At 41.2% G+C, this 72089-nt stretch overlaps 4 protein-coding genes across 4 annotated transcripts; 1 reads left to right on the forward strand and 3 right to left on the reverse strand.

The window, feature by feature from the left end:
* Positions 1–13440: 13440 nt before the first annotated feature.
* Positions 13441–14809, reverse strand: CH25H (cholesterol 25-hydroxylase). The gene has a single exon (XM_066554939.1). The coding sequence runs from the start codon at positions 14807–14809 to the stop codon at positions 13985–13987; it is 825 nt and encodes a 274-aa protein (XP_066411036.1). The 3' UTR covers positions 13441–13984.
* A 5837-nt stretch (positions 14810–20646) lies between these two features.
* On the reverse strand, positions 20647–32459 carry LIPA (lipase A, lysosomal acid type). The gene is made up of 9 exons (XM_066554577.1): positions 32216–32459; positions 30683–30803; positions 27499–27697; positions 27096–27205; positions 26336–26472; positions 24759–24905; positions 24377–24448; positions 23273–23344; positions 20647–22506 (listed from the first exon to the last, which is right to left on the reverse strand). Exons 1-9 carry the CDS (start codon positions 32318–32320, stop codon positions 22267–22269), a joined length of 1203 nt encoding a protein of 400 aa, XP_066410674.1. The 5' UTR covers positions 32321–32459; the 3' UTR covers positions 20647–22266.
* Positions 32460–36078: 3619 nt separating this feature from the next.
* On the forward strand, positions 36079–40447 carry LOC136559309 (interferon-induced protein with tetratricopeptide repeats 5-like). Its single transcript, XM_066554444.1, has 2 exons — positions 36079–36250; positions 38416–40447. The coding sequence occupies exons 1-2, from the start codon at positions 36246–36248 to the stop codon at positions 39842–39844; spliced, it is 1434 nt and encodes a 477-aa protein (XP_066410541.1). The 5' UTR covers positions 36079–36245; the 3' UTR covers positions 39845–40447.
* A 5648-nt stretch (positions 40448–46095) lies between these two features.
* Positions 46096–55439, reverse strand: SLC16A12 (solute carrier family 16 member 12). The gene is made up of 6 exons (XM_066554900.1): positions 55330–55439; positions 53563–53666; positions 52165–52308; positions 49129–49720; positions 47797–48056; positions 46096–46694 (listed from the first exon to the last, which is right to left on the reverse strand). The coding sequence occupies exons 1-6, from the start codon at positions 55437–55439 to the stop codon at positions 46432–46434; spliced, it is 1473 nt and encodes a 490-aa protein (XP_066410997.1). The 3' UTR covers positions 46096–46431.
* Between the last annotated feature and the right edge of the window lie 16650 nt (positions 55440–72089).

The following is a 72089-nucleotide window of genomic DNA, read 5'->3' on the forward strand; positions in this document are numbered from 1 at the left end:
CACACCCAACAGCTCTGCTATTCCAGCCTCTTCTCCTCTGCACTGTGCTCTGTTCTAGTCCCTTCAGCTCCACATTCCCCATGGCTCAATTGGTTTCCCAGCCAAAAAAGACAACCAGGAATTTGTCTCTTTCCTCTTTAAGAAAAACAGTAATATCTAAAGCTACTCAATCTGCCTTCACAGAAGCTTGCTTTTCTTTTTTCCCCCCCTTTCTTTTATTTTTGGGTGAGGGTATTTTTGTTTGCAAAGAAAATAAAGGACAACGATGCCAGAACACAGCGTCTTCCTTCAGTCTCACATTCACAACACCTCTTAAACTTGCAGAGCACCATTAGGAATCTCAGCTCTGTTTCTGTGACTGTGCTTTTTGCAGACAGCAGTGTCCCAGACTGCTGAACTCTGCAGGACTTTAAAGTCCTTTGAAATACAGGCCACCCATTCCCAACAGGCTGAAGCCCTACATCTCTTCAGTGGAGCCCTGCCCAGCATGTTACTGAGGGATTCTTTGCTCAGTCTCATTCTTGTTTGTGGGATACACAATTAGGGATTACACTGGCCTTCAGCTAAGAACAGAGTCCAACAAAAGAGCTTTGTAGACCAAATTCATACAAGCTTTAGTGACCTCTTCAGTAAAGAACTAATAATTAGCCCAGTTCTGAATTACACGTGATATTTTCTATAGGATGTAGCACCTATGGTTATGACTCCTGTCAAGCTAGAAGACATGTAATCAGGAGAGGATTTAAGCCATTTAAGCAAGCAGGAATTAACTTGCTTTGTATGTGGCAAAATAATTCTGGGGTATGAAATAACCCACAGCAATTAGGGTGAAAAAACCACAGAATGGCTGTAAAATAAACACCCAGGGATGACTCAGCTGCAAGCTGCAGAAGTAGCAGCTGCTTTTAGGATCTGGGATACACTGTTTTGCTCACACTGCTAGAAAACAGTAGTTGCATTTACAGGCTTTTCTTCCAGATAATCCACAAAGCCAAAATGTGTCTCAAGTAGAATGAGTTCGCAGTAGCAGAAATGTCTTTATTGTCAGCATCTGCTTAATGTAAAGTCAGTGCTGAGACATTGCACAGCACCTTCAAAGTCCACTGCATTCTTCATTCCCTCCTGACATCACATCATCCACTCAAATAAATTAAAAGATTAAAATATCCAATAAACCATAACAGACACTGTCAGTGGGGCAGCTAGGAAGAGCTTACAAGGCTTAGATGAAGTATACGTAATAATATTCAAAAATAGATGTTTTGTGCACATTCCAAGTGGTTATACAGTACTAAAAGGTAAGTCAGAGTAAAGAAATGTAAAGAAAGAAAGGAAGACACTTTTTTTTTAGTTGAAATACAAGAACATATCCTCCAGAGATGATGTCATGCATTAAATGATCACATAGAAGCTAGGCGATTTTCTTCAGAATAAAACTAAATTTTTGTTGAAAAGATGCATATCTGGATCTAAAAACTACTACTAACTACCTATTTATATTTATAACTAATACTACTAAAAACTATTTGGATACATTTATAACTAGTACTAAAATCTATTACTCCTGCTGGAGTGAAAGACCAAATTTTTAAAGTAACAATTACATATGATTTGTTTCCATTGATTTTGTTTTCAAATTAAACTTAGAATTTTGAATTAATATAAGAATTTAAAATAGAAGAAATAGATTATGTAACACTGGTTCTTAGAAAATGGAAATTAAAATATCCAGCTTGGCTTGATTCCATGACTGTTTTTCCAAGCAAGGCCACTGCTGTCGCAGAAAGCTCTGACTTCAGTGTTATGCTGCATGCAGCTGTTTCTAGCCAGCTCTGCACATCTGGGCACCTTCCCCACCTGGTCCCTGCGGGAGGGGAGCCAAGGTCTGTCCCTGTGGAGGCAGCTGGGGACACCAGGGCATTGTGCTGGGGACACCAGGGCATTGCGCCAGGCACAGCCCCTGCCCGCTCCGCAGCTCGAGTACCAGGAGCACAGGCCAAGGGGAGAGCAAGAGAGTGAGGGCAGTGAGAGTCTGTGGGACTCATCACTGGGAGCAATCACGGCAAGGAAAACTGCACAGGATGGAATAAGATTAAAAGTATAGAGGTGGGGAAAAAGAAAAATGAAAACGAAACCCAAAAAGACATTTTAGCAAGTGCTCTTGAAACAAAGTGCCAGAGCTTTGCATCCCAATGAAATCACAATAAGTCTCTGTTTTCACTTTCTGTTTTCACTTCAGAACAAGCTTTAGATAAATGTAATTTAATCTAAATTCTTGTATTGGACAAGCGTAGTTCACCTAATTCCTTGTGGATTATTTGCATGTCACTAAGCTGATACATCCCAGTAGTGAGCAGTTTTAATTGCTTGGTCCTCAGCTCACCTGACCAGGAAAGGAGCAAGGAGACTGGTTCTCTGTTTCTGCAACCATTAGAGAAAGAGGTCACAGTGGGTGCTAGGCACACTTTGTGATAAATCTGCAGCTTTGATGTCTAGTCAGAAAGAAGGTCCATCAGGTGAAACACTTGGGAGTTCCTTTCCTCTCAATCTTTTGTCTGAACCACTTAGTATACATAAGTCATGCATTCTTCATGACAATTCTGGACCATCACATCACTAGCATTGCTCAACCCTTTTCAAAGCTGAATCCTTTCTTTTCCTCCTTGGCTAACTTGCATCCTATAAAGTCAAACAGATGAAGGCAATACCAGTTGAACATATTCTGCACAGATCTATGGCTAAGATTAAGCATCTGTGTTGCTCCTTGCTTCCTGGGGAACCAGTAATTAACATTTTCAATCAAATGAAGTCTAGCCACCTAGAAGGCACAGTAAAGTTTGGAACTGGTTACAGTTGTGCCTATCTCCAAGAACATATTTCAATTATCCTTATTTCCAGAAAAAAAAAAGTTCCAAAATGTCATATCCAAAAAATTTTAAAAGTATAAATTCATGAGTGAGTGTTACAACCCATCAAAATTTTTTAAAAAGTATAAATCATGAGTGAGCCTTTTTTGTAATAAAAGACTGGGAGTGGCTAACAATATGATTCACAAAACCATGAGAGATTGGCAGACATGGTCTTTTTTCCTCGGTGTGTGATTAGAAGAGTTGTGAACTAGCATCACTTCTGACTCCTCTCAATTTTCATTTCCTCAAAAGGAGTCCTGACAGTAAAGCTGACCAAGAACCAGAAAGCTTTTGGAGGTAAAAACTTAGCATTGCAGAGTGGCATGGCATGAGGGAAAAAAGAAGGCTGGGGAGGAAAAACATCCAAGAGAAAGGGAACTATAACTACACAAACATCAACAGAAAGCAGTTCTCAGTATTCAACAGAAAGCAGTTCTTGCTGCAAAGGCAGAGATGGTTAACCTCAGTAAATTTCTGCAGTATTTATTTCCACAGATTTTGCTCTACTACCTTTTTAGTGCTGCTTGAGGTCTAACCCAGGATTTCATGTGAACGGGAAACTCCCCCTTTACCACAAGAAAAATTCTGCTCCCTCTGTTCTTAAAGATTGTTATTCCCCTTTTGCATTACAAAGTTGAGAAAACCCCAGAAATCATTTCAGATCCTTCCAATTCTGAGTAAGCTTTTTTTCCCCCCACCCTTCCAGATTCAGTTGTTAATTTTGGCTCATGGGAAGCACTGCTGAAGTGTTCATCAGCACTTCCTTTTTCTTAAAATGGAGGTTTAAACTTCATCTTGACATGCTGCAAGCCAAAACCAAGCTTCTACCTGGAGGAAAGGATTAGGGCCCACTCAAAATGAGGGGGGAAAAACCCAAAATTTTCTGCTCCAGATGCAAAACCACTTATATCAGCCAGGATGACATGAGTCAGATCAATGCAATACCTGCAGGCAGCACGGAATGCTTTCAGAGTATTGCTCAAAGTCAGTGCAGCTTGCTTCAGCCAATCTCCAAAAGAGATTTCTGGAATCAGTAACACAATGCTTTAGCCAGCTGTCATTTGGTCAAGATGATACCAAAATGCTAAAGAGAAACTATATTTATTAAAAAAAAAAAAAAAGAAGAAGAAACAAAAACAGATGGAGTTTTCGTTTCCAGATATGCTACAGAATTTGTTCCCCCTCTGAGAAAGTACAAAGAGATGGAGAAGCAGGAGAAGGGGGAAGGGAGTATGGAGAAAGCACTGGAACCACCCTGTGCAAAGAGGCTTTCTGCAGGTGGGATGCAGAACTGAGAGTGCTGAGCTGGATGAGGTGTTGAGGGCTGGTAATTTTCAAAGACAAATAAAAGTAATTTGCAATTTCTATGGAAATTCTTCACATTGATTTCATATCCAGTTAATGTGGAGTACCTTCCTTCTTGCAAAAGATTACCTAATTAGGTAATTAATGTCTCTACTCCCAAAATTTATATTGGCTTACATTATAATCATGCAATTGTGTGTCTTAAACCCATCTAAACCAGTAAAATTAAAAATATTTTATTGTGCTAGGAGAAAGATATAAAATAATGATATCAGAAACAGCTTTTTGGTAAGACATCATTAAAAACACAAAGTTACACATCTATACAATTAAATCACATGATTTCTGTGCCTTCACTTCAAATTGCTGACATTCTGTGGAAAAGCTTCATTGTCTACCATTGCCAGTAATAAAGTAATGTGGGGTCTGAAGCCAGCCACCTCCTAGGATTCCTCCCATGCTTCCCACCACTGAGTTTTCCCTGTGATCAGTCTGCCACCACTGCCTCTCCTCAGCACTGACCATGAGCTGCTCTCTCTTTTCACAAGCAGGAGTCACAGCCCTGGAGTTCACCTTCCTGTGAAGAAGGGTGACACTGATGAGCTCATCATGAGGTCTCTTCTGCAGAACTGCTCACTGGGGTCATGAGGTGGCTCTTGATTTTCTCACTATTTTCAGTGAAAAATAAGGGTCATGGTTCAAATCAAAGGAACTGCTTGTGAGCTGTAATCCTTGTTTCCTGTGCATTATTGACTTCGTGAGTTAAACACCACAACCACAAAAACCACAGAACCTCTGCCAGGTCCTCCTTGATGCAGCAGTATCTCCAGCTGCCTCCAGGCTTACTCTACTGTCCCACAAAATCCTCATTCCTTTCCCATGTCCCCAGAGCTCACCCCACACACAGACCCCCCAGAACATCTCTTGTGTCTTGCTTGGCCTCAGGCTGAAGAGCAGGCAGTGCAGGCTGCAGGGCTGGCACACTGCTGGCACACTGACTGAGCCCTAAATGGGTGGTTAAAATGGTGCAAATACCTCTTGCCTATGCCCAGCTACTGATTTCCACAAAACCTGAGAGCACTTAATATCTTGGGACCTCTCCTGCTCTGTCCAATTGTGCTGAGTTGTGTAACAAGCACACAAATTACTGCAAGACTCTGACATAAGCTGCAGTTGCATAACTTGTTTCCTTCTGAAACTGAGTGGAAAAGGACACTATCACTACCACACAAGTTCCAGCTGTCTTGTTCTCTGGCAAGGAGAGACTCTTGACCTGGGGGAGAACCCTAAGGTTTCTCCTGAGAGTGAGCATGCATGCCCATGTCTCCCCATCACTGCTCCCTCGTGGTCCTTTCTGCAGATGTTTGTCTCTAGCCACCAGCCGTGACTCTGGTTTGATGTCATCTCCAGCTTTCTTCCACCACATCACACCACACTTTTTTGCCACAGCTTTAATATAGATGTAAATACCAAAAGAAAAAAACAAAGGGGAATTCATATGTATATATAAAAATAATATTTATATGTATATGTTTGCATAGATAAATAAAATGGAGATATATATGCACTATCATGAGCTGGACAATCAGCAAACAGAAGTGCCACACATCCATTTCTAATAATCCTGGAAATCCCACTCAAGGAGAATGAAAATGCAGTTGTACCCTGAGTGCCACTGTCAAAGGTAGTTGGACAGACACCAGCTACCTTTGTGTGACTTGAGTCCAAACTTGAATCCTGCTGGTTTTCTTATGCCTCTGCCTGGAATTTTTGCCTTAAAAGACAGAAGTACCTTAAGCACACAGCTGTAACAGCATAATTACCAGAAATCTCTTACAACAGTGGATTTCATGTACATTGCAAGAAGCAAAACAAACTTCTAAATCCAACTCCTTGCCACAGCCAGTTAGAAGCTTAGTAGGTGCTAGAGCCACATTACATAATCAAGATTTGTAATAACAGCACTAAGAAATAAAAAAAATATTAAAAGCCCCATTGTTTTGTCTAAGTATTAGTGCTTTGTAGATAACAGACACACATCAGCTTTTCAGGTATCTGAAAGGACCAGTTACTGCCAAGTCAAACTTAAATGTCTGTAATGAGAAAGTTTTGATTAAATTCCTTTAACAAAGAAGTAAGCACAGTTTCCACAAAATACACATGGTAGATTTCTTCAGTCTTGGTTTAGAACTTGGTTTAGAACTCTAGCTACCTGGACTAAGTAACTTCTGAATGCAGAAGGCCCACACTATGAGTTGTGCCTCTTGAGAGAGTTTTTTTTTTCCTCTATTTATATGGCTCCTGGCACCTAGATTTTTGTCAGGGTTTCAAAATAATATTATAAATAAATAAAAGTAATTGAATTAGCACTAACTGCAAATTAGGATCTCTCAGGATGGCTAACTTCTAGAAACAGGACTGATGCTAGTACAGAAGCACTAATTTCTCCCACTACCCTATGATTAAGAGGTCTAAAAGAGAAGCAGTGAAGCAGTAAGCTGAAGTTCAATAGACAAAGGAAATAAAACAGAGAATCAGCTTGTTGTGCTGCTATGGCTGAGTGCATGTGCCTTTCCACATTTTACATGCTCTGCTCTTTTGTTATCTGTCCATAGCTTTCAGAGTTTAACAGTGCTCTTCTACAAGCTGTGCCAAGTGCAGAGGGAAATGAAATTCCTTCTGAAAAAATTTTCAATTACTCAAGATACAAATCTGAGTCACAAAAAGAGGGAGGGGAAAAAAAAAAGAAAACCATACAGCATATTGGCTAAACTATGCAATTAATCTCCAGAAAGAAAAGGATGCAGAGCAGCAGGCATAGAGCCCAGGTTTAACAGGGTGGGAAGGGGGGTTAGTTAGGAGCACATCAGGATTTGCAAGAAAGTAAATAAAATAGTAACCTCTCAGTCATGGTACTTCCAAAAGAGTGCTGCTACATAGACTTGTTACCCACCAGCCAGTTGCAAGGTCCAAGGTAGTGATTTTGCTTCAGCTTGCTGGTCTAAGAAAGAGGCCTGCCACATGATATGGAGATGTCATGATCTGGAAAAGCAATTTTCCACAGGTGAGTCACAAGAAACACCAGCCAAGCTGAATCAATGACAAGCCATGGCTATGGGAACAGAGAAAGGACACTGGAAACAATCATACCCACAGAACATAATCTTTGCTTTCCTCACCACAGTGGTACCAAAGCCAATGAACCATTATTGACTTCCCTGGGGCTCCAAGTTTGGGTTATGCCTGATCACACCAGAATTGTTGCTGCCAAGAGAACTTGGCACCCTCAAAGGCTCCATCCTGCAGCTCTAGGCCAGCATGGCCCTGCTGCCCCAGCCCTCCCAGCCCCTCCAGAGCCCCCTCCCCTCCCCTGTGTCTGCCTGCTTTCCTCACCAAAGAACGGGGCCCTCCATCACACCCAGCCACCAGACCATGGCAGGGTTGGAGCTTCCCCACCACCACAGCCCAGCATAGCTCAGGTCAATTCAGTGAGCACAGGGAGCCAAACAAAGACCTCCCTGGACTACACAACAGAAAAAATCTTCTCTCCCATGAGCTGAGCTGGGCTCAAATAGGTTCTACAGGTGAGGAGTAACAGAGACTCTCCCACCCCAGGGGGAAAGACTTTGAGAGTGAACACCTGAAATGCAAGCCAGACTACCTGGAGCTGAATGGAAGAGGAAAAGGGTCAGACCAAGAGCCTGGCCTCTCAGACACAGCTTTGGGGACAGGTTGGGAGGGATAAGCCTGCATTTGCAGCAGGACTCGTGTATGCGATGTATTACGGATTCTCAAGGGACGCAGGCAACTGGGAGTGATGACCTGACTGCCCAAGGGATAAAACATGGCAAACCTGGCAAAGCAGCTGGCAGGACTCAGCCAGTTTCCTTAGAGGATAAAGGGAGGTTGGCAGCACTGCTCAGGAGAAGTATTTTGGTGTTACCAGGAAGGGCAAACACCTGTGGAGATTGCTAGGATGAAAGCAGAGGGGAAGGCAGCTGGTGGGCATTTGCTTTTTCTGTGAGCTCAACTGAGAAGGACACTTCTGCTCTTACAGGTTTTGTAATTTGCAACTGTCAGGGGAGCTGCTTGTGCAGTTTTAAATCATTCCATTTCCCAAGTTCTTTTTTCTTGAGAGCTTGACAAATTCCACTGTCTCAGCTATTTAGACTAGTTCTGGAAGTTTTGTAAATAAATCCCTTAAAGTAACTGTGAAATTACCCATGTGTGTTGTTTGTTAGAGGTGTAATTTTTCACAGCTGCTGTGAATGGCTGAAAAAGTGTGTAAACAGACACCAACAAAATTTTGAGCTTTTTCCTATTCTTTTGATAAAGAGGGTGCATCTTGCTCACCTTAAAAACAGGTTTTTCTGTAGATTTTGGACTACTTAATCCCCTGAATTGTTTGCTGCATAGATCTGAGAGCAAATAAAAATATGTGCCATCTAAATTCTCCCTGGAAGTACAGGTAGCCCATCCTTTCCCATCCCATTGAATCACATATCTGCAGTATTGAAGTCTCTCTCAATAGACTGATACCGTGTTTCTCCCTGCCTGGCCTACTAGCCATCCCCTTTGGACTGTTGGCTTTTTTATTTTCCACAAGTAAAACCTGCTATCTCAAATCTGAGCATGGAAGAGGCACTCCAGTCCATGTGCCTGTAGATCTTTTTAACTTAGTCTTACGTTTGGTGACACAAAAATATATTTGCATTTATGCTGACCAACGGTGGAGCTCCTTCTTGCAGGTCACTATGTTTTGCTGCTGTGGGAATTTCCAGAAAGAAAGAGATAACAATAAGGAAAGGCTGTGTGTGGATGTGGAGTCTGAACCATTCCACAGTGAGAACCTGAGGGCTGAAACCATCTGTGCTCTGGTGGGAAGGATATATCAGTGCAACACTCCATCCATACCTGACAGCACCGCACGCTGCACCAAGGGACAGAAATAGAAGCACTTTCCCAGCCTCCTTTCTCTTCTTCCTCTGTGCACACCTATGGCCTCGATCACAGCAACCATTCCAGACTGGGAGACAAGGTGATTAGTAGGCCTTTAAAACCTTGTCTTTGAGAAGAAAACAGTTTGAAAAGAATTATTAAAAACTCAGCATAGTTTCCCACAGCTGAAGGGCCCTCTGCATTGGTTCTGTTCCCTTTAAAGCCTGGAATGCTTATGCTGGTTAGTTTAGGGAGAGAGTATGGGACTTTTTTCAGTAAACAACTTCAAATTTCCCGAAATTGGAAACACATTTAAGTTTTGGAAAACAATTGTTTGGCAGTTGCTTTTACAAGAAAGCCATGCTGCAAACACAGCTCTAGACTGCTGCAAAGACCTTTCAGGTTGGATTGCACTGAGCAATGCAGGACCAGCATCAATATTTGAGCATGCAAATCCAGGGCTTTGACGTGGTTTACGTGTAAACGTGATGCTTGGTTCACACTCCAGTCAGTTTCTCTCCCCCAAGGAAATCTGTGAATAATTCTAGTGAGGTTTTGTACTTTCAGAGAGTCCAAGACAGATGATTTTTTCAGATACAGATCCATTACTAGTTCAAAAAGGGTTGCACAGATTTGGGCAGGTAAGAGAGAAAGCTTAATATTTGTGCATGGAAGCAAGTGTAAGTGAAACTGAAGGGACTGTTGAGGCCACTGAGGTAAAGCCACATCAGAGTTATTAATTCCTTCTAATGATATTGAGAGGCAACAGATGACAATTAAGTTTTCTGTCATCACAATTTGCTTCAAAATTAATTTAGAGATAGCATTACCCAAAGAGATGCTAGTTTTTCATTTAATCCAGATAAGACACTAGATCAACCAAGTCACTAAATCCATTATTGATACAGATTATTTTTCATAATAATAAATCACAAAAAACATAAGAAATCATAGTTATAGACCAGAGCTGTGTAGGTTTTCCCCTGTGAAGTGCTTGCACTTGATCCACATGAGGGAGGAGGAAGCCTTTTCCAGCCTTTTCCAGCACTGAATACTGACTCAGCAGGGCTCTGGGCATCATATGCTCACTCCAGAGCACCTGAGGAGCCCACTTTACAGCAGCACTGAAAACACATTTAAGTTTGGAAACACATTTGTACCACCAGGTACAAACTTGTCCCTTTGCAGTGTCATACTTTTATCTCAAAATTGCCAAACTGGCAATTGTCTGTCTTTGAAAGATTCAATCTAAATTTCAAGAGAAGAATAGGACTAAATTGCCAGTGAGAATTTGGGAACTCCTGCAATTCACAAGAACAGACAAAGAGTTCAATATTTAATGTGTGCCTAAGAATTAAGATAGAGAAATACATAAAGTCTTCTTTCTTTAAGCTTTATTAAATTTTGAAGATATAAAGTGGACAATAGCAGCCCCAAAAACATTAATTAAATAGCTTCAAAGGTCTCTGCAAATGACCACAGTTCAGCTTTCAGCAGATTGGATAGGAATTCTGTGTGGAACACCACGTCACATTATAAAGAGGAAGGAAGCTAGGAGAATTATGGAACAGAAGAGAGAAAGTTGGGTTTGGTTTTCTTACATAAACCCTTACGAGTGTAAGGGTTACCCTTCCTTTTGTCTGGTAAAGATTTGTGGTAAAGACCATGGGGAAATGCAAATATAGGAAGTAGCATTGTAAAATCCTGTTTTCAAATCTCACCACTATCAATACACAGAATTTACTGTTCTCTCACGCTCAGTGGCACAGTATATGCTGAGCTTTCAATGAAAACAGGAAAAAAACCAACCCTTATTTGCTTTATCTCCAGTATGTGTTTTCAGTGAATTGCAAAGACCTGAAGTTATGTGTTTGTTTGGGTCTCCTGCTCATGAATTTTTCTCACATGCACAACTAAACTTAGACTAAAGTAAACTGCTACAGAAAGCACTTCCAAGTACACACAACATGCAAATGGATTTAATCCCTCAGAGTTTTGAACCTAATTTACCTTCAAAAGCATTGCAGACATAAGGAACATGTATGCTAGGATTATGCCATGAGGATGAAATACAGAAATTTCTAGTATGGGATTCAAAAAAGCCATTCCAGGCATGTATTAGTCAAATACTCATTTAACAACTTTTTTTTATTATGGAGTGTTCCAAGTTCTTGCAATAATGATCCTTTAAACTGAGGTTCCAGGTCTGATTGGCTATAGATTAGGTACTGATATAACCTGGGGCAAATTCCATAGTTGAGGAAATATGTTCTTGGTGTGTGTCTGAAGTGATGCAAATGTTGAGGATGTAAGGAATAGGCAAGATCACTATGCAGCACATTGCCTCCTTCCTTTGCCAGTTTGATCATCCTCAGTAGCTGTCAGGCTACCCTGTCAGTGCCAAATCAGACAATCATCTCACTTGACTTAACAGCAAGCACAGTTTTGCCTGCAGCCGACTTGAATTCTCTAGTTCTAGTATTATATAAAGTACTACATCAATTCTTAAGCTTCATATGAAAAGCAGAATAATCCCCTTGAGTTTAGCTACAGCCTTTCTTGTGGGTTTTGCTCACAGGATTCCTACAGCAACATGAGCAAGTACCAGTTAGCCTTACCCTTGCTTACTCAGAGAGCCAATAGTACATGACTGTTATAGTGTACAGTTACAAAATACAGTGTAAGGAATAACTCATTGAAAACACAGATTACCCTTGCCAGATGCTCAGAATTTGCCAAGCTGAATTAAGTGGGATTTCTAGAACAGAAAGGATAACTCTGGGACATCTCAAAATGGCTAAACAGCTCAAAGAAATCAGAAAATGGTTTTTTTTCCTCCTGCATTCAGCAGAAAAGAAAGAATAATTCCCCCTCTTTCTAGAACACACAAAAATACCTATGATTACAAGCATCAGAGATACTGGGGATTCTTCCTCACAGCTCAGTAGATGAATGACAAATTCCAGTACTATTTTATGCCTCAACTTTGCTCTCAGTATGCATCATGCTCTGAACAAGGAAGAGAAGGGTTGCTCCTCTGTGATATCCAGAGAGCAGAGACAGCATTTGAATACTAAGATTGCAGCATTTCATATTGTTTATGAAGAGGTTTATGAACATTATTTCCTGTTATCAAAAAGACCCAGTGTCTCAAAGTGCTGCTCCCTTATAAATTCACATTGCTGGAAATACTAAGGGTTCTCTTTTCTACTGGACAAACAGCCTCTGTAAGGTCACACAACCCTCTAGACATAACATAAGGACAAAGACATTTTTGGATGATGATGATGTTTAAGTGTTCTTTCCACACTTTCTACATTATTTGTGCTTTCTCTGTTTCCATCATCATCCTGGAAAGTTTATTAGTAATACAGGATAGGATGATAACAAGCTTTAAAATGTTTTGTAGGAGACATTAGACACCCGTGTGGATCTCTGCTGAATGGGACATCAAAGACTTGCTTATCTCTTCGTGCCTAATTTTTTCAGTGTTACTTCTGTGAGATACATTTTGATCTTGTGTATGTAAATGTTCAAGCAATGCATACCCATTTTGTTCTGTCTTAGGATCCTGAAAGGTCTGTTTCTATTCCCCTGAAATCTGCTTGAAAGAACTATCTACTTTGTAGAAACCCTGTTTATATTCCTTGACAGGATTTTGCATGCAAGTAACAATTGATACGATTCTGAAGGACCAATGCTCCCATTTAAAGAGCTGCTTAGTAAAAATTATTCAAGCATCACAGAAACATAATAATAACATTTCACTGACTTTTTAAACTGCATTCTTTAATATTATGTTTCTACAAAATTGAAAAATATTTTAAAATAACATACGACTCTGGAGTAAAAGTAAACTACTCACTTTTGAAATAATATTACAAAACTCTGCAACTCTGAAATTAAAATGGATGTCAGTCTCTTTTCCCATTTAAGAAGGGAAAAACAAGAGGAAATGGCCTCAAGTTATAGCAGGGCAGGTTTAGATTGGATATTAAGAAAAAGTTCTTCACTGGGGGTTGTCAAGCACAGGATAAGGCTGCCCATGGAAGTGGCTGACTCACCATCCCAGGAGGTATTTAAAAGATGTGTAAATGTGGCACTCAGGGACAGGGTTTAGTGGTGGACTTGGCAGTGTTAGGGTAATGGTTGGACTCTATCTTAGAGGCCTTTTCCAACCTAAACAATTCTATGATTTTATAATTCAAACAAATGACACCTATGCAAAAGGAACCATACCTGTTCCTAATATGGACAGAGGAATTAATAAAATGAAACATAACATGACTTTAAAAGAATGAGCATATTTATTCTCTATTAGAAAGAGACAGTACATCAAGGTAAAAAATATAAATATCAAAATCATTTAACAGTTAGCCAACCACCCTGACTTGGCAGCAATATTTTGCAAAATCATTGCATAACAATTTTTTCTGGCAGATTAAACTCCACAAAATCCATGATGTGTACTTTTTCTGTTTACATCATAAATCATCCTACAACAGTAAGATAATGTTCTGGTGTATATATAAAACATGATACATGCTTTATGAAAGCTGAAAAGAAGGAAAGGAGAAAGAATGTCTCTTAATGCTTCCCTTAAACCTTAGACTCAAATTTAAGCAACAGATAGTCACTTTTCCATTTGCAGTCATTTAACACAGGCAGTTCCAAGTACATACACAAATACACAAATATATTAAAAGGATTTGTTATAAATAGCTATTGCTTTTGTAGGCAGCTTCAAATATACAATCTTCTGTATCTCTTTAAAAAAATAATGTCCCATTTTAGTCTATTAAAAATAAGAGTTCATCCACAGGTAAATATTCTTAATTAGAATGTGACTCCGTGAATGTCCCAAAGAGTTTGTCCCAGTGTGTGAAGTAAGGAGCATAGTTTGATCTGAATTTCAGATGGTGGAGATCATGATGTGGTGCTCCTCCATACAATCCAAAAGGCACAAGTCGGTGAGTTGACCATGGGAGGTCATATCCAGAATGGTCCTCCACTGACAAACCAATGTTTACAAGGAAGAAAATCATTTCTGTCAAAGGATGGCATCCCAGGAGCAGTGGGTTTATAGCAGCAAAAAATCCCAGTGACAGCAACTCCCACACGCTGGAATACTGAGTAGTAAGTGCAAACGTCGACACGTGCTTGTGATGCACCTTGTGGAAGGTCTTGTAGAGCCAAGGCACCCTGTGATGAAGCAAATGCCACAGGAAGTACTCGAAATCAAACAGCAGCAGACAAACTGCTACTTGCAGCAGGACTTCAGGCAGCTCTGGAGCTACCACTGGTAGATCCATGGGTCTCCAGTACCAGTGCAGAAATGTCACCGGGAAGATCAAAACAACATGGTGATACACACTTTGAATAATGCAAGGCACCATCATTCCAAGACTTGGATAGGTCTGTGGCTGGATTTTGTATTTTCTCAAGTCTGGCAGTCTAATGCTTAAAAAGTCCAGTGCAACATATGGAAGACAGAAAGCCATGTATGCTGTAAAAGAAAACAGCACTGGAAAAAATGGTGACTTGATCAACGGCTCCTTTGCGGTGACGAAGTCCCAGAGAGGCTGCAGGCACAACCTGTCCTGCTGCCCCTCCATCGGAGAGCTGAGCAGCACTCGGTGTGGCAGGCTGCAGTTCATGCTGCTTGCAGGCTGAGGCAGCTGGAAATCCTGCAGGCTTTTATGCAGCCTGCTCCAGCAGACTCCACCCCCAGACATTCTTACATAGGAATGAGAGTCGTTAAAGGGGAAGCTCTTTTTCCTGTCGTACAGAATGCAATATAATGCATTACAATCTCAGAATAGAATTAGCTGGCCAAGGTTATCTGTAGAGCTCTACCAGAGACCTGCACAGTAGAAAAACAAGCAGAAGTGCAGAACTCTAATGCTGGAATTCAGAGAAAGAGTTGGAGCATCTTCTATTCCACTTACTGCAGACACTTCAAAAGTTGCTGTTTCTTATTAATTTTGAATCATGCCATCCTTTTTTATCCTTTTGTCTTTATAGACAAGGCAATAAAAATTACCACTGATTTATTTATTTTATGTGCCTGCTACTTAAACTCCAGGTCTGACCTGTGGATATCTGGTGGGTAACAGTTGTGTGCAAACACACATTTCCTTAATGATCCCTTGGTTATAAAATAGCCTTAGTTAAAACCTTAAGGAGACCTAGAATACACTTCTAGTCTGGATGTGGTGGCTGTGTCCTATCTCCATCTAACTTGACATTTGAAGTCATGTTCTCCTTTACATACCTGTATCCACTTGACATGGAAAAATTCACCTGACATGACTAGATGCAAAATTGAGCCAAACACTTTTGAAGAACACGAGGTCCCCCGGTGCAGAGAAGAATACAGGGTAAAATCTCATTATGCTTCCTCACAGATGCTTAGCTACAGTATTATCACATTATTAGAATATTCACTCCATATCTCAGCAGCTCTATTAGCAAGTTGATATGAAAATCCCCCTTTACCCATATATCAAACTAATATATGCACTTAAAAGATCCACCATTAGTCCTATGTCCTTTAAAGGATCTTCCTCTGACCACAGCCAAGCACACCACAGGCAGAAGCCAGCAGGCTTGACTCCAACATTACTAATTAGCTAAAAGCTTTTAGAGGTCAATGATGGAAGTTTTGATTTAACCACTAAGACATTACTTCTTTTGTGCTTTTAGAAAAAGAAAAACAAAGCTTTGAACATTTAGGGAAACAAAGCTTGCCCTAAGCTTCCTATGAACTCACCTCTTTTGTCAGTAAAGCATTTATTCTAATATTGGAAATGAGGTCAACTTCCTGGATGACTTTATTAGCTTGTTCAGATGATTTTATTTCTTTGCCAATCAGAAAATAAATCTGATGGGGCAAATGTGAGACTGCATTTCCTTGCTTCTGAATAATTAAGAACAATTCATTAGCAGTGACCTTTTCTGAATATGCATGAATTTGTAACATTTAAGTTTGCTTTCTGTTTCAACTGTTTTCTTTTCAATAGATTCTGTTCCCTCCTTAGGCTTCAAGAATTTCACTTAAGCAGTAACATAATCTGTGCTATTATTATCAGTAGGTCCTTTTTGGAGACAGGCTTCTACCTGTTCCATATATATTTTGGAATTCAGATTCCTTGCTGTTATGAGACTGTTTTGTTGAATTAATTTATTTAAACCATTAACTGTTGTGAATTGAAACCTGGTGCAAGACACTAATCTAACAGGTGAAGATCTATATCCAAGAGCTTTGTTTTAATCTTCTGACTGCATTTTATCCTAACCTCTATTTCACAATAAGGCATTTATAACACCAGCTGGGTCCAAGAATATTATTGTGATTTCTGTTGATTTATACAGTCACAATCAGAAATTAAGTCTCCCAGATGGGATAAGTGATCCTCTCTATTATTAGAATTATGCAGGGAATCAATCTATTTTATAATGTGTTCCAAATCTCATATTCTAAATTTTATAGTATTCCAAATCTCACTAAAGGGAGATTGACATAAATTGCTCAACTGCCTTAAAGACACTCCTCTGACTAATCCCTACAGATACGTGAGGTCTCAATAAGTTTTAGAGCCATTACTGCCCACAAGCTATATTTTAAAGAATAGGCATTCTGCCTGCAGATTAGGTCATAGAAAAATATTCATAAATCCCTCCAGGAAAAATAACGGCATTCTGCAGCGCTATTTCTGGGATATCCCGCAGCACAAAGCCCGCGCAAGGCGCAGGCGAGCGGCGCTTACCTGGGAGGCTGGCGCCGCCCCGAGCCCGGCGCCGCGGGCAGGGCTCCGCCGCGGCCCCGCTCCCGCCCGAGCCCCGAGGGACAACCGGCCCTCCCACCTCCGAGAGGACAGAGCCTCGCCCTCCAGAACCCGAGCCCGAGCCGTCTGCCTTAGCCACCAAACGGCATTTATCATGGATCTCCGCTCCGCCGACTTCAGTTTCCTTGTCAGCGCAAGGTATGACACCAAAAAAAAAGACAAAGTACACACTGACCCCTTCTGCACCTTACTCAGGGACACAACCCCAGCTATCTTCGCTTACAATGCTGCCAAAATTTCCCATGCGTCGCAAGAATCTCTCAAAAACTCACTCCCGCTACAGAGTTTAGGTTGAAGGGCACATAGTTTGGAATGAGGCCCCACAAAGGGTCTTAAATAGATTCCACATGAGCACAAGATGCAAGCACCTACCCAGGCTGCACTGTTAGGTACGAGCTATAACGCAAACAGCGCACTACTACAGTGGGTAGCAGCAAAATGAGGGAAAGTTAGCGGGAGAGAAAACTAGAATCAACATCCTGAAACTAATCAGCATTAGAGGGAAAGATTCCTTTTTCCATCCTTCTCCCCCTCTGTATGTCAGTGTTATTGTTGTACCAGAGATAAGGCAACATCCCAGAACACGCGGAGCCCTCTACCGGGAAAAGCGTGCTGGGGAGGAGGGCTGGAGCCTCGCTCAGAGCCAGCACCAGGGAAGCAGCGCAGGCACCAGGAGCAGCGGCAGTGCCTGCCCTCGTTTCCAAGGAAGCTGTTACCGTGCTGGCTTCCTGCACAACGCGCTGCTCACGCTCGGACTCACCTGCCCGCAGAGCTGGTGCGGGGCGGTCCCGCCCGCAGCCCCGCCCGGTGCCGCCCGCAGCCCCGCCCGGTTCCGCCCGGTGCCGCCGAGCAGCCGCGGTGTCCCCGCGCGGTGTCCCCGCGAGCGAGCGGCAGCGCCGCCCCGCGCCCATCCGCGGCTGGAGGATAACGGCGCCGGGAAACGCTCCTCAAAGCCCCAGGGACAACCAACTACGCACTGCTTTGCAGCTGCACGGAAAGTTGGTAGGCACGGGTCTGTCACAGCCTTTATAGGTGTAACGGGTTTGGAGGGAAGGAGGGCGCTTGGACTCCATCTTAGAGGTGTTTTCCAACCCTAAATGATCCTATAAATCTAACCTACAGCCCCCTTCTGTTTAGTTAATCTGCATATTGAAATGCAGGATCTGGAGAAAAATAAGCGAGATAAAACTCTCCTCCTCACTTCCCTGGTAAGCAGCTTGTACCCTGAGCCCACAGGGATGCTGAGAATTTCAGGATGAAGAACACACATTCCTCTTCAGTTTTGTTTAAAAACTTTAGCCTAAACACAAAATACTTTTCATAACAGAACCAACACATTTTCTTCATCGAATTTTTAATCTCCACCTCCCCAACCAAGCTTCACTGAAAACCCCTCCAGCCAGTATCAGGCATAATCAAAGGTCACTTAAATTAGTTTCCAACAATGGCTGATAATAGAAAACTGCCCATGAAGTAAATTGCTAATTCTCAAGCTTTACCTTAACAGGATCAGTTTTCAAAATAATAACCATCAGGAAAATATCCTAAAATCCTGTAATTTAGAATTCATAACTCAGGAATGAAAAATTGATTTGTATTCTCAGCAGTTTACAGACATAATTTCCAGAAGAGTTGGAACGCAATGCAGACACTTCCACTCAGAAAATAAGAATTAGGCAACCTGTTACAGGTGTGGCTAGTGTCCATCCAACCTTCATGGTTTTTTATTTCATTGATGATTTCAATTATTTTGGTCATATCAAGTTTTATGAAAATAGGCTGACAGGAAGAAAGGCAAGCTCCTGATGGGCAGTGCTGCAGCATGAGTTTGTATTTTGAAACACAATACAGGGAGAAGACATTATAAATGCTTTCATTGCAAGAAAATCTTCCACCAGGAGCCATTTTATTAGATATCCAAAAACCTATCCAGCCATCAAGGTTTCTCTCTCACATCTTACAGAGTAAAGCCATTTGTAACTTTCAATGATATAAAGGCACTTCTGTTTCATTGGGAGGGGTTCTGTTTGTTTTGAGAGGCTTTGGGGATTTTGTTTGTTTGTTTGTTGGTATGGCACATTGACTATAAATAATTTCTAGAAAAATTTGTTCCCAAGTTGACAAAACTGTTTTTCTTGCAGGGCCCAAGTAGAGTAGGAGGTCTGTTTCCCCACCTCTTCCTATGCTGAGGCACTTCTATACTGCTTGAGTTGATGTATAAACTTTTATCAGTGCTATCACTAGCCATGGAATCACTAGCCATTGTAAAAATGCTCTGTGTGGACCTAGTGCATCATTCAGTACACTTCACTAACAAACACACACTCCATCCTCAGGCCTTCTGATGAAATGAACACTGTAAATGTACTTGCAGATGAGATGACTGCAACAAAATCCTTGTGAAGCTCCAAGCACAACGTGAGAACAAATCCTCATCTTTCAGTCTGTGTTATCCCTGATATGCCTGATTGTTGTACATCTCTCAGTCAGAGCCCTGGACCATGCATTCTCTTCAGCTGCACACAGGTCTGAGCCTGAGATCCATCAGCTGAACAGGGACTACTTTCTTCTGCCTTTCTAGCAGTCACTAAATGCTGAGACCAAGCCAGCAGAAAGTGTCCCATGCCCTCTGTTAAGCCAGTTAAGTGCACTTTTATACTGTCCAAAGCTGGTGTTCAGCCAACTTTCAACAACACATACATACATACCTATAACAGAGAGGTCCATAGAGCAGGCACTCAGTATTTAAGATCTGCTTAGAAAAATGTACTATTCATCACTGAACTCTTAATTCCTCACAGGTGATTCTAAATAGAACAAGCTTCTCACTCTCTCCTCTATGTTCAGGGTATCTTATTTTGCACAATTCTTCCCAATGACACCTCTCCAACTTTCTGTCACACAGGGCCTGCAACTTTAGTGAGTCACGGAGAACTAAAGCAGCTCACAATTTCCATAACTATCCTCACTCCAGTGAAGCAGAGAAGCTCCATAATGGCTTTTGTGTAAAGCTTCCAGTATTCTGGCTTTATTTCCAGGCACACAGGGTGTTCATCAGCTGACAAAGGCGGCCACACATAGGATTTAATACACTCTACTGTCTTGACTGCACAACTACAGTATCCAGAATGTACAGGAAGGTATAGCCTGAGCACATTTATTATTGAAGTTGACAAAGGTCAAAAGCTGGTTCATGTGTACTGTGGCAAAGATTAGCTCCCTGCCTTACTATGTGATTAAATGCCATTTATGAGATTACCAGACAGTCTGTTAAGCAATCCAATTACCCAAGGTTTAAGAATATGATACAAGAAGCTTTCCACCACGTCAGTGGTTTAAAAGAAGCTTCACCTGAAGGCTTAGAAATGACTCTGTCTTGTGAGTAATTATTTACAATTATTACCTTACTTAAAAGTCTCAGAGAAGTCCACCTAAATAAGAATGGCCTTTTAAGCTTGGAAAAAGCTTCTTTCAGGGAAAAAGTAAAATAGAAGCTTAGCTATTTTACTTTTTCTACTGTACTCTTTTTTTCTGTACTTGTTCTATGGATTAATAGTTGTGAAAAATAGACTTGGCTTTCTGAATTCTGTCCCAAAGATTCCCATGCATTCATGGAACAGGAAGTGAAACGCCACACCACTCCAAACTCCAAGCAGGTCTCATGTTTATTGAAAGAGCTCAGACTTAATACACATGATGCACATGGTTCATGCCATACCACATACCCTCACAACTGTTAAATTAGCCACCCTGGATTCCAACAGAAGCTTCCCTTCAGCACAGCAAAGTAAAGCATATCTGGCTGTGCTTTACAAAAGACCAAAGTCTCATGAACCAATGAACCACTTCGTCCCTAAACAACACCTGAGAATTCCCTGAGTCTGAATTAGGAATAAAAAAAAATACCCAAAGAAACAAGTCCTAATTTACAACCTGTGTCTGTTTCTGAATTTTTTATTTTTTTTTTTACAAAATAAGTTTGCCTCGATTTAAAATGCATTATTTCCTATGACATGTAGAAAGCCTCTTTATCCTGTTGGGATTACTGAAGAAATCTGAATTGAATCCAACTATGGCACAGAAATTATCATCTGGACTGAGGCAACTGACTCTGGAGATTGTTCATTTGGCACAGAACTTTGATCTATCTCAGAGAAATCAAAGTCCTCTGCACAGTCAATGGAAAAGAGCTCCAAAATCAGCCCCCTGAGGCAGATGTGAATCCTCTTCCCCCATTAAATGGGTCTTAGCCCCAGTTTGAAGTAGACAAATCAAGCTGCTGTAATACTGTCAGGCTTCTCCAGGCTGTTATTTAGTTGCTGAACACAATGGTGGGGAGCACCCTCTAAGTGGTTAAGAAGTAAACAGATCTTCAATGCAGCAGATGATTAAGGGGAAAAGTCCACAGAAATTAAATCACTCAAACTGTAGAATTAATGCTTTGGCTCTTCTCTCACCAGCAGTAGACTGGGGGAGCTTGTTTTCTAGTTAGTGTCAGTGCAAAACACAAGCATGTTACATCATTCTCCTTGAAAGCCACAACCTATTGACAAAGTTAACTGAAAGTGGTTTTGTTTGAACATTACTCTTGTTCCAGGAATCTGCCAGGGCAAATTGCGACCTCTATCCACAGCTGGTATGTGAAACACTGAAGGCTTCAGGGATACCATCAAAGCAAGAATCAAAGCAATGAATCAGTCCCAAAATTGGAGATTTTAACTGACAGTGGTTTCTCTGGCTTCACTGCAGTTCTTCTGGGCAATATTGAAAAGGGAAGTAATCTGATTTTATGTGATTGGCTAAAATAATACCACAGCAAAAAAGTTACTAAGTGCTTTGTAAAGTGCCAGCACCAAATAGGTCACTGCAGTACAAGAAGTACTTCTCAAAGGTACTTAGAAATGGCCACATACTGAGAAATGGCTGTGTTTTATGCACAGTGAAACACTTGTTCAAAGTGTCAAGCACCTGAGGTGCTGAATGGACTAACTTGTCTAATTTGTCTTTCAGACATTTATGTGCATGTGACATACTCTTTTTGTGCTAGGTCCTACTGCTGTGTTTTGAGTACTATGCCACTGTGTGCAAAATAAGCAAAATACTGTGAAGAGAGAGAAATAATACTGAGAAAAAACAACCAAATATTAATCCAATTTAGTAGTCATTGCTGGCATTTTAAAAATGCATCATCCTAAGTAATGTAGCATTATTGCCAGAAAAGTGTAGTTTCCAAAAACTGACAAATTCCTGGTGAACCAATACCCATGTCAGTCTAGAGATAACTTCCTAATCATGTTAATAATTTCATTATACATGCGGTAAGGTGCATCAAGGCCCCAGATGAAATCCAAATGTTCCCACTCTGGAATGTTTTTGTGGTAAACCAAATTGGAGATCTGAGTGAGCAGCATAGCAACATCCTTTGGGTCTGCCAGCCAGTCCTGTCCACCAGTCCACACTGCAGTTGGTACAGTCATCTCTTTTATTTTGTAGAAAGGGGGAGTAGACTGAGGAGAGGGAAAGTGAAAACAAAGCATTAGAAAAAAAAAATCTTCAGTATGATCCTACACTGCCAGTGTAACATACTAGCAACTGCAAGAATGTGTCAGATACTCATTTTCTCTCTTGGACAGCTAGAGATGGAGTCCTGGCTCAACCAAAAATGTAACTGCAAGAGTCCTGCAATATTATAGCATGTGCAGCAGTAAAGATGTGTTTTGAGGAATTTACAAAGACAACAGGGTAGCAAGACCTCAGAGAATGTGAAAATGCATCCCATTCAAGGTATTTCAACTCTAATCTAAGGCCAGAAGTGACTGCTACTCTGAAAGTATAATACTGCAGTATTTTGCAGTCACTAAGAGATAAGGGGCAAAATATTTTTGGCACTGTACACAGCAATTTAAAAACAAAAATGAGTGGAAACTAAACAGACTAAAGATAAACAATACACATGAACTGACAGCCTGTGCCTTATGATGAGAAGTGCAGGGGGATCTCATGATCTAGACTGGCAGGAGTTCCCCTCAAGGAAGTGTGTGCCACCACAGCTTCGTATCCATATGTGAATCCCACACTGACTTAGGACTACCTCTGAGCTCTACAGTCCCAGCTGGCTTCTGTTTTTGTTCTTTTGGAGAAAGCAGATCTCCAGTCTTGTTATTGGAAAACACCAACAGCTCTTTAGCATGCAGCATAAATACAGCACCCAGAGAAGTGCCCAAGGACTATTTTCTGTGACACTCTAGATTTATAGATGTAAAAGATGTCTACCTGGTTATAGTGAGCCATGTTTGCAGCTTTGCTTCCCCAGTCATAAGCTTTGAGTTCCCCAGTCCTCACAGCCTAGAAACAAAAAAATACACATACAAAGAACTGCAACACTGCTATCAGAAGAGCTAAAAAGTGTAGTCATCTGGAGAACAGGCAACCTACACAAGAAACAGTGGAATGCCAAATATTAACAAGGACAAGTGTCACTGCTTTGCTCAGTGTCACAGGAATGGAAAACATTAACATTCAATACCATTAGACTTTGTCTCTTAAAATTTCACACTCTCTCATAGCAATGGTAGAAAAAGATTAAGGAAAACAGCCTAATGTATCCAAAGCCAGGATACGGCAGCCCCATGTTTTCTTCTGAAACATTTACCTTGATATCTAAATGTGTATGAATAAAGCAGGGAGCTTTCTTAGCAAGCCTAATCTGCATAATTTACCATCTACTATTTTTTTTTCAGAAACAGAAGTTTATATAACAGGGATCTGGAAAAAAAAATCTTCACACATTTCTTTCTGAGCCAACCCTTGAACAGCTGTGTACAGTAGAACACATTGCCTATGATGAGGTGACCAAATCCAGCTACAAGAGCTCAAGTAGCACTGACCACTGATTCCATGGGAAATGTCTCACTTGTCAGTCTGCTGACCAAGCTTCAGGCACAACAGCATCACAGGCATGAAACTGTGCATTGAGACAAACATCAAAATATACTAACAAATATAAAATGAAGCTAAACAGAATAGAACAGAAAACCTGCTGCTACAACCTGTAACCAAAACAGTGTTTGTTAAAAGGGAAACAAATACTCTTTACAGCACTCCTCTGAGGTAAGTTATTCTGCAGTACTTTTTGTTGGTTGAGGTACTTCCAGTTACAATATTTTCAAAGAAACAGGGAAGAGGGGTGAACCACCATAAATCCTTATCATGAAAGCAGCTGCAGTATACAGCTGCCATTCTAACTTTTGGCAGTTCCAAATTTCACTTGGGCGAGGCTGCACATATATTTTGGCATTTTATTTCACAAATATCAGACACATCAATATTCTACAAACAAACCAGAGTCATGGGCACTTTAGTTTCTGGAAAGCCTACCTGGCTCCAGTGGATCATGTTTTGTACAGATGTTCCTGCAGGGCAGTGTGTTGAATACACATCCACTCGGCTCTGCAACAAGATCATTAACATGGTTTACTCATCCTCACAGGGCATCAGTTCTACCCATTGTTGCTTCCTGAACAACTAACAAACTATTCCATTCCACTTAAAATGTTATAAACAAAAGTTAACTGGAGCCATACATACAGATGAGGTAAGAAGTTAAAACATTTGAGGGATTAATTGCATTGAACAACAGAACTCTCAAGCTGAATTTTAAACCTAATAATGGTATCCCTAAAACATTTTTATACATTCAGTCAATACTGTATTAGCGTTCATAATAATTTAGCTATTAAAGAAAGTCACTAGAACACACCATATTCAAGTTTCTTTCATTAAAACCACATAGAAGAAAGAATAGGTTGCCACAAAGGTCATCGAGTATTCTGTGGGTGCAAACATGGGTAGCAAGCCACTTCAGCAAGAAATTCTGAGGGAGGAATTGTTTCTTTCCAAACATGTCCTACAAAAAAACAAACATATAAGACAAACATGTAATTGCACAGAATGACCTATTTTCAGTTTTTATACTACAGCACTCTTGAGGTAATTATTTACATTTCCACTGATGACAGGTGTTTCACATGAAAATCAATGATCTCCTTATCAGCGTTGTCATGGTTAGTGCTTCTGCTACAAATAGTGCAGTACATTAACCCCACCAAGAGTATATGGGAACTGGGAAAATCTTGCAAGAATTTCAAACCTAACCTTAAATTCAAATAAATTTTAAATTCAACAATTTACAGTTATATTGTACAGCCTTTTGTCATCAGATTGTTTAAGGCTAAAGTATGTTAAGCTCTGCCTGCTAATTTTAAATGGCTTTGTACTTGCAACTTCCTCTCTTCAAACCATGAGAGAAAAACAAGCTACATGAGATGTGGTGACCTCTTCCTCTTGATGGGTATTTTTAAATTGTTCAAGGATTTTAAAATGTCCCACTGCAAGCTTCCTTAAAAGTGACACAGTTCTTTAAAGATATGACTGACCCACGAGTTTATCACTGTCAGGTTCTCCCTGCACTCCAGTTTTTTGCAAGTCACCGTGAGAATCAAGTTCCTCAGCACAACATTGAACATCTGCACAAGGGACTGATCAGCTGCTAGTCTCATTAGACAAAGTCCATTATGCAAGGAACAGGAGATCACAATGATTAGTGTTGCTTTTATGTTAACTGCCTTTAGAGCAAGGAACTAGTACTACAGACAGACTTTAAATCAGTACAGGCTGGATCAGAAGGGGGGTTATGTCACAGAACAAACAGCCCTGTGTGGGAATCTCCATGGGTGGTGGAAAGAAAAGTGATGGTTAAAAATGACACACAGCAGGGTGTTCACAGTGTCTGACTTCAGGCACTTATTGCAGCCTGCCTCATTCTCCTTGATGTTAATGGGGAAGAGGTAAACTCCTCCAGAGGATGATTCACAGCATCTAAATAAAGCTGTTGCTCTTAATCACTCTCTGAAGGATCCTCTTCCAATACTAAATGGTTGATTGTGAAAGAAATCTGTTAAAGTTCATGGACAATTCATGACCTGTATTCTGTATAAAGATATTATACAACTCTTCTAAAACATAGTGACTAGTTAATCATATGATTTTCCTAGCTTAAATTCTAAAAACATGTAAATGGAAAAACAATTTTGTTCCACCTATTAAGCTGTAATTGTAAAATACTACTTTAAACTGATGCAAATTGTCTCACTAGACAGTAATAAAGCTACAGAAGACACTGCTGACTTCAATAGCATCATTATGGTAAAATTGACCCAGAATCCTTATCATATGTTACTCTCTAATCCACAGCTATTAACATTCTTTCCTATGCTATTTTCAGATAGAAAGGGGCATACCTCATTTGGCTTGAAACATTTATACTCAAATACAAACCTTGAGCAGCACATCAGGAAACAATCCAAATTTTACCAGAGGGCTAGTGGCAAACTTGACAGTAGCTACTGGTGCCAAGGCAAAGAACATTTTGATTTTCTTAGCCAGCTGTGGCAAAGTTGAAAAAGCAACAAAAGCTGTAATAACATAAGGAACAATTAACAAATCTCAGTGACACGAGTTAGATAAGAATTTTACCTGGTAGAAATTCTACAAAAATCTATGTGAAAGTGTGCAAAAGTATTTTTAGATTAATAGTTTAACTATATTGCACTACCTAGGATTAGGTTAAATAATGTAAATTAAACTAGTTACTACAAAGCCTAAATTAAATGCAGTAATTCAGAAGACTTGCTTTCTTCCAGAAAGCAATTTAATGCTTACTAACCCTTCTTCTACAAGAAGGTCTAAAGCACATGAGCCAGGCCTTACATGCAGCAAAATATTCTGGAAATGGGAATCTTTATTCTCTGCGTCTGATGAGTCTAATTTTATTACATATAATTCATTGATTTTTTTTTAATAGAAGCTGTACTGCCACCTACCTATGACTTCAATTTATCAGTCTAACAGCTTTCCACTTTTAAATAAACACTGAAAGATCATGTCTTTTCATTTTTATGCTAATATTCCAAAAAGCCACTAAAAACCAAAAGCAGTAGTTTTCAAGTGTCCTGGTTTTTAATCACTAAAACACATATGTGGAACTTGATACCATTTCAAACACAATATATTCTAATAAATGCATCTCTCCACATACCCATTGTGGTGCCCTGTGAATGGCCAATGTAAAATACTTGTTCCTGGCCAGTTTTCTTCAAAATAAAGTCCACTGAGGCTGGAATGTCGTATTTAGCCATTTCATCAAAGCTACAAAGCAAAGACAGAAAGTCAGTTGAAGAAATCAGTGATGAACAGCCGCACAGAGCTTTTCTGCACAGACCCATTGTGTGGACATAAAGAAAAGCTTCTTTTGGATGAAACAGAACTCTGATGATCAAGTTTTCAGTTTTCTACTGACCACCTAGGAGTTTCAGCACACCAAACTGATCTCAAAACTCCCCTTTACTGCCCCTCATCTGGTTGTATGTGTGACACCACATGTAACCAGAAAAAAATATCCTGCCAGTTCACAATGTGACTGGATAGCAACACAAGGATACCTGAAAACCCAGAATTCTTCCTGCTTCACTGTGAAGTGTGTGTGCTTCCTGGACCAGGTGTTCCCTCTGCTGTTTCCCAGCCACACATCATAGCCAGCATCTGCCAGCATAAAGCCAAGGCTGTTGTAATCCAAGTTTGTGATCCAGTTGCTGGCATCTGCAAGCAAACCATGCTGCAGAAACACAGCAGGCCTTGGACCTGAAAAAGAAAGTGGTTTTGATAGACTCCTGTTCATTAGGCATTGCATACGCAAGAATAATTCAAGTGAGCTGTTGAAAGTCTGTTTAAGGTTTGCACTTGAGTATTTTATCTACTTGACTTAATCTATAAGAACAGCAATTTGTATAATGGTCAGAGTGCCATGAAATCACATGCTTTTTCACCAAAAGCTACTTTTTATCATTAAGAGTTTTAAACTAGCAACTTCTTAGTTTCATAACTTGAAGTTCAAAACAGAAAGTGTGCAATAAATAAACATGAGAAAAGCAGGAGTTACAAGAAAAATATAGGTAGCCCTTACAACTGTTTCAAGCTCACAGACTCAGAAAGTGGCCCAAACACAGTAGCAGTTTTAATACTTATAAACTTTTCTCTGCCCCCACACATGGGGAAGGCATTCCCATGTATTTGTTACTGAGGTCTTTGTTTTCCAGTGCCAAACCACTGTGCTGAGCTGTGGAAATCTCTGCAGCTGGTGCTGATATTATCTCTGTGCAACACCCTTCCATCACCAAAACTCTGGCAGAACCTGAAGAGCAGTTCAATAGCCAACAAAGGAATCTGTGTTTCAGAGGACTTTCTCCCCTAATTTAACTAGTTATAAGAACCACAGTTAAGACCCAGGCAGAATTTAAGAAGACTCTCTTGACTTCCCCATCCTGAAAAGGGAAATGGCACCTCTATGTGGAATACAGATTTAAAAATTGAAAGTTCCTGCTTCTACACAGAGAAAATCAATTACCATCTAATCCCTTAGGAGAAAAAAGGCCTTCAAAAAATACAAAGACCTGTCTCTGGTTCTCACAGTAGCAGAGGTGTTTTGGCTTTTACTTCTGCTCTGAAAACTGAAAACAGGTAACATGACAACCAGCTCGATGCCAGAGATTACTCAGGAGTTTACCTCCTCCAGTGACACATCACTCTGCCATGTTACAGACTTACACAGTACTTCCTCCATTGATAATTTTAGACTTGGATCTTTCAGCAGAAACAGATAAATCATAACTCCCAGTCACCTATATTGTCTATCACAGGTCATGTCCATAAATGTTTGCTGCAAGTTTCATATTCCAAATTAACAATGCTCCCCTTTTCTGGAAATCTTTATACTTGTGGCAAGGAACTTTTGAGTGCCTGCTTTTCCCACTTTGTTAAAAAGCCCACATGGCATACTGTCCAGGCAAGCAGAACAAGTGCCCAGCAGTGCCCAACTGGCACTGGGGACAGTACAGTTCTGCACAACTGTTTACTCTGCTGCACTAACCCTTCATTGTCTTATAAACTGGACTGTCAAGCCTCACACTGAATTTGTTTTCAGTAATGTTCCACTTTCCATTGACACCTTCTTCCCTTTTTCTAAACTCAGATCAACCAACTTGTGAATTTTTGAAGAACAGGCTCTCCTCAAGCTGCTATTGCTTGTTTCATAACATTGGAAGGGGAAAACTGTTTAACTGCCTTAATGCTTTAATTCTGCTCTCATTAACCTCCAGTATCTGCCAGTTCCTTTTTTCACTTTACCAAGCAGTCACCAGATCTCCACATGACCTGCACAATCATATGACAAACTGACTTGGATAATAATAATGATTTTCTATCACCTATGATCCTAAAAACCCCAGAGGGGAAATAAAAAGGGGAGTCCTTAAACTACGGTCTCTGCATACAACATTTTGTCCTCTTCATTACAGACCCAACAAGCTGAAGACAGATTTACTTCCACACCCTTCTTACCCATGTTATGCAGTTGTTTTAGGGTTTTTCACAAGTAAAACAAAAAATCCTTGATGTTTTGCTTTTAGGTTCTCTGTACATTTCCTTTCTTTTTTCCCTGAAGAATGGTGGGCTTTGTTCCAAAACATCATGTGATACATAATTCCAAGGAATTCTATTCACATTTTGCAGGTATTGCAAAAGAAAAATACGGCATATATATGCTTAGTCAGCAGTAACACATCATTGGTATCTTCCTGAGGAAAGATACCAAGTCTATAAAAACTTAAGATCAACATGAACTTTGAAATCTTCATTCTCCCAGAAGCTCACACTTCCACAAATGTGGTCAGTAATCCTTGTTTTCTTAAATTAAAGCACTCTGCAAAACATGAACTTGGGGTCGAGGGCGTGGCAAGGGGTATGTGGAGAATTCCAGAAGTCAGGAAACTTCTGTTTACTTATGTCATCAATGAAGGATTCAACAAAATCAGCAGGTACAAAGGCAGCCTTTTTCCTGTGGGCATCTCTGAAATTAAATACAAAGACACCTGCCAGTTTTGACAGGGCTCGTCCATGCACTGATCTTTACACATTCCTTGTGAAAGACAACAGACAGTGCAAACATCCTAACTCCTACACAACCAACAGATAAGCTCAGGAAGGCTGTTGCTTGGCCTTTGACAGGGGAGAGGGTTTTTCCACAGGTCTCGTTCACACCCAAGGCTATAGGACAATCATAAATTTCTTTTGGGAGCTTCATGTTTTTACCTGTAATCCTGGGATTTTTTCAGTCTGAAGTATTCTGAGGCAATCCTTAGAACATGTAACTTCTATGCAAATGGGCTGCTGTTTTATGAATGGCTGTAGAAGCTTTTCTAAGGCATAGTGGCAAGACTGATAACAAATTCAGCCACTGCACAGACATTGTTAATTCTATACAGAGTGCATGAGGATAGCAAGTCAAAAGGTATGGGTCTCTCTTCTTCACATCTGTCTCATTTTTAAAGCATTCTATCACTCAATCCTCACCAAAGCCTTTGCCCATATTGCTTCCTTGTAATTTTGAGCTTACACTACCACTATTCTCTCTATCCCCCACCTCCTCAGCTGTGCAACCCCTGCATCTCCTCCATGGTCTTAAACCATAGTAGTCCTTAATCTTCTTCTGGATTGTTACAGGAACAAAAGTTTTATAATGCAAAGACAGCGTTTTCATTTTTTCTTTTTCCAAACAGACATAAATCTTACCTTTGCTTCCTTCATGGCCTTTTCTTCCATAAGGTATTCTGTTAATGGAAAGAATATATCCATCTTCTGTTGTCACTTCATATTCCTCACTAGGGTATCCTCTGAAGGTAATAATTTCACTCTGAGGAGAGAAAAGAAACCCTCTTGGAACCAGACTGCCAGGCTCCTCAGTCCACTAACAAATGCAAAGTACCCTGGGTCTCTTCTGAAGACTGGAATGTGTAATTAAAGGGTCTGGTAGTAATATGCCATCTGCCTATCAGGCAGATTTTCTTAAGAAGACATCCCAGAACAGACTCAGGAACTAGCCAGACTGAATCCTAGGAAACTGTAAGGATTCCCTAGACTGTCCCAGCCACATGGTGCTTACAGTGAGAAACAAGATGTAGTCTTGAAAAGGAGATTATGGTAACAGGGCAGAACACCAAGAGCCAGATTTGTCAGACAAAAATTGAAACTGTCTGCTCTCAAGAAAACAAGTAACATACAAGTGAAGACAGAAGAGAGTCACTGGCACCACTGCAGTATACAGGAGAGAAGGATGTGTCATTTCTTACTTTCTCCTCAAAATTTATGCCCAGTGCAGAGTTTTTAAGTGAGTTTGGTGTCAAAGAAAACAGGAAAATAATAATAAAAATCCTCACACCTGTTAAATGCTTTGGTTTCATTATTAGGTTTAATTTCTCATCGTTTATGTCTTGGGCTTTATGTTATTTTGTTTTGATGCAGCTCCACTAGGGCAATGAACTTGATGTCATTGGTTTTATGACACCAACCATGCCTTGAGAAAATCTAAGAAATGCAAGACATGATCCGAGTTCTTCTCTAAGACTGTTGGGCAAGGAAGAGAAGAAGAACTTAATTAAGCATGCTATTTCTTTTAAATATGTCTTTAATTATTCACAGTGACGTTAACATTCCAAAGTGATTTTAAGGCGGTTATTCCAATGCTATTAGTCTTAAGACTAAATTATTATCTTCAGACCTTTAAACTGTATATACATGATCCAAGCACTTCTTTTCTTATACACCTTAAGCATTTCTATCTTGAAGCATCTTCTCCCACATGTGAAAAATTGGCACAGTTTAGACAGGGCAGAGGAAAGAGAAACGAATATCGGCTACCAACTGGAAATATTTAAGGAGTTAGCTACTGCAGCAGAAGGAAAACAAAGTTAAGAGAGTAAATCCCAAATGGGGAGAAAAGCAGTCGTGGGTAAGAACCCAGGCGCATGGTGCTGGGAACTTCACCGCGCTCCACGAACATCGGCTTTTACAGCGGTTCCGAAAGACAGTCGCAAAGACGCGAAAAAATGTGAGAGAAAGAACAAATATAGGGAACAGCGGGCCAAGAGGACCGGGAAGGAGGAGCAGAGAAAGAGGACGTGTAACCCTTGTGTGTGAGCGGCTGCAGCAGCGGGCTGGCCGCTGGCAGGTGGCTGAAGCCGCCGGGGCTCTCCCCGCGCTGCCCAGCCCGCCCAGCCCCGCCGCAGACAGGGCTGGGGCACTCCTGGCCGCGGCCGCGCCACTCACGATGTTCATGTTCGTTTCGGGGTCCACATTCCTCCTCCCTGCGGCGAACGCGCCCGAGCCGCCGATGCTCTGCAGCAGGAAAGCAGCGAGCAGCAGGCCCCGCATCCTCGTCCTACGAGAAAGAGCCGGGACACGGCGGCCGAGCAGAACGCGGCGCTACAGCGGCTGCGAGCGGGCCCGGGCGAGGCTTTTGTGCCACCCCTCGGTGACAGGGGCGGGAGCAGCAGCGCGGCCGGGCAGGGCCGGGCCGGGCCGGGCGTGCCCCGCGGGTCGCAGCGCGGAGGGAGCGGCGGGGGCGGCGCTGCCGGGCCGGGCCGGGCTCAGCCCACACGGCGCGGCCCTATCGGCGGTGCCGCCGCGGCGCGGCCTTGGCCGCCCGGCCCGGCGTGATTCAGCGTTTCCGCAGCAGTGCTGTGTGAATCCTCCCGGCCCCCGGGCTCCATTTCCAGAAGCCGTGCAGCCTCCAGAACGGCGCCCGTTAATTTGCTTCTCTGCCCGCTTCGTCTTCTGCATTTGCTCCGCCTTCGGAGCCCGTACGATGCTGCCCTGCCAGGGTCCGCATTATGCTCCGCAGCGGGCTCCGTGCACAGAGCGGCAGCGGCAGCAGCGAGGAGGGCGGCGGGGCCGCCCTGCCAGGGTCTGCGTTGTGCTCCGTGCACAGAGCGGCAGCAGCGAGGAGGTGCCAGGGTCTGCGTTGTGCTCCGTGCACAGAGCGGCAGCAGCGAGGAGGTGCCAGGGTCTGCGTTGTGCTCCGTGCACAGAGCCGCAGCAGTGAGGAGGGCGGCAGGGCCGCCCGGCGCTCCCCGTGCCGGAGCAGCATCCCCGGCGTGCCCCCGGGGCAGGGCACCTGCGCCTCGGCACCGCCCGTGCTTCCAGGGGCCCGACAGCAGCCGCTGCTGCTCCTGCACACACACATCACCATCCGTCATCTTCGAGCATTGTCTAAACATATCCAGCCTTATACAAATGGGCTTCCATGCGTGCAGGGTTACCATCACGGCTTCCTGCAAACCTGTGTCATGTTCATGCTCTGCGGCGTGATTGGCAGGCACTGCATTGCACCGCTGTAATTTCCCGGAGAAGCGTGTCTGTGGTCAGGGGATGTGTGACCGGGCTTGCGAAAACTTGGACCAAATTCAATCCTTTAAAATAAATATTCTGTTACTCTGCCCATTACTGTGGAGTAATATCCATAGAATAACACATAAAGCTGATACTAAATATGTAGTGATACAGCAAGAGGGTGTCCAGAACAGAAACGCTTCTGTTTATTTAGAAAGCACTAAGATTTTAATTGAAAAATCATAGAAGTTTTCATAGCATCCCCGTGTTTTGATATGCAGATGTCACTAGATACAGAGATACTATATGATCCTTTGCATTTCTGGCTGTCATTTCTTAAAACTGTTTGATTTTAAAGAACTTGGGTGGGAGAATTATTGCTCAGTGATTCACTTGAGTTTTTTGTCGAATTAATTAAAGGTTACTCTTCCCTGCTAAGGGAAAACCCAAATTATAAAATGCCACAATTGCTGCTGTCAAACATAGTAATTATATGCTAACCTAGACTAAATGGGAACCAGTATAAAATAGGGTATGTTAAGGGACCCTGTAATTAACTAGTATACTATGGTATAGTTAATTTACATTATTGTAAAAAAGGAAAACTACATTTCAGGCAATTGTTTGGCTGACCTGATGCTTCCAGGGGGACTTCTTTGTCAGCATGTATCCATTTCAGCTCCAAGGAAACATCCAGATTTGAATATTCTCTCATAAAATGTGTAGATATGTTTGAAGACATTTCTTATTCTTCTGGATGTACAGATCACTCCAGTAACCAAAGACTTTTTATTAAATACAAACGCATTTGTTGTTCCCAGCCCATTTCCAGTAATGTTTTTCAAGAAGCTTCTGCATTTGCTGCAATGCAGTGCAGCTCTTCCTGAGAGCAGTCAGCCCAGCTACAGCTTGCTCTGAAGTGAAAGCAGCAGAGCTGTAGAAAGATTTCTAAATTTTCCTGTGCAGTGCCCAGCAAGTTACAGAGATGGCTGCAGAAAGGCTTTGCATAACTGTTCTCTTACTTACTCTGATTTAAGCGCTTTGCTGCATGTACTTTATTTAATAGGCATTTGTGTCAAACCATAGCATATAGATGCAAATAAATTAGTAAAAAATTAAGGAAACTAGGGCAAACTTCTGCATTGCAGAAGGAATATGCCTGTATTTTCCCACATGTACCAAGCCATGCACCAAGGAAAATAGATGCCTGGGACAGAAGCAGAGACAAGAAACCCAAACTTATAGCATAGTAAATCATTAGTCTCCACATTTGGTTTTGGCATTGCAATAACCTTTCAAACACTTTTTTGCCCTGTAACTACCTACAACCTTTATTTTCCATAAAATACATGGATTTGTGTAGATACCCTTTTTCTTTCTCAATCCACTGCATCTTTTCATCACCTATCAAATATCTGGTTACTAGAATCTTGAATGCTACTCAGAGCATTCAAGACCAAATAAATGGAAGGCACAACAGCAGTGGGCAGCACTCCTTTAGGAGCTGCACTAACCTTTATCTTGAGCTCTGAAGCATCATCTCCAACAGCCCCTCCACAGACACACACAAACACACAAGCACACAAACAGACACTTAAGACAAAAGGCGGGGGTGGGGGGATGTTTTTGTGTTACACAGGCTCTCCAAATTTTTGTAGAAACCAGAAGTTCTAATATGTAAGACTGGTTTGTTGGGTTTTTTAAAGGAGGGAAAGAGTGGAAGGGGGAAAGGAGAGAAAAGAAGGGAAGAAGAGAATTAGGGAAAATAACAGTTATCAGGTACTAACATCTCTGCCGCCATGCTGAGGGTTGTGGTTTCTTCTTCCTCTCACCAGATCTAGTTTGAGTAATTTTTATAAATTGTGTAACACAATTTTAGACCTTTCTTTTTCTTCCCTAGTCTGCAGCTTCAGGTTACATCTGAATTTACTCTATATAGTGCCATTTATTTATGTTATGACCTATTTCTTGGTTCTCTTTGTTACTCCCGAAGTCAAGTTACAGAGCCGGGTCTGCATTTTTAATTTTTTTAAACTAAGCATCAATGAGTTGTTTGTTCATAGATCCTCCAGACCCCAGGCCATTCCCATCTCTGTTGCCAGGTGTGTAGCCTGTAGCAGGCATTGCTCTTGCCAGCATCAGGCTGTAAGCTGTGCAATGGCTTTGCATGGCCTGGGGAGCAAGGCTTGCCAGGTCTTCTCAGTCTGACCTTGTCCTGACCTGTCTTCAGCTTTGTTTTGCTTGGCACACCTGTGACAGCAGTTTCTCAAACTGACTGCCTCTGTCTAATGTGATTTGTGAAAGGATAGTTGTGGGTTTATGTAGAGAGCAGCAACAAACATTTCCTGCAGATGGGATACTTAGTACTCTTAGACAATGGCATAGTGCAGAAAAACACAGACCTGGTACAGCAGCAGAGATTCCATGGTGTGGAGGCACAGGATGAAGGAGTGCAGAGAGGGGAGATAAGGGTTTGTTTGTGTGTGTGTTACATGGGTGACACAACACCAATAAAACAGAAGCCTACAGCATGGCACTGAATTGTGCAAAGATGCATCAGCAGAGGCACCAGGGGCAAAGGACCCTTGCCTAGCCTATGCAGGATAACCAGGTCAGCCCCCACTAGCCTGAAATATTCTCTTTATCGTGGATGTCTCTGCCTTTGAACACAGTAAACGCTGGGAGCATTAAGGAGCTGTTGCCACATTCTCCACAACACAAAGTAATACATGGCACAGAGCCAGGCTGAAACAGTGCAGCTTAGAGACTTAGTTTCATTTCCTCAGCTGCAGGCTGATTATTCTGCTTCGGCACACCAACAGAAAAGCTGAGTTTCACTTTCTTGTTCCCAGTAATTTCATCACAGCTCATGAGTGCTGGACCAAATAAATAGAAGGCACAACAACAGTGGGCAGCACTCCTTTAGCTTTGGGGCTATCTGAAGACAAATGAGCAGAGAAAGAAAACCATGAGGTAAGAAAGCAATCCAGTCTCTGAAAGATGTTTTTTTTCCTCTATGCCACAGGAAAATAATGCTTATTATTTATATAAATGTAAGCAGTGAGAGACTTTGAGCATCTAAAACCAGAAAATATTTTACAGAATATTTAGAGAAGAGCCAAAATAAAATAAGGATGCTCTTGAATGTTGTCATGTTACTGCTTCTCTAATGAGGTTAAGTCTCTGTGAGTAGAACAGAAAGTCAGATATTTTTGTGCATGCAATGTGGGGATGAAATCCCGGCTGTAGCAGGGGCAGCTGGTGCCTGGCCAAAGAGGTATAATCTGTCTCTCAAACCTGTGTTTGTGATTCCTCCTTGATTTGCCTCCTCATAATTTTGCAGTCTTTCCACTCAGTCCTTTTTTTACCCAAAGATTTGATTGTGCAGTTGAGCAGCAGCACATGCTGTGCTCCACAGGCTCTTAGACCTGCTAGGAGTTGCAGAAGGGACAGCAGGGAAGTGTTTCTAAGAAAGGAAGACTTGACTGAGAAGCCTCAGTAATAGAATTGTGTGTCAATCCTTTTTTAATTAAGGGAAAGCACAGTGTAGACTAAAATGTCACGTCTGTGTTGTAAAAATGTCCCCTTGATTGTGTGACAAAGGCCAGTTTGTGCACCCACACAGGGACACAGGTAGGCAATGGCAGCAGGGGAAACCCAAATAACACCCTGCCCTGGTGGCTCCACATTTGGGAAGAAAAAGCTGTTGAATGATGGAGAGGGATTGTCCTGATTTCATCTGGTATAGAGTTAATTTCTTCTCAGTAGCTGGTACAGTGTTCTGGTTTCATTATGCCAATTATGTGTATAGCACACTCACAATTTGTTTGTGGTTGTGTTTATCCTAGTCAAGGACTTTTCTGTGTCATGCTTTGCCATTGAGGAGGTGCACAAAAAAGCTGGAGAGAGCACACCTGGGGCAGGTGATCTGAACTGGCCAAAGGGATATTCCACACCAGAGAACATCATGCCCAGTATATAAACTGAGGGAGTGACCTGGAAGGGGGCTGGTTGGGGTGCAGGGACAGAGTCTGGCATCAGACAGCAGGTAGTGAGCAATTGTACTGTGCACCACTTGTTTTTCTTTGAGTTTTATTTTTTCCTTTTGTCATAATTATTAATATTTACTATAACTATATTTTATTTTAAGTTATTAAAAATTATTAAATTCTGATCTTAACCTACAATTTTCACTTTCGATTCTCCTCCCTGTTCCACTAGTGGGGGGCAGGGGGAGATGAGTGAGCAGCAGCATCTTGCTTAGCTGCCAGCTGGGCTCAAACCACACCAGGGATACAGGAGTGTTAAGGACCAGTAGTATGTTAATAAGGGTGTGTGAGTGTGTGTATCTAGGGATGAGGCACCTGGGGAGAGAGAGAAGCTCCCTGACCAGCCACTGGGCATCCAGAGCCAGCATCTGAGGAGCCACAGGGTTAGTGAGTGAGTGTGTGCTTTGCACCAGCAAGTGGAATGGGGTTACTTACTCATGGGCTGTACATCCAAGTGCCAGCAACTGGAGAGGCTGGTGAGACATGGGACCCAATTCCTGGATACATTAGCCATAGAATCAATATAACCATTACATAAGAATGGTGCTATGATCTAACATACAAGGATTTAAAAATGCAGGAAATCCAGAATTATATTTATAATACGAACCATAACATGTACAAAGGTTTAGGAAATTGAGTAAATCACATTATTTATATTTTATTTATATTTATTATTATAGTTTAATATAGTTTTAATATAAACTATTATTTATAGTTTAAGGGAATTTTAAGTGATGACATCTTTTGGGTAGGCTTCAGCAATTGTTCCCAGCATAGGAAGTATGTTCCTGAGGCCCAAGGGTGTGCCAGCTTTACTACAGAGACCAGCCCTCCATTTTAACATCCACAGCAACATCTGTTTCTGTGTAAGAGGTGCCATCATACACTCGCAAGAAGAATTACTAAAATCACTATTCAGCACTTTGTACCTAGGTCTCCCTACAGCTTTGGCTTCTTTGAAGTATTGTGGACCAAGTGCACCAAGTGAGGTATTACCTGCCTTTAAAGTACATCATGCCTGGCTTAAAAATAAGAATAGCAAAAAGTAAATGGGATATAAACAACTTTTTCTTTGATTTCTTCTAGTACCATTTCCAAGGATTCCTTGAAGACTTCCCTGTTGCAGTTACAATGTCATTTTACATGGACTTTGCAGAAGAAGTATGTAAGTCTTGAGGCCCTAGAGGAAACAATACTTGATCATATCAAGTTTTTGGCAAAATATGAGATTAGAGATTATAATTTACTCTCCTATGTAAATTACCTAAAGAATTCATATGAGGAAGCCCTGAGAAGTCTCAAAAAAGCTGAAGAAGCTATTCAAAAACATCATCCAGATGAAATTGAAAGGAGAAGTCTTGTTACCTGGGGGAACTATGCCTGGATCTATTACCACATGCAGAGATATGAAGAAGCTCAAACTTATGTAAGCAAAGTGGAAAACAGCTGCAAAAAGCTTTCAAGTACTGCTCATGGGAAGATTGAGCTTCCAGAGATCTATGCTGAGCAAGGATGGGCATTATTACGTTTTGGGAGGACTTACTTTGAGAGGGCAATTAATTGCTTTGAAAATGCTCTGAGGAGTGAGCCCAATAACTCAGATTTTAGTGCTGGCTATGCAACTGCAATGTATCGCTTGGAAGGTAACGTTCAGAGGTACGGTGGGGAGAGCAGGCCATCCCTTGAGGCCCTGAAGCGGGCAGTGGAGCTGAACCCAGCAGACACTACCGTTGTGGCACTGCTTGCATTGGAGCTTCAGCGATTACACCGAGCTAATGAAGGGGAGAGGTACATTGAAGAAGGACTGCAGAAAACCCCTGACTTTCCTGTTTTCCTGCGACATGCTGCTAATTTTTACAGAAGGGCAGGAAAAGTGAAGAAGGCAGTGGAGATTTTGAAGAAGGCCCTAACACTGACGCCAAAGTCTGTCGTTCTGCATCACCAACTAGGACTCTGCTACAGATACGAGGTACTTCAGCTGAAAAAGACAAGATACCCACCTAGAGAGGCAATGGAGAATCTCATCGAGCTTGCCATTTTTCATTTTAAAACAGCGATTGACAAAAAGCCAGTATTTTTTTCTGCCTATAGTGACCTAGCAAAGACATATTCAATAGACAAGAGGTATGAAGAAGCAGAAGAGATGTATCAGAAAGTGCTTCAGAGGAATGATCTAGCCTGGGATGATAAACAAGACATCTACTTCAATTATGGCCATTTTCAGCAATTCCACATGAAATCAGAATCAAAAGCCATTAAATATTACATAGAATGTCTGAAACTGGAAATGGATTCCTATCCAAGAAAAAGGTCCAGTGAAGCTGTGGAGACATTATTAAAACAGAAAATTGAGAGTGGTTTAGGAGATGCCACTGTTATTGGTACACTTGGACTTGTTCATAAACTAAATGGTAAGAAACAAGAAGCGATTGAATGCTATGAGGAAGCCATTGCTTTGGATCCTAACAATGAAGAATATCTGAATGCATTAACTGAGCTACGACTTTCCATCTAAAGCTAAAGCTCACAAAAATCCTGTGTACCAAAAAATCCCCCAAACCAAGGAGGTTTCAACAGACTTTTAAAACCTTTTTTGTTGTTTGTTTTTCTTTTGAAGGTAGACATTATGACCAAATGGAACACAGGTGGCATCACTTTCTGCTCATAATGTAAAAACTGCAGACAACAATTGTTGATTTGTTCATTCACTAACAGAGAGCATGCTTGGCTAACTATAAAATATAAAAAAATATATTTATAGCTAATCTAACTTAGTCTTCAATGCTAACATGTGTATAAATGTTGGATTTAAGTGATAGTCTGTAGAACACAAGCTTCTATGCTGAAATCAGATATTACCTTCTACTGAGAAAAAGATAAGGGAATAATACAATAGTATTTTGTCTGTATAGTTGAAGGCATGCTTATACACAAATAGAATTTCTGAAGCTTTTTTTTCAAAAATATCTTTTGTAGAAGAAACTTGTTGAAGGCTTGTTCAGTTTACTATCTCGTATGCTGTTTAATTATGAAAAAAACACTGTTTAGCTAGTCCACTGAAAAGCTTACAAAATGTGTACTATTGTTGTGAACTACTAAAGTCTGTTTAATCTGTTGACTGTTGCTTCTGGCTGTCTTTCTGATGACCGGCCTTCATGTTAGTAGATTAAGTAAAGTGAAATAGCCATTCCAAAAAGTAAGAAGGATAAAGTTTTGGTAGGCTATGAAAGGCTGAGGAGCCTTTCATATTTATTTTCCCTGACCTCTCAGCATAACTGGCTCCAGGGGCATTGCACAAAAAAATTAAACTGTGCACAAAACAACATCTGTCTAGTTTACCCAAAACACCCTATCAGGAACCACAACATCTGGAGAGGAAGGAAGGACACTCTTTAAGATGCCAAATAGATGGCTATGGCCATGCTTGTCAAAAAAGCCAGGGATAGCAAACACACACAAGAAATGACCTGAACTGGACATGAAGGGGAGAGCACAGCCAGAGCAGAGCTGGGTGAGTGCCACAGAGCAGGGCAGGGGAGCACAAGGGACATGTGGAAAAAAGGGTGGGTGCCTGAAGCAGCGCACTTCAACAAGTCTCAGAGAGCAACTCGCGCTTTTGGGGCCTGGAGCACACTTGCAGAAAAGCTAACAAAGAAAGGCAAAGGACAGGTCTTTGTTTGGAGATCCAAAGGCTGTTTACTGCTTCCAAGAAGGTCCACAAACAGAGACAGAAGAGGGTGGAGGGTACAGGGTTAAATATGGGGGGAAAGGGGTGGCTCTGAGGGCTGAGGACCAATGGGAACAGGGACAAGTGGTGCAGGGGAGCGGCAGCAAACTAGGGGAACCAGTAGGATAACAGGGGCAGAACACTGCAGCAAACTGGGGCCAATAGGGATTGAGAAAGGGGAGAACATTCTAGGGGATATACATATATGGTGAACTGGGGCTGAATGGGGGTGGAACAACTGGGAGAGCCAATGAAACTGGAAATATTAACATGTGCCTGCAGAGGCCCATGGGAGGGAGGCTTTTCTCACCCTAACATTAGAGGGATGTTTCCCCTCACTTGTTTCTGCTCCTTGGAGGTTAAGGTGCTGTCACTTCAGTGGCAGGACTTTGAGCCTCTACAGGTGCCCATAGGGTCTATATAGTTGGAAGAAAGCACTGAAATGCCAAAAGTCTTCAGCTGTCCAACTAAATTTTTCTATTGTTTGTACTATCCTTTTCTGATTTCCCAGTAGTGTCCCTGTGTTTGATAGAGCATAGTCCTCAGGGAAAACTAATGCTCTACTTCCAAAATGCTTCTGAGCCCTAGCCACTAGTGTAGCATGAAGCAAACTGGTGACAGAGCCCATCAAGAAGGATGTGCACTTTAATTTCTAGCCATCCTGGAGCATTCCTGCACCCACAACAGCACCCCCATACAGACAGGATGACAAGCCATGAAGGAGTGCAAAACACCGATGCCAGATCACAAAATAACAATAAACCTCTTCCTTCTCAGCTCTCCAGAGAATCTTTCATAACATGAGCAAAAGCAATGAAGTGTACATAATTGCAAACACCTTCTTCCTAAGAACCAGCTGGAGCAAAATCCACCCTTGTTTCCCAGCCACCTGCCAGATTCTCTGTTTCATACAAAGGCAACCCTGCCTAGGGAAGGAGTGGTGAGGAGGGAGAAGAGGGGGACTGGGAACAGTTCCGGCAGACCTCTCCTGAAAGCTGGCTGCAACAGCAGTGGGGGCAGTCAGGAACTGGGGACACAACATTGGTGTGCCCAGCTATGGGGACAAAAGGGTCTGTTAGACAACCTCACTGCCTTGGTGAATCTTGAGGGCTTCTAAACTCAGCATCAGTGCTATCTAAACTCCACTGAGGGCATGAAGGGTGGAGGGCAGCAGAGAAGAATTTGAGGAAGAGGTGGTGCAAGCCATGGTGACACATCCATCCTCCCCTCTACACTGCCAGCAGAATATCTCCTGAAAAAAGAACCTTGAAGAAATAAGGATAAGGTATAAATTATTTTGGAAAAAAAAAAAGTGAGCCTGAATTTTTATGAAGAGTCATAGCAGCTCGATCTGCACAGTGAAGAAACTGTGAGACATAGTAATGCAAAAAGTGTATTTGTTGTGCCTCACCTCCTTTGTACTCTGCAGGACAGTTCTGGAGCACAGATGCCTGGGGATGCTCCCAGGTATCCAGCCTTCTGGATTTTGCCTGTCTTGTAAATGAGAAAAAACGTTATTTCCCACAGGGTGGTGCTGCTGCATTGCCTGGCATGCCGACATGGGGAGCAGGTTGAGTCGGAGCTTCGGGAGTTAGAGAAAATGAAACACACATTTTTGAGAAATATGTGGGGGTTTTGGGCAAAACTAGAACTGCACAGAGGCTGAACACACTGCCAATTAATTCACACCCAAGTATGCATACATCACTGAAGCTGATGCTAGCTGTGTAGGGGAAAAATGACTGAAAATAACACTTCAGGAAGTATCAATTTATGACTCAAAAGCACCTTCTAAAGTATATATAAAATTTAATGAAGTACAACCGAACAATCACTAAGAAGAAGATATTATTTATTGAGGCAAACCCCACTAAGGACTTTGCCATGCTGACTATGAAGTAGTGCTACAGTTTAAGTTAAACAAGCTCTTGCTTCTCACATAAATTTGTAACGCTTTACAAAGAAATAATGTTTGACAATATAAAATACATTCACCATATAGTAACACAGCCTTTGTCTTTCCAGAGGTAAATTATTACCCAAGCTGATAGGAATGTTTCAAGAATATTTTTTCTGAAAAAAGAGTCATTTTTCAACAGAAGGTACTTGACTTTTCCAATGTTGTTTTCACACAACTTTCCAAGGTACAATTTATTAAATGTTCCAGATTATCACTAGAAAATAAATAATTTCAAAATATTTATTATTTCCCTATTTCAAACCCCGTGGAATGGAGACATATGGGATAACTTCAGCAGCTGTGAGCAGTTTCACTTACACTGAACTTCCATCCACTGCACAGAACAGAGCATAATGCCAGGTAGGATCCATCTGAGGTAGGATCTGTTGGACAGATGTTACCCCAAGCCAAGTCCCACCACGCTGTCCTGGGGAGCCAGACAGGCTCAGCAGTGCAGTGCTCCAGCTGAGCTCATACCCATCAATGCTTGTGTCCATCAGGGCTGGTGGGAACATAGAATTACAGGATAGTTAAGGGAGGAAAAGACCCCTAAATCCTCAAACATGCAGCGTTCATCTGGCAAATTGTTCACAGCTAGCTCTGATATCTTGATTTATTCCCATACTAAGCAATGCCAAGAAATGTCCTCCATGGAGGACAGCCTGAATATTGTCATCTCTGAAAAAAAACATTGCCAATACCATAAATCATTCTTTAAAACCATTGTGAGCCAGAGATTTCTGTAATGCATTGCCTGAAATATTTCACATGGCAGGATGAAGGTGATCTGTTCAGCCTGGGTTCTGTGGAGCAGGAGCTAGAAGCTTGGCCTGAGGCTTCACCAGCCTGGATTGCATTCCCATTTCTTCCACTTGCAGGTCATTTCCTGCTACGCTTCTTTCCTTCTGTTTCTTAGTGGGGGCATTCATGACAGGGCTGATATTTCACAGTGTGCTTTATGCACAGAAGTCTTTATTGCAGTATATAAGCTTTTCTCCATTGACTTAAGTCAGAGCAGAAACAGTACTGGAAAGCCCTGAAAGAATTTTACCATTTTCTACAAAAGGTCTGTGAATAAAACCAGTTGAATGTTTGCTGCTAAATAAGATATTTCAAACAATAAGTAGTACTTAAAAAACATAAAGGGAAAAGCATATGAAAAAAATCTTGAAATAATAAGAAAATGCTAATAACACATTACACAGTATAATTTACTATGATAAAAATGCATATAGCATTATACCAACAGGCTTTTACAATATGCAGTTCCATGATGTGTTGTGATGTGAGAAACAAAGTAATTAAATTTTTGTAAATTTATTTACGGTGGTAATTTATAACTTGTTCCAAAAAATTGTATTTTTGATTGACCACACTATTCCCTACTTTTTAAAATATTAAAATATTGTATTAAGATCTAAAACATTATCTTCATCAGTACTAATTAATAAAACCAATTAGTTTTTTTCCACATGTGCATATTTTTCCTAACTCATTAAGGAACACCCATGGATAATTTTTGGGTTTTTTTATTAATATATGTTAAAAACTAAACTGGGTCCAAGAGTCAATTTTCATGCTGAGCTGAAGAAAAGTTATGTGATTGGCTTTAAGAAGATTTTGCACTGCTCTTGCTTATTCTGTGGTCTGTGCACATAGATCATGCTACTGGCTCTGACTACATTCCTGAAGCAGGACAGCAAGAAAGGCTTCATTTAAACACAAATGATTTTAATATGTTGTATTTAAAATACACTTGGATAACAAAACTACTTGATACACATGCTATTCATATATATGTCTGTGTGTATATATAAAATACATTATACTCCTGTGGCTGTACTCTTGGTCTAAATCAAATTGATAATCAGTCTATGTTGCTTTCACTTCCAAGGCACAGAGTGGAAAAGGACACCACGAGCAGCCATTGAACACACTGCAGACTAACAAAACTACTAGTTCAGTGTAAGTGGAAATTATTTAGACTCTGATCAATTTGTTAATGAACAGAATACAGCCTGATACAGCATTAAAACACTGAAACTATTTGTACTGTGGAATGTGAAGTTTTCCATTGCTGACAATGTGTTCACTCTGGAAATGTAGAAAATCACAGTATTGATTAGACCATCACATCAGTAAGTTACTCCATGAGCTACATTCACTCCCTAGCTCCTGTGAAGCAGCCAACTGGAGTATATTCCTCACACAAGCAGCAGGAAACTGTCAGCAAGTCACAGCTCTTGTGTTCTGGCCATCTAGGAAAAGTGACCTGACAGCTCTTCAGATGGTACAAATGAGCAATTGGCACCACCTGAAGATGCAGTTTCTGGGTGTGAAAAGAGACAAACTTGCCACTGCAATACACAGAAACAATTCTGCCAACATCCTCTCCATTATCAGCCCGTGTGGTGGGCACTCTCTCAGCCATCTGGTTGCATGGACTCTAATAGGTGCTGATTTTACAAGAGGAAGAGGCTCTGTGTTTGAAAATACAGGAGCCTCTCTGGTCTCATGGGCTGTCTTTGGGCTTCTTCCAACTAATGCACTTAAAGCACATTTGTCTATCAGCATGCCTGGTCCCATGGCACAAATTTATTCCTCTTCAGATAAGTAGAACCACCACAGCATATTTTCCACCCTCCAAGACAAGGATCAGCTGAAAGATCATACCCAGAATGTCATTGTTTAGAAGTTCAAATTTTAAAGGTATCCAGAAGAAAAAAGGAAAAAGTAAAATTTGCTATAGAGCGTGTGGGAAAGCAGGTCTAAAACCATATTTGAAATTAAATTGAAATGTATGTACAAAGTTCAGGCACATTGTAAAAATTAAAGCTGCTCCAGAGATACTTTCAGCATAAACCAGTTTCCTGCCAGATTTTCTTAAAAAAAGAAAGCAAAACAAAAAAGAAAACAAAAAACAACAAAAAAAAAACACAAACAAAAAAAAAAAACAACAACAAAAAAAAAAAACCCAAAAACAAAAGCAAAACAGATGACTTTGGCATTTGAAACACTCATTGCAAAGAGTTTCATGCAGACTGATAAATGCAGAGATTTTTTCATGGTGTGTATAATTAGTCCATTGAAACATACTAGACCACAAAATGAAAAAGCTTGGGTCATTAATAGTATTTTTAATGTAAATGTTATTGTTCAGTTTTGGTGACTGATCCCTGTGGAGTCAACATTGCATTTCAAATAAATCTGTGAACACTTGTATCTACAAACTCTATTTTCAGTCTAGCTTTCTTCTATTACTGCATTAACTTGGTATTACTGTTGCCGTATGTAGATTTAAGCCAACTAAAACATGACAGAACAATCTAATTGAGAGGTCTTGTTTCACAGGAGAAGTATATTCAACAGTGTAACACCACTGAGCCACATCTGTCTCAGGTTGTGCCAGCACTTGTCACCTGTTGCTGAAGCTGTTTGTATCCACAGCCAAAAATTCAACATCCCTTTGGTCTAATTCTGCTGTGACAGAATAAGCTATTGCTCCATTTGTCCAGATGTGCTGTTTCAAGGCTGTGTTACCAGTGAGGGATGGCAAATGTGTTCTTTTGATTTTCTTTGCTAGTCTTGCAAAGCACAATAGTGCTGAACTAAACATCATAGAAAATCCACACAGGAGAAATGATGCAGTATAGCTGCCAGTTGTGTCCACAAGCCATCCTGTAGGGAAAAAAAAATATTTAGAGGTCCACCGGTATTCTCGTGGATAATTTACAAATCCTGTTACCCAGTCAAAAACTTTTGGAGTTATCACATATAAAAACAATCAAATAATACATATTTACATCACCATCACTATACTTTTACATCTTGGTGCAGAGAGGGATTTATTCTCAGCAGGTAAATAATATCTTTACAGCCTTTTGTTTGGAGGTCAAATCCACAAGAAAAGGCAGAGCAGCCATCACCACACTACTAAATAAACATCTTCCAACTGCCTGGATTTAACTGGCAGTCTTTAGAAGACTTAGGGAACTCTAAGATCTTCATGCAGAAATACTTATTAAGCTGTGGCCAGGCTCATGCTTCACTCAAAACAATTCTATTTTGCAATAATTTTTGCTATGCAAAATTAAAGTAAAAGCTTAATGAGCAGTGATTAATTGGGAATTGATGTAAACATCAATTTACAAAATATGCAAGATATATATAATTGGTTGTTTGAAAAAGATCTGAGCTTCCACAGTATTAAAAACTGTGTCAAGTGCTTTCTAAAGAATAATAAGGGTACAGCTCTCATCCTTACTTCACTGTAATGGTACAGATGGGAAAAATGATGGCTAGATATTACAGGGATGAGTTTATGACCAAACAGGAGTGGAGCTGACTCACCCACCTGTTCAAAGCAATGTAGAGACTAAATACAAAAAGAAAACATAAAAGAAGGACAATCTTGGAATTAAACTCTCTTTAGAGAGATTTAGATTTTACAAAATCATGTAATTTCACAGTGGAATCTTTTACTCCTTCTACTTGCAGAGTTTGTAAACTACGTGAAGTGGTGATGTAGCAGCTCTTAGAAGCCTATTTCATACTGGTTTGTTTTTTAAATTTCATCTCACTCTGTATGTAGAAATCATCCCACCGAGGCTAGGATGGGAAATCTAAAGAGTTATGAATGTCCAGGTGTGTTATTCCTTTACCCAGAGGTTGCCTTCACATTCACTGTACATTTGCTATCCTTCCTTCCCCTTTACATCACAGCAATAGGTAAATCTGAAGTACTGATAAGGTTATAGGGAAGTCATTTGGCAAAACTGACCTGCCACAGGTGGGCTCACTAGATATGGTATGGCATGAAGAAAATACACAACCCCCAGTGCTGATGATAACAAAGGAGTCCCCACTGCATCTGCTGTCACAACAGGGATCAGCGTTACATAGGCTCCATCAAAGTAGCCAAAGGTAAATGAGAAAGGCACAAGCAAGGGGAAGCTTTGGAGAACTGGCAGGAAAAGACAAGAGAGGCCATCCATTCCCACAGCAAAGAGGTAGCAAAAGTACCGATGTTTCTTCAGGCACCTGCAAATTTCAAAACAGAAAAGAAAAATATTTTCACTGAAACCAGCATTTCAGCTTCTATGCCCTGACTTGCAGTGCTTCAGTCTCTCTCTCTCTTTTCTATGGCTCAGATTAAGTCAATTGCCTTACACAAGCCTTCACTCAGCAGACGAGCCCAGGTCAGGAAAGCTGCCCACCTACAGCTGCAGAAACATCTGGACAGCAGCAGCCTAGTGCCTGCAGTGTTCTTCAGGATGTTTCTAGTGACAGAACCCTGCTGCCAGGATTTTGCAGACCCATAAAGTTTCAATGTTCCAAGCAGTATTTAATTGGGCTTTACATCCCAGCTCAGCAAAGCCAGCATTATGCATAAAGTATTTCAGTACACCTCTCTTGGCTGTCACCTTTCCAGTCAGCCCTTAAATGCAAGTTAGTGTGAGTTAAGTGAGATGGCAATTCCCTTCCTTCCTGCTTCACAAAAACAATAATTGATTTCTCCCACAAACTAAAGAAGTGTAAAGAATGCATCCTTTAGAATCAAAATCCTTGCCAATTTGGCCAGTATCTACTGATGTTACAGATGCTGTACACTGATGTTCGGAGTGAGCTGAGTTCACAAAGCATGGTGAGTTCTTATATACTGGAAAATGTATAACAATTTTCAGTCAGTCCTTCCTAGCATGTGCCTAACAATATTGGGCCAGACCTTGCACCCTCTTCTATAACTTCTGTGCCTCCCGAGCAGCACAAAAGAGATGGAAAAGCAGAGGAAACATAGTGAAACCCCCTTGGAAATAGATATGGAGAATCACACTCAACATACCTCAGGCAAGGGGTTACATTTCCACTATCAAATACACAAACACATCATTTTTTCAGGAAAAAAGGATATTAAACCAACTGAACAATTTCAGAATAGACAAAAAGATGAAACAGCAAGCATTCCTGAAAGTTAGACTCTGTTGTTGGGGGTTTTTAAGTTACACATGCTAGAGAAAGAGTACAAAATGTTAAGTTTTATATGTATTATACCTTGCTTGCATCCAGCCTCCCACCAGCTAAAGGTTCCCCTTGATCAGCCAGAAGCCCTTACCTTCTGTCTGTAAGCCATCCAAAGGTGATATTACCAATGATGTCTATGACACCAAGTATTGACATGAGGAAGGCAGCCTGGTGATGACTCACTCCAACACTCAAAGCATAAGGCACTAGGTAGACAAAAAGAGGGCTGCAGCCATATGCCATAAATAAAATTGACACTGCCAGCACCATGAAGCCTGGCATCAGCAAAAAGTCATATTCCTTCCATGAACAGTAGCATAAACATTCATGAGGCCATAATTTGATTAAAGGTGAACAGATGGACATTCGCTTTAAGTCTTGTTTCTCTGTTTCAGGGACATAATTCTGTTCAAGCAACTCAGGAGCAGTTTTACAATCCTCCTTAAGAGAAATAGGCCGCATCAAGGCACCACAGACACAGAGGTTTAGTACAAAACCTCCCAGGATGAGCAAAGCTCCTCGCCAGGAAAACTGCTCAATTAAGAGCTGGACCACAGGGGCCAGGATGAAGGTACCAATTCCACTTCCTGACATGGCGATTCCATACGCCAGCGCTTTCCTTTTGTTGAAGTATTTGCCCACCATCGCAATGGCTGGAGAATAACAAAGTGCAAACCCAAGTCCTAGAAGAGAAAGCAAAGTGCAGATGGCTTAATACTAAGCATGACATATGGAACATATTAAAGCAAACCACATAATGCATTTTCATTAGTACAAAAGAATAGAAAGCTTTTTTTGATTCTGTATCACGCAGCCCAGTCTGAGTGTGATGAGAAACTAGGATGACGTCTTTCTTCCACTGGCAGGGTCCCTGACTTGACAAACCTAACTGATGACCATTAAGCCACAATAATAAGACTCAGACAGAAGTGATGGGGTTCACTTCATAACAAGAACAAGGAGGATCACTAAACATGAGAGAACTGGTGTGCCAGCCTCTCATGCATACAAGATGAGGTCTTGCCCCAGGGTCTGCACCAATGCTGGCACTGGACATGCTGTCCTGATGAGGCACCACTTTGTGTTTTGGTCTGCTGCAACCCTGAACATTAATTTTCAGGTCTCTGAAACACAGTACAAAGAGCCTGTCTCTGTTACTAATATTCTACAAAAAACCTCTCTTGGTCCGCTAAAAAAACTCCTTGCAACAGCTGCTTGGAGTCCTGACCATTTTAAATCCCTGCCTACAAGTAAAGAGGGGAGGAAAGCCTCAGAAAGCCAGATCCAGTTGAGTAAACAAATAAGATTCATCTCTTGGATGGAGAAAAAGATTGTGGTCTCTGCTGCAGAATCAGAGAGTAGGTTTTAATCATCAAGTGGTTGCCCTAACACTAAAATATGTATTTCTGAATCAGTAATAGAAATTAGTTCCTGAGTAGGGTTTTGGAGCATGTCCTACATTGAGGGTGAAACAGTCCCCAGTGCCTTTGGCAGAACTTGCTGATAGAGGATAAAACAGTCCCCAGTGCTGTAACTGGCTTGCCACATCCTCCTCAAAGGCCACACTGTGTGGGGCAGGCACTAAACCTGCCAAGATGGAATAAGAGGATTAGAGGGACTCTGGGCGGCGGGTGCCCAGTCTGGCACCCCCCAGGAGGCGAGGGGACAAGCAGGGCACAGAGCTGGGCTTGGACCTGTACAGGCAGCAGAGCCAGCAGAGCAGCCCTGAGCTAGACATCATCACTAAAGGGCTATGAAAATCATACTTTATTAGGCATACACACCATTTATTTTTCAGTGAGTTGGCAGGGGGAAATAGGTCTCAAAAAAGCCAACAAATGTCCTGTGAAAAGTGGAAAGTATAGGGCTGAAAACATTTTCATACCTCTTAGAAGGAACTCTGCTACTTATTGACACTCCCCAATCTCACCTCTGCTTCACTCTTTGGTTTCAAGTCCTGTTGCTTTTATGGATTTAGACATTCACTTGTTGTGTTCCCATCTGCTCTCTGGGTTGGGGGCACCTCATCTAGCCTTTACCAACAGTTCACCTCTCTGTAAATCAGCCCCCACAGGCTAAAAGTTCACTGCTTGTAATGAACTTGGCTCTTTACTACTCCGTGTACAAGTTGTAACTGCTTTTCCACCTCGGTATTCACAGCAGCTCCCACTAAAGAAGCCTCAGAGGTATTAGCGTGGTTTGTAGCACAGTCCCTCGAATTACAAGAAGCCTTTTTATTTGTTCTGAACACATTTTGTCAAAGATTAACATTGTAATACAGGAGCAACAGGCGCTAAAATAAGGATTTTTTATTTTTTTTAAACAAATAAGCTGCTGGCAGCATGTGAACTGCAGTAATTCCACCAACTCGTTACTAAACTCCAGGGGACCAAGTACAAGGTCTTTTATCACCCTGGCTACCAGGTCAGTATTAATGAGGAAGGAATGTCAGTGTGACCACAGGCCCCTCTCAAGTTCCTCTGTGCACAACAAACACAGGCAGATAGGACAGAGCAAAGATTTGTTTTCACCCTACCTGAGCAAAAATGGAGGAGCTGCTACAGCAAGACTACCAACCAGCAATTTTTTTTTTGCTGTTCAACTGGAATGTAATGCAGACAAAAGTAAGACATACAGCTGAGGTGCCTGGTATTCACCAAGAGCTCCTCTATTCTTACTTACATTTATGTTTTAATTTAAACTTTTTTCCCAAATATGCAAATATATTAGGGCAATCTAGAACTTCTGCTATAACAAACTCCTCCCAAATCCCAGACAAAACAGGGAAACCTTTTCATGTATACCAACTGCAACAGCAGTTCTTCCTGACCTCCCATAACTTCAGAACTTTATTGACAGTCCTCTCTCCAATAGAAGGTAAGGTTGGTTTTGCAGGGTGATATGAGATCAGTCAGTGATATGTGATATCAGTCAGATATGTGATATGAGATTAGTCAGTGCTGAAGCTCTCACTGGCACAGCCTCTTGTCTACAACCATGGGAACACGTCTGAGTATCTCTATTTGACCAGTGCAGTGTCAATATGACATGGAGAAGAGATCACCCATTGTTTTTAGCATTCCTGTCTTGTGTTCTGGCAGCAACAAAGGGGCTGAATGCATCCTACCTGTGAGGACTCCTAATGATAAGTAGAGATGTTCCAGACTGGTGGCGAATGAGCTCAGAATTAGTCCAGTAGATGCAAGCAGCCCTCCTAGCATGATACCAACTTGGCAGGATACATGATTACTGATTAAACTTCCAAGTGGGGCTTCAAAGAAACAAATAAAGTTGGTAGTTAATGGCAGGTCCTCACACACAGTTCACTTGCAACAGTTAGAAAAGAAAAGGAAGCAGGAGGAAGCAGGAGAAAATGGTGTTTGCAGCTCCAGAGTGGTCTTCCAACATAATCCTGTCACAATGGCATGAGCCAAATATAAAGAAAAAAACTTCTAAAAGTAATTTTCCTCAAAGTCAGGATAAACCTAAAATTTACAGTACCTTTCTCAGCAGCCATTCCTGTAGATCAAAGTCATTATGGAACACAGCTAATCTGCAGTGTCAGGGGGTCAAGACAGGTCACAGGAACAGCCCACACTGTTCATTACTCCATGCTTACAGCACTCAGACTTTTCCCCATCTGGAATTTGCACTTCAGCCCTCAGTAACTTTAGGTGTCCTTCCTCACAACTCTCTGGCCTTATGGGCTCTGGGTTAGACTCAAATAGGAGAGGTCTCACATCTTTTGGACAATCTCCAGGGTTGCTACCCTTCTCCTGCATTTCTCCAACACCAGTGTCTCCCATATCACCCTGCTTTACCATGGGATGCCATCAGCAACCCTCTCCCCTTCTACTACCTGCAATGCCAGGGCAAGGTTACCCCTATTTCTGTCTTTTCCCCAAGATATAACCTGGCTAGCACAGGCAAGTTGTTGCATCTCATTCTTGCTGTGCCCCTCTGCCTTTCTAGCAACTCTTATGGATTAACCTCTTCTACAGGACTAGGGCATGGATTTTCACCAAGCTGTACAGCTTTAAAGCAAACCCATGAGAAATTCAGTACAACTGCTGCGTTGATGCACATGATTTTTAATAATAGCAAATTTTCTTTTAAGAGAGAAGACTATTTGTAAATATACACTTTTGATAAAAGGAGGATGGTTGTGACTTGATCTGGAGGCAAGATGTACATCCTGTGCTACATCTCAAATATGACTCCAATCAAAAGGCAAAACAAACAATTGCTCAGTTAATAGCTCTCAAACATGAGGTGTCCCAATAGACCTGAACAAAAGTACATTTCTGAAAAATTAGATCATTTCACAAAACAAAGTTCTGCTTCTTTTCTTTAGTATGAAGACACTCCCTTGTACAACTGTGTTGGGGGAAGCAGCTTGGATATACCACACCCCAGAGATCCCACAGTATCACTCCCAGGTGACTCCACCAACTTGTGAGCATGCTAAAAACAGATGGAGCCAATGCAAAAGTAGCCATATTACTCTTGAAAGGGTAATACACACCACAAAGCATCGTAGCACAGTCCACAATGGAGTGGATCCAAGCAGTTCTGGCATAATCCTGCCCAAAGTATGCCTGAAACTCCACAAAAAAAATGGAGATACACCTAGGACAGAAAACATGAACACAAGTCTGTTAAACATGGAATATTCACCTCACAGAAAACACTGTTCTCACTCTTCAGGTATAAAAAGTATCCACTTGAAGGTCCTCTCCAGCTCCTGGGAAAATCAAAATGGTGGTTGTGAACATTGTAATATCACATGTTTCTTGCTGGGGTTATCTGCTGCTAGAGATTTTATGACTCAGAGTAGTTTGAACTAAAAGGAAATTTAAATGCTAATTCTCCCCAGCAACTTATAGCCCATATGATGGTGTTCTGCCCTGGCACACACACAGTTCTTCACTGGCCCTGTTGCTCACTATCCCACACCCGCACAAACTGTGAGGGTAGGGTCAATGTAACACACCTGCAGAGCAAACCCCACCTGCAGCTGTGCGCTCATAGATGGACAAGCGCTAAGTAACTCCTCTCAAACAGAATCAAAACACAGCAGGAGCCTGTGGACCTTCCAGCAGTTTAATAAAATGTTTCCAGGAGAGGTCCTTTCTCAACTTGACAAGTGTTACTGTTCAATATGTCCGTGCAGCAGGTTAAAAGGCTGCATAACTTCATTCTCTTTTCTGGATCAAGAGATGCCTTTTCCCAAATCAGTGAATGACCACTTTCTTCAGCTTTTTATCTTGCACATATTTCACTCTTCTATGTAGTCTAATGTGTGCCAGCCATTAGATAATTTCATGTATGTAACACATTGCACACATGAACACGGAATTAAATCCACTAGGAATTCTCTGCTATTATTATGGAATTGGTATATTTGTATGCATTAACTAACACTGTATAAGTGTTTCTATCCCCTTCTCTGCTGTTGACTCCAAGACCCTAGATCCCTAAAGATTTAAAATCCCTAAATCTGGCAGCTTTATTTTGAAAGAAATAAGAACTTTGGGTAGCAAACACTGTATTTACATTATACTTGACTGCCCAACAAGACACTCTTTCAGTTTTCTTCATTTACCAGTGTGCTTAACTCTCTGCTTAATATAGCTAAATTGTCCATGTTCACACAAACCAGCCTCCTCTACCTCCAGTCGACATCAAAGTCACTGTGAAAGCAATCTCGTCCCAGATTGCATTATTTTTATGCGAGGCAGCAGTCTAGTTCTTGTTCTCTCCTATTCTCTTCTCCTATTCTCTCTTCCTATTTCGAGAAAATATTTTCTGCATATTTTGGATACCAGAAGGGTGCAGAGAGGGGTCTCTTCTCTAGGGCTTGGACATTCTCAGTCAGGACAGTACCTGAGACTCTCACAGTAGGAGAAAGGGGTATTTACATGATTTTCACATTGACTCAGGAGTCATGTACATTCACTGGGACTGGCAAAAATGAGCACGGCTAAGGGCTCAGAGGGACACAGTGAACCCAAAGAGACCCCACATGATTCCTCCCTCCCCAGCAAACCACCACAGCCTGAAATAGCTCTACCTGCCCCTGGCCTTGATTCTGTAAGAAATCAGGGAGCGGGTGCTGAAAGCTGGAGCAGCTGTCAGAGGAGGCGAGACTAAAGCCAGAGGGCTCATAATCCCTTGGTCGCCCCCGCAGCCTTAGGGGTTTCAGGAGATAACAAACCCTCTTCCTAAGGCAGAAAAGAAAAAAAAGCTAATGCCACAAAGAGGCCAGCAAGACAAGCAGCAGTGCCTTTACCTTGTCACGGCCCTGGTGCAGATCGTGACGAGAAAGCAGCCAGCAACAATCATCCATCCCCAGCCTCCGTCGGGAGGGCCAGCGTGCCGGGCCCGGCGTGATGAGGCCATGGCGGTGCCTGCGCTCCTCGCCTCAGGGACAGCGCCTGGCTGCGGCCCTCACGGCCGGCGCGGGCCCGGGCTGCTCGGCACATGGGGCTGCGGCCATCTGGGGAGAGAAACAGCCGAGATGTCAGCCACACTGCACACGCTGTAACCCGAACGGCTGGGCAGACACTGCCTCAGCCATCCCTACTGCAGAAAGGGGCTGCTCGGCACATGGGGCTGCGGCCATCTGGGGAGAGAAACAGCCGATGTCAGCCACACTGCACACGCTGTAACCCGAACGGCTGGGCAGGAACACTGCCTCAGCCATCCCTACTGCAGAAAAGGGAGCGCTTCTTTCACATGCAATTTATGAAAATTTGTTGGAACCAAGAGGGCCATCAGGATTTGAGCCAGTGTATGGCATCATGCTTTTCATGATAATATGGGTGATTTGTCCAGCACTTGCGTCCTAGCATACAATACCCTCTTCCCCTGCGTGTCACTGCGTACACGTGCAAGTCACTTTACTGCTGCCAGTCCTCATCCACCTCCGGCAGGCTCCTCCCACTCATCCATCCCTGGCCTGAACTGTATTTTCAATTGCAATCTCTACTCAAACTAGCTACTCTTCCTTGTACGCAATTTAGTGCAAAAATTTTGTTTGAGAGAATACAGTTTTCATCTTTGTACGGGAAGGGAATATTTTCTCCACAACCAGAGCAGATCTGATGATAAAATGACCTCTGTATTCTCACAAGTTAACTCCCAGATGAAAGCTGTAATCAGCAGGACACAGCAACTTAATTTTGTGAGCATGGACAGTTCACAGAAGGTTAGAGCTAGCCTGTCACCTTCTCTTAACCACTTAAATCAAAACTGTGTCTCCATCCACACCATCAAATTGTCTCTAAACACACACTGGGTGCTGCAGGACACTGCAGGAAACCCACTGACACCCCCTGGATGCACCCCTGGTGAGTAACTGAGTCGTGTGCTTTGCTGAGGGGACCAACAAAAAGCCCTCAGTCCTTTTGCACCAGTGACTGCATGGCAGGGCTCAGCCGAGGGACCTGAAGTGCCCCAATTTTCTCAGTGCAGAAACACACAGTGCTGGCTGTCAGTGCCACATTTCAGTCCATGTTTCTGCCATCACCAGCAAACCTTAGCCTCTGGATGGATCAAAGACTTGTAAGACATAAGCAGAATATCTGGGATGCCTTTCAGTTTTGCTTGAAGAGAAAGCTCAAATACCTTCCATCTCACCTAGCTACAACAGATACCGAGAATGCAAGTTTCCCACTGACAAGAACCACAGGCTTCCCAGGAAGTGTTACTTGTTAAGGCAGGTCAGAGGGCTACAGAGCCACTTAAAATGGCAATTCAAGAAAGCAGCTACATGGTTAACACTGTGCATCCTCAGTCCTTGAAGCAGCTCAGACAGGTGAGGCTCAAGGCTTGACTCTGCAAAGCCCAGAGCTCCCTGACCCAAAACAGCAAGACACTCTAGAACTAGCCCTAAACACCACCACATCTGAACCTTTGAGAAATGTCCACCAGTGACCTCCTTGAGATATCCAGAGCTGCAGCTCAAAATCAAAACCAGAATTATTTTAAGAAAACGCATACACACTGCCAAACTCAAAGGTGAGCAAAATAGGAGAAAATGGGTATAACAAACAAAAACCACAACATGTTGAAAGCTTAGTAATATAGTTAGGTGGAGTTTGCATAAGCATGTGATCCATCACAGGGGGTTCCTGAGCACTTCTGCAGAGTCTTTGCTAGGAGAAGCTCCTTATTTTGGAACTGAGCAGTATCTTTTATTGCCCCTTCTACTGGAATGAACTGGGCGGGGGTTTGGTTTGGTGGGGTTTTTTTTCCTTTGGTGGGTGGTTTTTTTGTTTGTTTGTTTGGTTGGTTTGGTTTTCTTTTTCAAGTTTTGATCATTTAGGGTGAAGGAGGAACTTCCAGGAATGCCAGAATGGATAACAATAACCCTTCAATAAGAAGAAATATATACAAAAATTTTCAGATCTGCACATGCAGAGCCCTAAATAATTTTAATGCACAAACAGCAGTAGCTGGGTGGCATGGCCTCAGCCTAGATCTCTGGCCCCACTTCCCAGGCAAGCTTCAGCTCAGGGTTGAGTTCACATTTTTAGCTGTACATTAACGTACTTGGGAAGAATTTGATGGCATATCAGGCTAAGTAAACATAGATTAGGTGTTTGGTTACATGGTTACTTTCCCAGAACCCTGCCAGCAAACATTTAATGAGGGTGCAAGCAACTGAAAACAACCATATTATAAAAAATGCCTGGCCAACATGAAAAGGCCACCCAGCCTCCCTATAGCAGATTAGTGCAGACCTCATCTCCTTGACTCCCCACTTGCTTCAAGGAGTGCTGTGCCTTTCACAGCCACTGAACTAATAGGCAAGTTAAATTATTACCTTTCTTGCTGCTGCACATGTCTAAAAGCAGTTATTATGTCAACCTGAGAATTTCATTCGGAGGATAGGAAACTTCATTTGCTTACACCCCAGTGCTGTTTTCTAATTATCACTACGGTGGATAGTACAGGCTGTGGACTCTGCAAATGAAGTTGAACAGCAAGAAAGCACACTTAATCTGAGCAATCATATCCTCCCCCTTCCCAAACGCCAGTTTGCTCTCATGTTGCATCTTTTTCTCAACTTTTCTGGTATAGGATAAGACTATTTTTGAATATTTGCTCCACTCTAAGGCCTGGCAGCATTGGCTGCTATTACAACATATCTCAGATGTACATGAAAGTTCCTGCTGCTTGAGACAGCTGAAGGAAAGCAGGGTTAAAATTTAATCTCATTAAACAGTTCTATACTTTGCTAGATAATTTTCACCCAAGCACTAAGTAAATGTGCTTTGCTATGAGTTCAAAGAAGATGCAAGTGGGGTGAAGATGGTACAAATTCTGCTGATCCCTTAAAAAGCCTTAGTTACCCAATGTGCCCTGGCAGCTCACTAAGCATTGACTCTGTTCCCCCAAGTTAAAACATTAGGTTTAATTTGGCAGGATGTATCAGTTGCTTCAGCAGCTAGAAAGAAGCCTAGAAAGAAAGCAAGTGCTCCTGAGAGCACCTCCCTTACCCAGTCACTCAGCAAGCAGAAAGGAGGGGGTGAGGTTACTGAAAAGGTACTGCCATAACCTTGCACCTCATCACAAGGTCCCTCTAGCCAGGAAAAGGAGCACAAAAATCCATGGCAGCTTAGCAACCAGCCAGCACAGCGACAGGAGCCCCTGACCTTTTAAACAGCTCACAGCCAGCAAAGCGCTCGCTGCTCCCTCTGCCCACCTCTCCTGCTACCCTAAAGGCTTCCTTCTCTGAAGTAATTCGTTCAATAATTATATCACAACAACATGAAGATGCAAAGTATTTGTATGACAAAGGACAGAGGAACAGCAGGTACAGTCACTGTGGCCAGCCTGGGGACCAGGGCTGGGTTTTTCCTACCTTGTCCACCTGATCTATTTACAGTGCTGGCAACTCCCTCATCTCAAGAAACACCACCTCCAGTGCCTCAAAGTTTGGGTGCTTTCTGAAAAGGCTCCATTTGCAGAGGGATACAGCTTCAGCCAGAGGAACAGGCATAGAATGAGGTTTGTATCAAAGCTGCCCCACGGCAGGAACACAGGTCCCAGACCACAGTGGGGGTCCTACTCCACTACTTTCTTATTCTTCACCCTATCCTGATTATACAAAATCAAAATGGCTCTGTGTGTTTAGATGCCTTGCAATTTCTTTCAGAACTGCATTCTGTGCAGTTTATCCCAACAGAGCTGGGATATGTATTACCAGCACAAGTAAGCACAGAATCCAACACTCACTTTTACCTGTTCCGTAATGCAGAGATGTACATGTCAGAAAAATGAGAAAGAGACTTATCTAGAATTTTCTTTCTGGACTAGTGTGAGATACATCCAAATAGTTAAACTGTATGTGCCATTTGCTGCCTTTACCGTGAAGATGGGGTGGGAGAGGCCTGAGAAGCCTGTGACAGTCTCTGCGCCCAGGATGCCAGGACACGCTTCCAGAACAGGTTCATGCACACCAATGAATTTAAACTGCACTGCTCTGGTGAACAACAACACACACAGCTTTCAAAGTCACTCTAAGAACATCCGTGCAGTTGAATTTTATGAACAAGTATAAAGCAGTTTAAGCATAGCTGGAGAAGATTCACTAATACGTGAAAGGTAACAGAATTGCATATATTTACTACATTTAACCTACACACTTAACTCTAGGGCAGTTTACTATCTTCTTCTATTTACTATTCACATAGCTCTAGGCCAGATCTTCTTTCTTGTTCTTCAGATTGCACCAAATATTATTTCTAGGCACTTGCTACATTCATGTTGACCCCTTGTTTTAATACTCTCCTGCTTTCTTTTCCCTTTGACTGCTACATCTTCAATGAAATGAAAAATAAACAAACTAAAGAACTATGAATAAAAGAAAAAACAAAAAGGGTGTGATTTGAGTATCAAAGACAGAAGAGGAAGAGAGAAGAAGGAAAAAGCTAGCTAACAAAAATATGCATGTTCTGTGGGACAGTGGAGCATAAGATTAAATATTTTACAGCTTTTGAAAGAGTTCATTTCTTTTGCGTGTCTTGAAGGATCAAGGATGACCACATCTGACCACCAACCAGAGTCCTTCCCAGAAGTTGGCTAGCTACCTTAACTTATACAGTAGAGCACATTTAAATGGGACAAGAGCACAGAAGATGCAGACAGCTGCAAACCCTCTATTGACAGGTCTAGTTAGGAGAAAAGGAGGCACTCTTCTTTGGGTTTTTTTCCTGTTTGGAGAAAACAAGACACTTTTCCAGCCTTTTTTGCTTCCCCATATTTCCACACTAGCAATTGCATACCATGGTAGGCACTACAGCCAGAATTCTGGCAGGCTGCTAAATCCTAAATTGTTCTTAACTACATGGAAAATAAAGACTTCAACGCTGTACAGCTCTTGGGATGCAAACACTATTTCTAATCTAATCTGTTTTCTCCAGTCAACAGCTGTCCCATTCTGTACCCTAAGTTAGCTATTTAACTCAAAAAGAACAGCTTATTTTGATTTCAGCAGAGTCTATTTATCAAGAATTATATGATTATGACTTTGACTTGTTTAAAAACAACCCAAGAGGTTCTCTGTAACCCTATGTTCCTAAACAAAAATAACTCCATTGAGCATTTTAAGGCTGTCACTCTATATTGTCAGCTTTTCTCTGTTTGAATATGTGTCTGTCCAGACTCTAGACAAAAACCAAGTTTATGTTTTTCTGAAAAGAATGGTTGATGAATCCATGGAAATATTCCTTGTGTGAGTGAGTAATCTTGCAGATTATGCATGTCTTTACAAGCAGGGTACATTCTGCTTCTTAGACCTCCATAAAACCAGTATCATTCCAGCACTGTTACAAATGGTTAAAATGCTTACCTGAAAGTCCATTTAGGGAATTGTACCAGAATCAAAGTAAACAAACAAATATAAAAAAAAATCCCAAAACAAAACCAAAATCCAACCCGACTTTTAGTTGTTGCCATAACACTAAGACAAGAAGAACACATTAAGACAGGTTGTAGTAAGTACTTCCTACTTTTTCCAGTTTTTTATCCATATTATTCCTGAATAAATCTGGATGTTTTATTTTGAAAATGTGTAACCACTTTTATACATTTAAGGAGGGATTTCCCTATGATACCAAATAAAAGCAACATTAATAATTTATTTTTTTGCAGTAGTACTTTGGGGCTTCTAATCATAGAGCAGTGTCACAGGGCTGGGCATCATACAAACATCTGATAAAACTTGCCCTCCATCCAAAATATATCCAGATAGAGAAGATGAAATGTGTAACAGCCCAGCTTATGAACTCCCATCACTATGTTGAACAGCAAATGTTCTTTGTTTGCTTCAGTTAATGCATTTGAGGGAGTTGGTTGCTGGAGACAGATGGAACAGGAAAAGCAGTCTGGAAAGCAAAGGGATGCTAAGCAGCTGGTAGAGAATGGAGGTGCCAGTGAGGGGCACAGGTGATCAGGGTGACACAAAAGAAGGGCAAGAGTTTAGAAGACTCTCATTTATCCAAAAAGTAAAAATACTAAGAGCTGAAACATGAATAAGATGGCAAAAGGAAGGGCTGCAGAGCAGCACAATGTTCTTTAGCTGCTCCTGTACCAAGCAGTCACTGGGAAAGGAAGGGCCGTGCTTGCCTCCCACAGCAATCACTTTGCCACACTGGCTCCTTAATTTGTCAAAGCTGCCAGAAATTGCTAAATCAAATGGTGCAGCTGGAGCCACAGCAGGAGTAGTTACTGTCAGTAATGAGAAATGCAAGGTGAACATCCCTTGTCTCTTGAAACCATTGTGTGGGGCTTACAGAAAACCAACAGCCTGACAGAAGGGGTCTACAGAAAAAGGTTAAGCAAATGATAATGGAACCCTCTTGATTCTTTTACATAGCTCCTGGCTAGGTTAGTCCTTAAATAATGCAGTTTAACTACAGAGGGTAAAAAACACAAAGGAATATTTTTGTAGGAAAACGCCTTTGCAGAGAAAGCTTGACTTTAACATAACTCCACCTGAAAATATGCATTTTTGATTGACACTATTAAGGGCTTTTAAACAGGCATTTCATTTCTCATTGTGATTTAAAGAATAGAGAGCCAGACAATTTTCCTTGAGTACATGTCTGTTACTGAAATCTGAGCTGAGACTGTCAGTGAGCACACCCTTAGCAAGGCTGTGGTCACACATGTTCCATCTTATGATGTCAACATAAGTATATGTCATAAATGTCTTTGATATTTGCTATTTTTCTAATATCTCTCAATTTTTCAATATTCCTACATTTTCCTAATGTAGAAACACATGTTTTTTGGAATTTTTTTTATTTACTTATAATTACACTACATTTATCTGTTATTTTAAGTTTTATAATATACCATTAATGATGATTAAAAATTTCTTCAAACACTTCTCATGTACTGTTAAGCTTAAACATGTGATAGTACAAAAATTTTTCTCAGTCATTCCTATCTGTTCAAGGATCTGTGCACTTCTCTGGACCAGGAACTTATTAGTGCTCTCTTACATCTTGAAGAGTTCAGAGCCCAAGTGGCATGGTTGGTTTTTTAACAATTCACACAAAAAAATACTTTTCACAGTTAATTTTCAAGATGTGAATCCTACACAGGTGCTTTCTAAAAGGAAAGGAGATGATTGTTTTAGAAAACAAATTCTGTACCTAGAGAACAAGTTATCCAGAAGGTTGTCTCTATTTATCTGATGGTTTAGGGCTGCTGATAGCGTCAATTCATCGTCATCTTCAATGTGCAGTATTTGCCAAAGCTAATCAGGCATGGAAAGGCAAGGCAGGTTATTTCTTTTTGTTCACACAAGCTTATGTTCTGAAACAGAGCTCTTAGAATCCTTGATGCCATGCCCACTCTTCTAATGGATAATATGCACCATATGCTAGCAAACTGTCACTGTGACTATCATTTGTCTTAGGGGATTTTCAGCTGAAATCTTAAACTCTGTAAAAAAGTCAGATAGCCCTATCATGTCAGAGCCACAAATTATTTTTCCTTTAATAATGTTAATATATAATCATTGTATATTGTAAATGTACATTAAGATAATCCCCAGCAGGAATGATAGAAATATCTCTAAATACTGGACAGACAACTGTTCAAGACAAAAAAACAGGATGTCTGTCATTTCCTGAAACAGACTTTCAAAAGCAACTACTGATGAATGTGGCTTTACAGGGTTAGGGATTTCTGGGAAGTAATTGCAGAAATCGCATTCACCTTATTTAAAAAGCATTGTATATTATAATACATCCATATGTACATTCCAATGAACACATCTCTGCACAAATAGGCTCACATGTGTGAGCCTTCAGAAAGCACAAACCCTTCAGAAAGTAACAAAAAGGGAAGCTACTAAGTTGGGAAGGAAACATTAAATACTAAAATGAAAGACAGGGAAACAGAAGTCAAGAGGAAGAACTCTTAGCATGCCATACAAAATATACCTCTGACCAGGAAGAATTTGACAGCATGCACACAGTGAAATATGCATCTACTCACAAGCAGCTGTTTTGGTGAAATCACATGCAGGAAGTTAACAAACAACCAAAGTGTCTTGGGCAGATCAGCACATTCTTCATGCTCAGTCTTCCATTCAGCCTCACTGAGCCATCCATGTTTCAACTAGATCCTTGCTTAATACTGTATTTTAGTTTTTAGGACAACTTTAAAGCCTTGAGAGGAGTGCCCCAGGTTCCCTTTGCCGAGTGAATACTGGTGCAGCTGCTTGATTACATCATTTTCAGAAATGATCAGCAGGAACTTTCCATGATACTTAAGGGTGTGCTCCTGCTAGTCAGCATTGCAGCCCAGAAATACAATTTCTCAATTTTATGTTAAAGAACATTTCTCTTCAAAGAATGTTTTCACTTTGGTAAGTAAAACACAGAAAAAAAATCACCCTGTTATACCCTAAGTATGTTTTACCATTAGTCTCTATTTCTATTTTAATTTCTTTAAAAGTTAGTCTCCATTTTTGTTTTCTCAGATGTTCCCATACATATCCTTAGCTTGTATCCTCTCAGCTCCACAGACACACAGAACTGTCAGCAAGCAGAATGTTACAGTAAGTGTTCAAACAAGCCTGTCGTGGAGATGTGATTGAAAAGAATGTTTGGAAAAATATCTGACCAAAAGAAGCATGGGATTATCTTAACTCATAAAAAGCATGAGACCAAAGGCTTTGCACCAAGGGACCCAAGGGTGCCTCTGGCGGGAAAACAGACCTGTAAGTAGTGAGGGCAGAACTTTTATAGAGAGAAGTTTGAGTTACTCTAACAGTAAATGAGACAGTATGTAGAAACACAGGAAACCACTTTCCCCAGATTGTATCACATTTGTCTTTTCACCATCTACACTGTAAAGCCAGATAGCTATAAAAGAAGGAGGAAAAGAGCCCATCTGGAGGAGCAAGACATCAGGGAGTCATCTTGTTAAATGTTAGAAAGTAATGATAAGAGAGCCTATAAAAGGTGAAATTTTAAAGTACTTGAAAAGGGAAAGAAAGAAAGAGGCTGATGCTATCTAAGAAAAATAACCTAGAAATTTATGTAAGAACTGGTTATAAAAACATTGGTAAAAATTCTCTGTTTCTTCTTCCTATTAAACCCAGTCCTAATTACAGCAATATTTACAACCCCAGAACGAGCACAGCCTGCCAAATCTCCCATAAAACACCCAAAGGCTCTTATGAGCAATCTCTCAAATGGAAACACTTCAGAATCAAACTCTGCAGCCTCTGCTTTTTCATCTGATCCTACAGACCAACTTGCTGGCCATTTATCATAGCTCTTGAACCACTGAATCGGAAAGTTTATAAAAACAAAAACCTGGCTAAAAAATTCAATAATAGACTGTAGAACTAGGTATAGGTTTGCAACCTGGTACCATGTTCCAGGATGTACTCCATACAAGTTATAAGAAAGTTTAAAAAAAAACCAAACAAAGTAGTCCTGGCTTTTCACTCTCAGCTTTGTTATTCACATTACTGGTCAAGAAGCCATGGTGAAGAAATGCATTTCCTGCCTGTTTAGACGGGACAGCCATATGAGTATCATTTGGTCAAAGTCTCACCACATATCAGCTTGGGAACAAAAGAACAAGATTTAACAGGACAACCCAACAGTTATCCCCTTATCCTGTTATTCCAGCCAACCTTGTAATTGTCTCTTACCTAGATCTCGTTATCAATAATCCTTTTAGTGGGATCAGTTTCACTTTAAACTGCTTATTACATGGATGAAAAAGGAGCAAAAATAACTCAAGAATTATCAGAAAGCAAAAATCATTTCTAAAACCAATGTTCATATATTGATACACAGAGGATGATATTCCTTAAAATCTTCTCACCGTGAAGTTAATTTTTTTCTCTAAAAATGAACAGGTTCTAGTGATTTTTTCAAGAACATCTTCTATTTACAATGGAAATTCACCCCCTATAGGAAATAAACTGTAACTATCAAGATAGTAGTATTTAAATTGCATCTTCTGAATTACCTGAAAGAGTAACTTGGAGCATCCCAAAGAAGAGTTGTTACAAGGAATTGTTGTTTTACCCATAAATTCATTGGCACCATAATAACAAAAATATAATTTTGATCTCACACTAAAACTGACAAACAAAAAACTAAGGTCCAATTAGATTATTATCTTTTGTTTTAGTGGTGAGATCTCTCACTGAGTTAAGTTTCCATTTCCAGTTAAGTACCACTGATGTTTCTTGGTACCCTGAAAAATATTGGGAAGATGTTGGCAGCAACACCTGCCTATGAACCTACCTAAAAAAAGCTCTGTTGCATGCTCCAAATCATTCATCATTAGATAATTTTTCTTCTTGAGTGGGCATTTTATGTTAGGGAAGGTTGCATTTAATAAATTTTAAATTGCTACAATGTTCTTAGTTCACCTGAAGCAAAAATAGAATCCTAACAAACTCTTAATAAGTCCACAAGCATCAGCAGATTTCCTTTCCCACCTCCACTGCCACCCTAAAACACACTCCACTGTTTTCCCTGTCCTGTCTGTCACCACTTTCACATCCTCTGTTTTTTCCCCAGACACATTTTAGTCGGTGCATTGGTGCCTTTCCTGTCAGGAGGCACTATACACTGACAACAGCATTTACATGCTTGCTATATTCTCTAGAAACAATAAAACTATGGGATTTTTTTTATTTTCTAGGAGTTGCTTTGTGTACCAAGTTTCACAACTGTCACCCAAGATTTACCTTCTCATTTAAGGTAAAAGTAAAATTGCCTTCTGAAGGAGTACTCTGCAAACTACTTCTGCTGATACACCCAGGGTGCCCATGCAAGACCTCTCATCTGAAATACTTTGTTAACCCATGCTTTCTGGCAAACAGACAAAGCTTGCAAACTGACAAGTGTCATTTTTACCATCAGTCATGGGTCAGCTGATTTTATGGAGCTTGCACCACAAACCAAATGCAGAATTACATCATGTGGGTTGCAGCCCCTCAGAGATTACTCTCCACTCCATCAACTTCATTAAAAATAGACCAGATGTGTGGGATAATTCTATTTATTCTTTCCAACTTGCTATTCCATCAGGCTAAATTAAATGGCACTGATAGAAAGAACTCTGACCACAAAGAAGAGATGAAACACTGGCTTCATGAAGAGCAGAGGATGGTGGAGCAGGCAGGGAATGAGTCACAGCTCATCCTAGATTTCCTAGATTGCCCTGCCTACTCTACATCTGGATCCCTAAGCTAACCAGAAGGGGACCTGTTCAAAGCTTTGGATCTGTGCTGTGCCCCACAGAGCTAAACAGGGTACAGAAATAAGTGTTTGCTTCTGCAGGAAACTGGCTCTGGCTGGGATTCACAGGGATATTTCTGCTAACAAAGCGTTTTTGCCTTGCCAATTTTCATCACAGCCACGCGCCAACCTGCAAAAAGGAAAATTAAATCTGACCAATTTAATTGTTCTCCAACTGCATCCTGTTTTGACTGCTTAGATTTTCACGTATTTAGGGTGGAAGCCAGGTCCTTCAATAAATAATGACAGAAACTGCATATTTTTGCTGAGAGTTCCAGGGTCCTCGGTGATCAGCTGTGATGCCGCAATCAACACAGTGTTTATCCAATACTAATTTTTCTGCTGTCATCAAATTTTATTTTATGGCAGTTGCATTTCCCAAATTAAATATTTGGGCCACTTTCAATGCAAAATACCAGATGCACAGAGAAATAGTCTGAACTGATTTAGATGAGGAAACAAAAAAAATTGTTAATTCTATACTTAACAATGAAAACAGCTTTCATACAAAAAACTCCAGCTGCTATTGGAGTGCAGTATCGATACTGGCCAAGTGTAGAAACTACCTGGTCTTTGCAGCCACTCAGTCCTTCCAAGAGGGAAAGTGCTGCTCCTCTCAGCTGCCTTTTCTTGCTCAGCTGATTTCCATTCCAATATTCTCTTTTCCTACAGGAGAGAATTCTTTTCAGTCCCTTTAAAAATGCACTTAGGATTTCTGCTTGTGTTATCACATTATAGCTGCCCAAAGAAAGTGTAATTTAAGGAGATGTTTGCATGAAAGCAGGATTGCTGAGGGAGAGTCAACAGGGAGAGAACTCTCCAGGAACATGTGGCTGCAAGGACGTGATGATGGTCAACATTGATAGGTGGTGGTTTGTTATCCAAACTGACAGGATTGCATCTGGAAGGCTGCAATGCTTAAAAACAAACAAACAAAAAAGCTAACTACCAGAAATGTTTGTTTCTTTAAAAAACTGAAAAATAGCTGCCTATGAGAAGCGTAACAACATCAACATATTCAAATGGCAATAGCACATCAATTCTTCAAGGGCCAACTCAGACCAGTTAGCCCATACGATGAAAATGGAAACATTTATTCCCATCAAGTTCAGTGCAGCAACTAATTTTAAATCCAGCTGGGGATATTTATTGAACACTGATACTGAGGCACACTGGTATAGGCAAGGCTGAGTGTGATGCCTTGGCCCAGAAAATTTCAAACTCAATAGCTGAGAGACTGGATTCAGCATTTCAGTGGCAGAAAGATGAAGCTGACACTTGAATGTGGAACCATTTTGGGTTTGACTGTCCTTATTTCAGGCCTTCCTTTTCCGTTCTGTTAATGACTTTTATGGGAAATAAAGGTGATGAGCTTGAAGGGCTGATAACAGGGGCCTCTGGAGGAGGGGAATAAACACAAATTCAAGAAATTACCAATCCAAATACTCTGGTACTTTTGGGAATACATAGGAGTAAGATAAACGTGGAATCCATGCTCCATTGCAGTACCAGCCAAAGACAGAGCAGAGAGGAGGGAGGGCAGTGACCCCAGAGCAGCAGCACGGCCCTGCACTGCCCCTTCTCAGCTGCAAGTTTCCTGAACAAGCTCCAGGCACTCCTCTGCCAAAGGAGCCTGATATTGTCAAACACAACAGCTTGATGAGACAAGGCCTAAAACAGACAAGAGGACGCATTTGACTATGTCTACAGAATAAATTGAGGACTTTTGAGAGGTCTTCAAGAAGCTCTCAAAGCCAACCTAGTTTAAGATGTGTTTATAATGAACACTCTATGACTTAGTAGGTACTGAAACAGCCCCCAGAACACTGTGGCCAGCAGGAAAACCATTTGAATCAGGAGAGATGTTAACTAGGAAACCCAACAGCACCACTGACTACAAGAAACCCCTAGAGAGGCAAGGGAAAGATCCTTCTTCCTACAGTTGCATTTCACATCTGGGAAATGTGAATCATTACATCAACATTTAGAAAAATCCAGAAATAGCAGAAAGGAAGGAAACTTTGCATTTAAAAAAAAAAGTGAAAGGAGACTGTTTCCATCTTGAACAAATGGAGAGAAAATTGTCAGCAGTGTCCGCTGAGGACTGAGGATGAGGATCTGAATTCCCAACTCCAAAAATACTTCCAGGTCCTGTTCAGAAAGGGGGATGCAGGAATTTTGTGGTTGCTTGCTAAAACATCTTCTCTGTTTTGATACTCAAAACCTGCCTCTAGGACCTTCTGCAATAGCTGGACAACAGCTTTTATTTTTTAAATATCCAAAGAAAATGTTTTCTTCTATTTGTTTTCTAGCAGGCACTTTGCTGCTGACATTGCAACTGAGAACTGAAATTTATTTTACCATATGTTCATCTGCACTCTCACCTATTGCTTCAAATGGATTTGAGAAAATATTCAATCATTAGGTACACAGTTACCCCAGAAGAAACGGAGTATAAATGTAGGCAAGTACACTGGCAGTCTGTGAACAAAAGTTGAGGAATCCCTGAAGTTTGGTCAAATCTCTTGGTAAGATATGGCAATAATTTTGATGGTATCCCAGTCACTCACAGATTGCACAAGAAACTTGGAGAGCTGGAAAGAAAAAGGTGGCAGATGGGTTCTCTATAATTTACATACCAGTAGGTTGAAAGAACAAATATGTACATTATAAATAAATATCCACAGATGGTCTACGGCTTCCCATGTTTATTATTTCTGGACAATTATGACAACCCTCTGGTAGCAACTAATGTATTTACCATTCTAAAAGCATTCAAGGACAGTATTCCCCAGAAACTGAATAGATGCTACTGACAATGAGAACAGTTAAAGAAAATAATGTTTAATGGTAAAAGGAGCCCAGATTATTTCCCATGTCTTGTTTTTACATTAGTTTTTAATCCTATCCACTTAAATAGCATTACCCAACTAGCAGTTTGATGCAGAATGTAAGCCTGATTCTTAGTGCATATAAGCATGGATGTACATCCTTTACACAGACTAGACGTACAACACACATTAAAAAAATACAGTTGCTTCATTTTTCTCTTATTTGCATAATGCTCTGAGACAGCATTCACACCAAAGTCCAGGAAATCATGCTGCAATAAAATACCAAAAAAAGAAAAAGACCAACAGTTTTTCGGTGCAAACTGGTAATGTCATCTAAAAGCAAACACGAAAGACTCATCATTTACTGCCTTCTCTCTTCATTATCTCATCAAACAAAACAACAAAAACTGATAAATATGACACATAAACCAAATGAGAATAAAAAATGCTGTTCCTTTTTTTTAAGTCAAGTAAAAGCAGCAAGAATATCTTGATTTGTGGATAGCTTGAGGTTGTCCAACACTGAACTGCAGCTGAGAAACAACTATTCAGTAGCACTTGCATTGTATGCAAAGTAACCAGTAGAGTTTTATTAACTAAGACTAAATTCATCCCAACTCTCAAAATATATTGCTGCATGCCCTCAAGCCAGTTCTACAATTCCCAGCTGCTGCAGGCTCTGGGGAAGAAATCTGCCACAAATTGCTGGCTAATCTTACAAATGAATAGCTCATCTCGCTGCTGAAGAGATTATCTGCTGCCTCAGGGGCCTGCATAGTTTAAACTGCTGCAGAGACCAAGGAGATGGATTTTGATCTTACAGTGTAAGGAAAGGTAAGTGCCTCCTGGCTATACCTGAGTTCTGTGGGCTCCTCTCTTCTGCCACAGTGTGCCAGACAAGTGTCATCTGAGCAGCACCCACCCTCCTGTGCTGAAAAATGCTGCTTCAAAAACAGGAGGATGGGGGACCTGAACACCAAAGATTTCATACTTAAAAGATCACAGCTTTCCCTGCATGCAGTTATATCCAGCATCCTCCAAGCTGCAGAGAGACATGGAGCCAATCCAGGACAAGAGTCTCCACCAGGGTGTCTTCACCCAGAGCAGCTGACTCATTGCCCCACTGGGAACAGCTCTCCCACTTCCCAGCAAGTGCAGAATGCTTCCAGAGAGGAAAACAAAACTATCAGTTCAATAAGCTCCACAGGAAGCACCTTCATTTCCAGTGAAGAAAAACAGAGTGATTAGCTTGGACAGCTTCAGTTTTGGTTTTTAAAAACTGCACCTTTCCAAATGTCTCCATCCCACAGGCTGGGAGCCCACCTCCTGCAGGCAAGCTTAGCTTGCAGTTCTACTACTCACAGTCACATCAATGTGTGCCAATTACCACAGGCAACAATATAGCTCATAAAATAGGTCTTTTGCTCTCATAAGGCTGCTGTAAAGAAAACCCTCTTAGGAAAAAATGGATAAATTTGAGATTTTTATTTCTTTTAATCTGCTTTTTTAAATCTACAGGAGACTCTACAAAGATAATCCAACTGGAGCTGTAGTGACTCACCACAGGACAGAAAAGGTAAGATACTTTTCTTCAATGCCATAAAGTTTCTTGTTTCAGGTTGGAAGGAAAAGGTTATTTTTCTCTGTTGAATAAGGATACTAATAGCATGTAATTTCTCCTTCAAATTCTGTGAACAGGAACCTGTACCATCATCCTCTAAATATGCACTCCTGCTAAATGGACAATGTGCTGTGTTTTCTTACTGGTTACAATAGGATCATGACAAGAAACAAAGTGTGTAAAGCAGGAACAAAAACAAGTCCTAAAACAATGCACAAAAGTATCAGTGCTTTCCAGACTAAAATAAATGGTAGCAGATTATGGAAATCTTACATTAAACTGACTTCTTAGTCTCACGATATAAATTAAAACAGTGCTATTTATCTAATTGTTTCTGACGTTTAGAATTTAACAGCAGGTCTACAGTACCTTCAAAAGTATATTTAACAATTTAGGTAAATGTAAAACAGAGTATAGTGCATGCATGTAACAATTATGCTCTCTAGGATTAGAGGCACCCTCTTAGGGGTGGTTTAATCTTCCCTTTTAGAGTTTTGGGCATTCACCTATTCCAGCTAAATATAATCTGTTTAATAAAATTCATACTCTTATGATGCCTAGGTCTATTTTCCAGAAAACAGAGAATATACTCCAAGAGAGAATAGTATAGGGAATGTATCCTTAATTGTACACATGGCTATACATCATGAAAGTGAAATCATTAGGTGAAAACTCAAGAGTTACAACAAAAACAGAGGACCATATCTTCGTGTACACAGCTAACTAACTGCACATGCACAACTGCATTAAGATATCTGAGCTACATTTTTCAGGCAACTGCCATAACCACATGTCATCC

Source organism: Molothrus aeneus, chromosome 8, assembly GCF_037042795.1.
Source record: "Molothrus aeneus isolate 106 chromosome 8, BPBGC_Maene_1.0, whole genome shotgun sequence".
Lineage (NCBI taxonomy): Eukaryota > Metazoa > Chordata > Aves > Passeriformes > Icteridae > Molothrus > Molothrus aeneus.

Coding starts and splice junctions, on each gene's coding strand:
- CH25H (XM_066554939.1), bottom strand. CDS start 14,809: ATGAACTGCAGCCTGCCACACCGAGTGCTGCTCAGCTCTCCGATGGAG.
- LIPA (XM_066554577.1), bottom strand. CDS start 32,320: ATGCGGGGCCTGCTGCTCGCTGCTTTCCTGCTGCAGAGCATCGGCGGC. Junction 30,804..32,215: donor CCGAAACGAACATGAACATC/GTGAGTGGCGCG, acceptor TTCTCTCCTCAG/AGTGAAATTATTACCTTCAG. Junction 27,698..30,682: donor AGGCCATGAAGGAAGCAAAG/GTAAGATTTATG, acceptor TTTCTTTTTCAG/GTCCAAGGCCTGCTGTGTTT.
- SLC16A12 (XM_066554900.1), bottom strand. CDS start 55,439: ATGGCCTCATCACGCCGGGCCCGGCACGCTGGCCCTCCCGACGGAGGC. Junction 52,309..53,562: donor CTGTGCTACGATGCTTTGTG/GTGTGTATTACC, acceptor GTTTCTTTGAAG/CCCCACTTGGAAGTTTAATC. Junction 48,057..49,128: donor GGATGGCTTACAGACAGAAG/GTAAGGGCTTCT, acceptor TGAAATTTGCAG/GTGCCTGAAGAAACATCGGT.